At 47.1% G+C, this 72,089-nt stretch overlaps 2 protein-coding genes across 2 annotated transcripts; both read right to left on the minus strand.

Annotated features, from left to right (window-relative positions):
- Positions 1-22,413: 22,413 nt before the first annotated feature.
- LOC125524656 (protein DETOXIFICATION 16-like) lies at positions 22,414-24,470 on the minus strand. Its single transcript, XM_048689688.1, has 7 exons — positions 23,631-24,470; positions 23,458-23,544; positions 23,320-23,376; positions 22,994-23,232; positions 22,791-22,909; positions 22,613-22,699; positions 22,414-22,533 (listed from the first exon to the last, which is right to left on the minus strand). The coding sequence occupies exons 1-7, from the start codon at positions 24,416-24,418 to the stop codon at positions 22,483-22,485; spliced, it is 1,428 nt and encodes a 475-aa protein (XP_048545645.1). The 5' UTR covers positions 24,419-24,470; the 3' UTR covers positions 22,414-22,482.
- A 4,305-nt stretch (positions 24,471-28,775) lies between these two features.
- On the minus strand, positions 28,776-33,096 carry LOC125519365 (protein DETOXIFICATION 16-like). The gene has a single exon (XM_048684200.1). The coding sequence runs from the start codon at positions 29,433-29,435 to the stop codon at positions 28,776-28,778; it is 660 nt and encodes a 219-aa protein (XP_048540157.1). The 5' UTR covers positions 29,436-33,096.
- Positions 33,097-72,089: the final 38,993 nt, after the last annotated feature.

Consider the following 72,089-nt stretch of genomic DNA (forward strand, 5'->3'; position numbering starts at 1 on the left):
GGTCTTTCCAGTAGGGTAGGTCCCAAAATATAGATTTCTTCTTCCACATGGGTGCGTGTCCCTCAGCGTCATTCGGAACAGCTAGTCCATCGGGACCCTTTCCAAAGATTACGTAGTGTAAATCATTGACCATAGCAAGCACGTGATCACCGGTGCGCATGGCGGGCTTCTTCCGGTGATCTGCCTCGCCTTTGAAATGCTTGACTTTCTTTCGACATTGATGGTTGGTCGGAAGAAATCGACGATGGCCCAGGTACACATTCTTCCTGCATTTGTCCAGGTATATACTTTCAGTGTCATCTAAACAGTGCGTGCATGCGTGGTATCCTTTGTTTGTCTGTCCTGAAAGGTTACTGAGAGCGGGCCAATCGTTGATGGTCACGAACAGCAATGCCTTAAGGTTAAATTCCTCCTGTCTGTGCTCATCCCATGTACGTACACCGTTTCCATTCCACAGCTGTAAAAGTTCTTCAACTGATGGCCTTAGGTACACATCAATTTCATTGCCGGGTTGCTTAGGGCCTTGGATGAGAACTGGCATCATAATGAACTTCCGCTTCATGCACATCCAAGGAGGAAGGTTATACATACATAGAGTCACGGGCCAGGTGCTGTGATTGCTGCTCTGCTCCCCGAAAGGATTAATGCCATCCGCGCTTAAAGCAAACCATACATTCCTTGGGTCCATTGCAAACTCATCCCAGTACTTTCTCTCGATTTTTCTCCACTGCGACCCGTCAGCGGGTGCTCTCAACTTCCCATCTTTCTTTCGGTTCTCATTGTGCCATCGCATCAACTTGGCATGCTCTTTGTTTCTGAACAGACATTTCAACCGTGGTATTATAGGAGCATACCACATCACCTTCGCAGGAACCCTCTTCCTGAGGGGCTCGCCGTCAACATCACCAGGGTCATCTCGTCTGATCTTATACCGCAACGCACCGCATACCGGGCATGCGTTCAGATCCTTGTATGCACCGCGGTAGAGGATGCAGTCATTAGGGCATGCATGTATCTTCTCCACCTCCAATCCTAGAGGGCATACGACCTTCTTTGCTGCGTATGTACTGTCGGGCAATTCGTTATCCTTTGGAAGCTTCTTCTTCAATATTTTCAGTAGCTTCTCAAATCCTTTGTCAGCCACAGCATTCTCTGCCTTCCACTGCAGCAATTCCAGTACGGTACCGAGCTTTGTGTTGCCATCTTCGCAATTGGGGTATAACCCTTTTTTGTGATCCTCTAACATGCGATCGAACTTCAGCTTCTCCTTTTGACTAATGCATTGCGTCCTTGCATCGACAATGACCCGGCGGAGATCATCATCATCGGGCACATCGTCTGATTCCTCTTGATCTTCAGCAGCTTCACCCGTGGCAGCATCATTGGGCACATCGTCTGGTTCCTCTTGATCTTCACCAGCTCCCCCCGTTGCAGCATCACCGTATTCAGGGGGCACGTAGTTGTCATCGTACTCTTCTTCTTCGCCGTCTTCCATCATAACCCCTATTTCTCCGTGCCTCGTCCAAACATTATAGTGTGGCATGAAACCCTTGTAAAGCAGGTGGGAGTGAAGGATTTTCCGGTTAGAGTAAGACCTCGTATTCCCACATTCAGTGCATGGACAACACATAAAACCATTCTACTTGTTTGCCTCAGCCGCATAGAGAAACTCATGCACGCCCTTAATGTACTCGCGGGTGTGTCTGTCACCGTACATCCATTGCCGGTTCATCTGCGTGCATTATATATAATTAAGTGTCCAAATTAATAGAAGTTCGTCATCACATTAAAACCAAAGTGCATACATATTTCTCATCTAACAACATATAGCTCTCCAGAGCATCTAATTAATTAAACCATACATTGAAACTATGTAAAACATTTCAATGCGAAAACAAATGCGATCATAATTGCAACCAAGGTAACAATTGATCCAACGGCATAATGATACCAAGCCTCAGTATGAATGGCATATTTTCTAATCTTTCTAATCTTCAAGCGCATTGCATCCATCTTGATCTTGTGATCATCGACGACATCCGCAACATGCAACTCCAATATCATCTTCTCCTCCTCAATTTTTTTTATTTTTTCCTTCAACAAATTGTTTTCTTCTTCAACTAAATTTAACCTCTCGACAATAGGGTCGGTTGGCATTTCCGATTCACATACATCCTAGATAAATAAAATCTATGTCACGTTGGTCAGCATAATTTTCATAAACAATAAATGAACCAATAGTTATAAAGATAATATACATACCAAATCCGAATCATAGACAGGACGAGGGCCGACGGGGGCGGATACCAAAAACATCGCACTATATAAGATGCAATAATAAATGTAAGAAAATGATACAAGTATCTATCTAAACATACAAGTAAGAATATTTTTCCTTTCAGAAAGAAGATAAGAACAAGAGGCTCACCACGGTGGTGTCGGTGATGAGATCGGCGCGGGTGATCGACGGCGGTGAAGACGGGGACGGGGCGTGACGGACCACTAAATCTAGACAAATCTCGAGGAAAATGGAGCTTGGAGGTCGAGCTTCGAGAGAAGAAAGCTTAAGTAGTGTGGCTCGGGCATTCCATCGAACACCTCATGTGCATAGGAGGTGAGCTAGAGCACCACAAAGCCCTCTCCCCCTCGGACAGAAAAAACAGAGCACTGTGCTCTGCTCTTGCGCGAGGGGGTATATATAGGCACCTCATTGGTCCCGGTTGATGACATGAACCGGGACTAAAGGGAAGCCTTTGGTCCCGGTTCAAGCCACCAACCGGGACCAATGGTGGTGGGCCAGGAGCGAGGTCCATTGGTCCCGGTTCGTCCCACCAACCGGGACCAAAAGGTCCAGACGAACCGGGACCAATGGCCCACGTGGCCCGGCCGGCCCCCTGGGCTCATGAACCGGGACCAATGCCCACATTGGTCCCGGTTCTAGACTGAACCGGGACTAATGGGCTGAGCCGGCCTGGACCATAGCCCTGTTTTCTACTAGTGTACTGACGGCAGATTTACAAAATAGTGGATTTTTTTATAAGAATATGACAAAGGGACACAAAATTATAGTAGTTTTATGCTATTTACTCTGGCAAGTGTAGCAACCTCATTTGGATGGAAGAGTGGATGCACAATCTCACAAAAAAAACATGCATTCCATTTAACAAAAAATATAGAAAGTCAATAGCTATATTCAGTGCTACACCTGCAGACCATCAACCTCCTATTCAGTGTGGAATACATAGATCCCATCCATCTAGGTACAGGCAAGCAACTACGTCTATGCCGCTTCCCCGACACACCAACCTATCCCTTCCGCGACCCCCCGTGCGGCGGTGTGCTGCACCGGGGCCTCCCTTGCCGGCGCCCGAGGGCCTCTCCCCTCACACCCTCCCCTCCCTTCGCCGCCGCCAGAGGCGCTATCGGCCAAAGCCCGTGCAACATGGTGGCGACATCGCTCTTGCTGGTCGTGGCCGGGCGTAGTCGTGGTGATGCCCACTCCCACTCCTGTTGTTACGGTAGTGCGTGGCGGCGGCAGCCAGAGTTACGACGGCGGAAGGTGGCTGGTAGCAGTGGCGGCGCGGGGTCGATCTACTCCCGATGGGCTTATCAACGGTCTATGGATTTGCACGCATCACTTGGGTGCCGGGGCGCTGGGATCCTCCTTTTTGCTGGAGATGGGCATTGAGATATGGTTGATCTTGTGATCTCATGTCTCATAAAATAATTGGCCTGGCGGAGGCCCTAGTGGTCTTCACGTGAAGTCACCGTTCTACCTGTAATCGGTCCTCTTTGATCTAGCCATCAGTGAGTTCCCGATTTCTCCTTCGAAGGAAAACAAGGACAAGTGTATATGAAGCTCTTTGGACACTTTGATTGGATAGGGACCGGTCGTGTGCCCCCGCAACAAGCTTCATCTGGATATCGCAAAGCTCTATTTTTGTTGACACCTTGGGACATGTCTGCACCAAAATTTTCAAGGGATCAACATATGTGTAGAATGCCATGGAATGATTGGAGGAACTGCAAGTGACGAAGGTGGGCTCTTTGATGCGATGAACACATTACTTCACATGCAGTTGTTCAGACTTGGCTTGCGGGATATCAATATATTCCCATCCAAACCGGGCACGAGTTCCCTTGAGTCTAGTGGTTCGTGACTTGTAGTAGTAGCCTCCTCTAGTGGGGGTGGCAGCATTGGGGGACTTCTTTGTTGGTGGTGCTCAATTGAGTAGCGAGTCGCCATTTCAGGGTGAAACCCCAAGGTCTGGCCTTTATTAGTTGTGCCTGGCAGTGGCTTTGTTGAAGGCATTGTTTTTGGAACACAACCTTTCTCCAGGGTGAAAGCATACGATCTTTGATTGAGCAACGACAACGCTTGTGCATTGTTTCCTTTCTGGAGGCGTTGCTTTTGAAGAACCTTTTTTTCTAGTCTGGGTGTTGTCTCTGGTGATGGTTAGGTGGGTGTTTGATCACCATGGCAGCGTCTTTTATTTTCTTCTTTTTATTTTCTTTTTCAGCTATGTGCATCCTAAATATTTTTAGACATTTTGTTGGTGCAGACACTAGGTGTAATTGGTATCTACTTGATATTAATATATTCCCTTTTAAAAAAACGACTATGCCGGTTATCTTCACTGAGCAAGCCACTATGGACAGTACTTGAGACAACCCCCGTAATTTTGGTTTTCTCAAGTCAAGTTCCGAGGAAATATAAAACAAACATTGTGTCACACACGCACACATGCACCCCATCACATATACGTTAGATTTGTGAGTCATTAGGAGAAGGTCAGCTTGCAGCTGGCTGATTCCCAGCAGTGGGTCTAGTCTGCACCATTGCTCGATGAAGCCGACTAGATGAGAAGCAGGTGCAGACAGTGAAAGGAAATAGATACTAGAACCAATAGTAGTCGGAGTCCCCTCTTGATCTATACAGTTCAGAGCTTGTCTGCGGTGTGCAGTTCCCGCCATACTTTCTTTTTATCATGACATCCATTTCTTCTAGCGATCAATGTCCAAGGTCAAGACGTGTTAAAAAAGTCTGAGCACAACAGGAAGTATGTCCTTTATTTCTATTATATACGAGGAACCCATGTCTCTCTCAATGTGTTTGCAACAAAGAAAAGTGTAGGAAAACACCTGCACGTAGGAACATTAGACACTTCCCCACCGGGAATATACGTATTGGCATATGTAGCGTGAAGGGAAGTTAGACATACAATGCTCCAAATACATGTATGTATATGAGAAAAAGGCTTTCGCCCCGCTATATTGATATAGCAACTGCCCGATACAACCAAGAGTTCAATGCTGGGGCAAACAGCACAAGCATGCCCAAAAGAAACAAAAGAGAAAGAAGAGAGAAAATAACGTCAACAGCATATATTCCGGTATGTATATTCAAGTTAATTGGACACATACGTAACGACCCCAGATGGACAATTCCGTACTTCCTAGACACATCCCCAGACCATGCATGTTTCAAGGGGGAGCAAACAATCAGTGAGCCAGCTAGCCCTGTGACCAATCAGCTCGTAGGCAAGGAATTTTGCACTTGAGGTCAACGGAATGAATAAACTCGGTGGTTCCATCTGAGCTTGGAGGAGACGAAGCTTTGAAGAATAGGAGTGATGCAATCATGGTCATTGAGTATGTAGCTAGTTTGTTGCATTGCATATGCATCATGGAGATTCGAACACGTGAATGTTGGGCCGCATTCACTGGGTTTATTTTTCGTCCAGCCATTGTGATGATGACCCTATCATTCTCTTTGATATTGCTGTTCAAGTGTACCAATCACAATCTTCTGGTGCAATACTGGGAAGGACACAAAAGCACGGGTTACATCGACCCCGTCTGCTCAAAGTGAACTTTTGTTCTTGTGACTTATTTTCCAAAAATACGTTATGCGGCTGGCCAAAATTACAGGAAAGAAAATCATGTGAACGACGGAAAGATTTCAAGACGTGAACCATCCCGATTTTGGACAACCAATATATATTGATTTCTGAAAACTCTTGACACAACCTAGTAAGTCCAAATGGATCCAGTTTATCGTATACTTTTGTTCATACTTTATATTTTGTAGATGTGGATGTGCATCCAAGTACATAAAGTACATAAAGTTCACTTGGTTGAAAACTGGATGTGCATCCAAGTATCCATCCAAGTACATAAAGTTCACTTGGTTGAAAAGTGGATGTGCAAACTCCAACAAAATTCTGCAATTCATAAAAATAAAATAGCAAGCCAATCACTCGTCTTAAATACTACACACCATCCACCTTGTCGATGAGTTAGCACCTAGTGTAATTTCTCTAACCTACCCATCAAGTTTCCATCCATATATATGCCTCCCGCCGATACCTATCTACTGTGTTAAGCATATATTATCCATTTCTTGCGGGAATGCCTATTTTATCTCAAGTGAGCTTCCCGTATAGTACCCAAGATATAGTCCATATTTGGCTTTTGTTAAAGTTGAGGCAATAAGAACATATGCTCCGAACACACTCAAACTATGACAAATATGTTGATTTGAGAGGCATTAGGAAGATATCAGCTTGTACCTAGTAAACGTCCTGTGGGGCATCTACTCTGCATCATTACTTTCAATGCATGGAATTAGTGACATTGACAAGTACTTTTACAACAAGTCTTTGCAGAAGATCTTGTCAAGGATGAGCGGCAACAGGGAGGTTTGAGTGCATGCCATCCGACGTGAAAGTAACCAAGCTAGCTATGAAGTAGCTAAGATAGGGAGAGTTGAGATTGAAACGATCTGGTTACAATCTCTTGAGAGGGTTGTACACATTTGTGCAATGGATCTGCTTGGTCCAGTTTAATTAATTCAATACCCTTTCCCCACACAGAGAAAAACATCAAGTCTTTGTGGACCATTTATTTTCATGAGTTAATGGCCCAAATACAGCAATACTACATCAGAATTCCGGTAGTATATTCTGGCTTCAAGGGTATATTGGGTAGTTCGCTGCTATAAACCCTGCAGAGCCAGCCTCCCTAAAAAATAGAACGGGGATAGAATAGGAATTTCATATCATCCCTTTTTTATATCAAAATCGATCGTTTCGACGAGACGAAGACAATCCGTGTAGATCGTTTTTCCATACGAGGCAGTCTTGGGAGCGTAATCAGCCGAATAGTGTTCTGAATACAAAATCTCGGTATTTCGAACACAACTTCGGCCTTCGAGATGAGATCGGATGGCGATGGCCCAAACATCAAAGTTTCCCCTTTTGACGATACAGAACTTTCTTAGTTTGAGCACTTCTCCATTTGAATCCATCTTAATTAAGTTCTTGGTCGTGCCAAAATTTGGTGTCAACACATGCCCCCCTGTTTTTTTGGCAAACTTGTGTGCCGAAAAATAACTTGCACGATGCTTTTTCTACGGACGATGTCAACACTTCATCGGCCATTTATATTTCTGAGGGCGATAATTATGTATCGGCCATGTTTATGCTAAGGGCGATAGTTATTTATCGGCCATGTCTTTGCTTAGTACGATAGTCATATATAGGTCGTTGCTTATTTGAACCTCTTGATGCAACTTGGGTGAAAATATCTCAATTTATATAATAATCCGATGATAAGGTTCCATAGATATGTATCTCAAAGCCATCCTCCGAACCATATTATTCACCCTTTGGCTAGGATTTTGCAGATAATCAAGAATGAACTTCCTCCAATCCTTGCTTTTGCCTGCATAAAAGTTTCATTAGTGGCCGAGGTGGTGAGCTCCAATTCGGCCTTACCTATGTTGGCAAGAATAAGTATCGGCTATTGATAGATGTGCAATACATCATGACGGACATGGTAGCCGGATGCTTGCTGTGCCAACTCTTTCGAATTGTCATGTCTAGATATATGAACAATTTTAAAGAAACCCAAGGTAAATCTTGTATCTAAACATACCAAAAGATAAACTATATGTGATTCGTCAAAACATTGATAACCCTTGGATATTTTTTGCACTACTAATAACGAATCACCGGAAGCCTCAATATGTATAACACCTATAGCAAGGCAAAGCTCCAATCCGAATGACAATGCATATTCGGCTTTGATCATTGTGCAAAAATATTTTAAGCGGCATGAGGCTTCACAAAATAGAACCATAAGGAGATATATAAAACAACACCAACACCTTGGCCATTGCTACAAATTTAACCATCAATATATAATCTCCATGGTACTAGAGAGATCAAGATAAAATCAATATTATGCATGATGTCAATATGATGCTCAATAATAAAATCAACCATGATTTGGCCTTACGTAAATTCTGAAAACTAGTAAGCCAAAGCACACCCAATCAAAACATAAGTTCACTTTGCAATCTTGGTGAATTGGTCTATGCATAATATCTTCAATGGCATCAATTTGAAAAATTCCTTTGCAAGCATTTATCTCAATCTCTACTCAAACTAAGGACGATGTTAGAATACCACACCGGCCATTGTTAGATATATTCTTAGGGCGATAGATAAATGTCGGTCATTACTATGAGGTCCATGTATAATTCACCCACCAAAGTATGTATAGCCGAAATAAACAAATGAAATAGAAATAAAATATTTCGGCCCCTTTGTATTAACAACAAAGATGTAACTAACCAAATGTATAGTGATTTGGTAATACCCTGTCATGATATAGAAAATTATGTTGCATCCATGGATCAAAATAAATCCATGGAGGGTAATTAATCATACCACTGGATGAATTCCATGGCAAAGGCATCAATGGCATGATTGAAGAAAATGGATGATGTGCTAACCGAAGATTTTTATGTTGTGATGCACACCTTCGGCCTAACTGTTTCTTTCTTCCATTCTTCTCTTTCTTCACTTTTATTGTACTTGTTGTAGTAGAAGCATGCACATCCCTTTTTTATGATTAACCCTCTTGGTAACCCATGCCATGTTCTTCTGTCTCAGCTCTTGTGCACTAAAATTTTGCAATTCCCTCTTTTACCAATACGATAAACCGAGTGGGCATCACGGCTGTGATTCTGTTTTGACCTTGTGCACTCTCAACTTCTTTTCTTCAGATTTGGCACTTTGACTCTCAATAATTGGTTGCTTTGTATCATTGCCTTTAGTAGCCAATGTCAACACTTTAATTGGCTCTTTTTCATTTGAGATCAAATCTGAAGTTGCACCATTACGACCATCTTTTTTAACACGGTAAACTTGCTTGACCACCTCTTTCTTCTTCCTTGAGCTTTGAACCGATTCCTTATGATTGAAACGGTCTTTAACATGTGATTGTTCAAATGTTGATCTTCTCGGAGCTGCATAATATTGATGAGATGGTCTAAAATAAGATGGAAAATGTGCCCTTGTATCATACCTATCCCATGATGGATATGAGTTTACATGAGCATAGGGAGGCATCCATGGCATTGGCATTGGCAGCCCAAAATAAGGATATGAGTATGTTGCATTATAATTCCCACTTTGCCAATACCGATCCTCACATTTGCACCTTGGGGGTGATCTTGGTTTCTTTGCATGATTTGGCCGGTGAGTATTCTTATCTTCACTCTTCCTTTTATATTTATCCAATAGTTCAGCAAAGGTGATTTTTGATCTCTTACACTTGCGCTTATTTCGGCCTTTGTTTTCTTTTGGTTTGCTTTCCTTGATCATTGGATTTGCTTGTTGCCCCCCAGTCCTTGGCGTCTTCATTGTAGCTTCGATGGAATTCTCGCCCTCAAGTTTATGTTCATTGTGCGCTTCAACAACTTCTTTATTTGAAAGCTTGATCCCGTCACCTGCAGTTTTTACCTTCTCTTTAGATGGATCGGCTTGAAGTAGTCGATGCAAAAACCTTTTGCCATCAAGACCAATCGGAATAGACTGGTCATCCTTTGGTGTTTCAACAATTCTCAATCGTCCTTTATCAATGGCCGATTTAAATATTTGACGAAACATATTGCAATCCTCAAAATTATGTTTGAACGAATGATGCAACCTACAATACATTCTTCCTTGAATTGATGGCTTGACATGGTGATCAAGAATTCTTATGTAATTATTTTTCAGTAACAAATCAAATATTTGATCACACATGCTTGAACTGAAGGTAAACTTTTTATTTTCTAGCCGATCTTGCTGTGAGAACGGCTTTGGAGTTAAGCAAACAAATGGTTCAAATTTTGTATCACCCCATTCGGCTATGAATATTATTTTGCATTCTCTTACTGATGTCATTGGATAAGATGTTATACTAGCATCGGTTTTCTGAAAAGAATCTAACCTTGGCTTTAAGTTTCTGAAACAAAAATAGTTAGAACATGCATGCCTCAATTGAGACCAAGAGTAAGCCAAGTATGAAACAAGCAAAGCTACCCATGTAGATACGAACTTTAAATACAGCAACAGGGAAAGCTTTGGCTGCAACAATAAGTCATTATCGGTCTTTATAAATGGTGCAATGGGTTGACCGATATATTCTATAACGATTTTATTGCTAACAAGTAAATTACCCTTCTTCATTGATCTTTCAACATTACATAAGAGGATTTTTCTAATAGATGTATCAGCAATAAAGTTTTGACCAAATCTGAAAATAGGTAAATTACTTGCTAAACATACCTCTTCAAATATGTTGGGAGAGCATGATGGTGGTGTGACTTGAACAATATATTCATCCGCCTTTGGATGGCTCCCCAACGCCTCTTCATCATCTTTTTCTTGATTCCGTGCATCATTATACTAAAGATTTTTGTCGGTTGTACTTTTTTCTGCCACTTGTTCTTGTTCTTGAAGCTCATCAATTTCTATAGCACGAAACTCATAGGGTAGGAAGTAGGTTCCATTAACTTCAGAAAAATCAAGCACCGTTGTTTTCCTATGCTTGCCATGCCATTTCTTAGTGATGCTTGCCTCGTTGGATTTGATGGGTTCAGAATATATACTTCTTGATTCGGCTTTTTCAGCTGAAGCACTTTCATGTTCTGAATCATCTTTCTTTACATCGGTTATATCAATTGGCAAGGCTTCTTTTCTTTGAGCCAATTCCTTATCAATTCTCTCTTGGCGAAGTACTTGCACTCTATCGCGCAAAGCTTTAACTCCCCTCTCAATTTCATCCCGCTCTAGATCAGTTTTCCCCCCAATGCTTTTAGGATCTTTCGGCAATGAAGTGTTAGTGTTGCTAAAATTTTGCAATTGTGTAGGGGGTGTATTATATGTTGCGGTACTAGGTGGAGGTGTATGCACTGCTGTATAACCATATGCTCTCTCACCAATACTATCAATTGATGAAGTTTCATCTTCCTACAAAACTCTAGCCTTTATTGCAGCATAATCAGGAAACAACCCCTTCTCATATTGTTCAAGACAAAGAGCACTAATTCTCTTGTTTTGGGCCAAGCTCTTTTTTAATGCAGCCACAACCGCTTCTGGAAGGGATTGCCCCACAATACTTTCATATTCTTTCGGCAATGATTCGTGAGTGTTGCCGAAATTGTTGAATTGCGTAGAGTATGCATTATATGCTACAGTATTTGATGACGGCACATGTGTTCTTGTTAAATTTTCACTTATTCGGCTGCGACCATGAAGATGCGGGGCCGAATTATGAACATCTACAGTTGCATACGGTGCTGAAAAATTACTAACATGAGGTGTATCATATGATGGTTGAGAGTAACTGGCCGAATAGCTAGTAGTAGCATGGCCAATTCTCCCATCCATCGGCAAGGTTGGATTCGCATATTGCAAATTAGTTGCCGATGAATAAAAAGGTGAAACACTTTCTTGTATGCTATTGTAAATTTTAACATGCGGTGTTTCAAATTGATTAGCCAAACCCATCATGTTGTTCATCGACATATGGATTTGTGGCGTTGCCGATGCATGGGAGTTTGGATACATATGTTGTACATTGCTAAAATCGTAAGAATTTGAAGCATGAAGATTGTTTTGCATCGGCCCTTGCGCATAATTACATGCATGATTGATAAAACTAGGGCTAACCGATACATTATGCTCATTAGGTGATCTAGCAACAACATATGGATTATTTACATCAACAAAGGGGAATTGGGTATTCATATTACCCTTGTAGATTGCAGCAACTTGATGACGATCTCTTTGTAGCAATAACGGGTTGGAGACCGTTCAAAGCTTCGTCCCCAACGGAGTCGCCAAAAAGTGTGTTCGCACACGAACACGTCACCGTGTACCTCCAACGCCGAGGGTGATGCACCGCAGCTCACGTCGAAGGAGACCCGTCCGGAAGCGCGGTACGCAAGCAATCCGGCGGGCGCTTTTGATGACCCGAAACCCCACGCGCCCGGGAGGGACCCCGTCAAGGCGAGCGGCGGCTATGGGCTGCCCTAGGTCGACCTGATCACCCCTAGGGCCTCGAGGTTCGCCGCCGTGCAACAAGAAGAACAGACGAAGAACGAGGAAGAAGAAAACTAGGGTTAAGGAGAAAAGATAAAAGATAAAAAGTGGTAGATGATTTGATCGATTGTGTGTTGTTCAATCGGCCGTCACCCCTTAGATATATATGAGGCGGCTGGACTTCCCGTGCAAGGAAAAGGCTTGGATTCACGTCCAAAACCCTAGTCAAATTCGCATTGCTTTTGTCCAAACTTTCCAAAACTGTTCGGTTTAAACTGGCTGCACCTTGCGGATCATTTTTGTGGTGGTAAACATCCTCGGATGGAAACGAGTCCAAAAGCAATCTTGATTGTTTCAACGAGACGAACAACTTTCATGTTGAACGTTTTTTGATATGACGCCATCTTATGGGCCAAAACGGTCACGCAAAACACCTGTTCACTCGCCCTACCCATCAGACATAGGTCTGGTGGGGCGCGCCACATCACGCTTCATGAGAGGGCTGCACTCCGATAGCTCTAACTTTTGCATACAAACTCGGATTGGAACGATTTTTATATCAACATCGATCGTTTCGACGAGACGAAAACAATCCGTGTAAATTATTTTTCCATACGAGGCAGTTTTGGGAGCGTAATTAGTAGAATAGTGTTCTGAATACAAAATCTCGGTATTTCAAACACAACTTCGGCTTTCGAGATGAGATCGGATGGCGATGGCCCAAACATCAAAGTTTCATTTTTTGACGATACGGAACTTTCTTAGTTTGAGAACTTCTCCATTTGAAGCCATCTTAATTAAGTTTTTGATCGTGCCAAAATTTGGTGTCAACACAGACGGAACGGGCAGTGGGTCAAAGAGGACGATTTGGCCGCATCTATAAGGATGCAGCGCAGGCCGCTCCGCCGCGTCCTCCGCTACCTCGAGGAATATAAGATAGTATCGAGGGACCACCAGAAGGGGCCAGCGCCAGCAGAACCAGCCGCCGCTGCTGATGATTGTGCCAAGGAAGGTGACGAGAAGGAGAAGGAGAAGCTGCACCTAAGATCCTACTGCTGCCTAGACTACGCTCAGGCCTGCGACGCCGTCAGGTACCGGATACACGACATGAGGAAGAAGATCAGGGACGAGCTGCCGGCAGATAGCAGAGCCACGATCCAGTAGTACCTTTCCCTGACTGCGGGAGAAAGTACTCGGCATTGGACGCCCTGAGACTTATCACCGACGACTACGAGGGCTTCCACTGCGAGCACTGTTGCGGTGAACTGGTCGTAGAAAACGCTGCCACGATCACGACTGACGAAGCTGCTGGCGACGATGGCAATGGCGCACGGTAGCATAGGCAGATTGAGAAGTTTTAGGACATGCAACAGCGGATGGAGGAGCTGCTGCCATTGCAGGCGCAGATCCAAAGGGTGGAGGGCCTGGCCGCTCCAGAGTTCATGAGGCTGCGGTAGTGGCACAAAGCAAATAATATTGTTGATGCAGCAGATGCAGTTCCGTGTCGCCCAGCAGAGACAGAGTTTGACGTTGGAATATTATTGCCTCCTGGTGCACATCAGTTTGGCACGAGCGGTGGTTCAAGGTTGAAAGACTTTCCCCCATGGATGATCACAAAAAGAATGGATTTTACAAAACAGACTTGTGGAGAAGTAGAAGCGGATGAAAACTGGATGATAAAAAGATGAACTCAAACGAAGAAGAGAAGTGTTTAGGAGCAAGAATACGCCAAGGCTTTTTATGAAGCCCTTTGGAAACAAATATCAAACGTGAGGATGAGATGACGGCATGGACGAAGAAGCTGGGATCAAGTGCGAAGATGGCTAAAGGGCATAATCAACATTAGAAAAGAAAATCTGCGTCTATGCCGCCTACTTTTAAAGTCATAGTTGATAAATTGAACATTATTAAATTAATTTGCTATTTCTTTTTTTTGCGGGGGAAAAAGGATTTGTATTAATCAACCTGAATCAAGCTGATCCAGTACACAAAGATTTACAATCCCTTCAAGGCCAGAACCCAGCCAAACTGCAGTTTTTATGTCTGTACGAGCTATACGAGCAAGCTCGTGACTAACCTGATTCCTCTCACGTTTAATAGCCTTCACCTGGACCCTCCTATCACCCCTGGTTAGCATTTTGATCTCCTTGACTAGTGCAGCATCCTTAGATCGATCAACAACAGCTTGGCTGATCATCATTGCAGCCACTGAGCTGTCCGTTTCAATGATAAAAGGCAACGAACTCCATTCCAGCGCAAGAGAAATTCCCTCTTTGCACGCCTCCAACTCAGCTCGTAGTGCATTATCACATGCAAACAAGTGTCTGCATGAAGTGAAGATAATGTTGCCGTCGCTGTTCCTCAGGACCATACCAGCTCCACCATTACCTGCGTGCTCGGAGAAGGCACCGTCGACGTTCAGCTTTAGCCATCCAGCAGGGGGAGGCTCCCACTTCTCTGTTGGTCGCGGATCTGTGCCTCTCGTGCTCGGCGCCGGCGCAGCAACTACACCAGCTAGGCATGCCGGGTCTGTGAGCACCATTTTGCCTTTTACAACATCTCCCATTGGGTGCTGCTGAATACAGAGAAGTGAAGAAATATAGCTATGCAAGAATCTGCAGGAAACTTCTGTGGGGGGGGCGGTTCCTTGTCATGAATGATCTCATTACGAATGTGCCATGATCTCCAGAATATCATTAGGGCCACCATGCGAGAAGTATCCGAGAGGGGCTCCAGAACACCGAATAACCACTCCGGCCCCGTGTTCTGGATCAAACCGATGTCCGGAAGAATCCAGTCCTTCGCCATCGCGCCCCATAGGTCCTTTGCCCGTGGACATCTGCACATAGCATGGAAGACATCCTCGCGTTCCACACCACAAAGTGGACACATATCATTAGGCTCCAAAGTTCTAGAAAATTTATTAGCCCAAGTAGCAAGGGAGTTTGAGACCAGCCGCCATGCAAACACTCGTACCTTTGGGGGAGCAGGGCACCCCCATATGGTCTTCCAGATGGCGCGACGACCATCCGGTGCCCTGCTCGAGGCGCTTGCCGATGGACGCTCGCGCTCGTCCATGGCAAAGCGGTAGGCTGACCGAACGGAGAAGACACCAGATTTCTCCGGAGCCCAGGCTAGGACATCCTCCGTGGCGCGTGGAGAGGTCTTGATGCTTGTGATGATGTCGATGTCGACTGGCAGGAAGTGACGACGAAGAAGGTCCAACCTCCAAGCACCTCTCGCATCCATCAGGTCCGAGACCCTTCGAAGTCTACACGTGCCTTGCGAGGTAATGAGCTGGCCTGAGGGTGACCGAGGCAGCCATCGATCCCGCCAAATGCGAATTTGTGTCCCACTGCCGACCCGCCACACCAGCCCCTTTTTGAGGAGTTCGAGGCCATGTTGGATCGCTTGCCAGGTAACAGATGAGTTCCCAGAGAACACTGTGTCCTCTAGCCGTCCGTCGGGGTAATAGCGAGCTTTTAACACCTGCGCACAAAGACTATTGGGTTTAATTAGAAGACGCCAAGACTGCCTCGCTAGCAGGGCCTGATTAAACACCCTGAAGTCACGGAATCCCAGACCACCGCACTGTTTATGCCTTTGGATCTCTGGCCAAGCCATCCAGTGTGTTTTCCGCTTACCCTCCTTCAAACCCCACCAGAAATTTCTAACCATTCTGTTCAGGTCATCACATACAGACATGGGCAACTTGAAGATCCCCATCATATAAGTGGGAATAGCTTGGAGAACAGCTTTGATCATTGTTTCCTTCCCTGCGAGAGAAAGTGTATCTCCCCAAGCAATAATCCTTTTCATTAAGCGTGCCTGTAGGTTTTGGAATTTACCCTTGGACATCCTACCTTCAGGCGTTGGCAACCCCAAGTACTTTTCTTCAAAAGTGGTGAGCTGAACCTGTAGAGTCATACGCACATTTTCCTTATAGATCTCAGGACAATGCTTCCCAAACAAAATGCTGCATTTAGCCGGATTAATTAGCTGCCCCGTGGCCCCTTCATAAGCCAAAATAATATTGCGGATATTCTCTGCTTCTTGTGGGTCAGCCTTGAAGAAGAGCAAGGTGTCGTCCGCGAACAGCAAGTGAGATATTCCTGGAGCTCTTCTGCATACCTTCAGGGATGAGAATTTTCTCTTTTCCTCTCCATCCTTTAACAAAGCAGATAACCCATCAGCAATAAACAGGAACAAAAATGGTGAAAGGGGATCACCTTGCCGTAGCCCGCGCGACGATGCGAACGAATCCAAGAGGGTGCCATTAAATTTGATAGTGTATCTAACCGAGGTGACACAAGTCATAATCCAGTTCACCCATCGGTCAGCGAAACCCAACTTTTGCATCGTCCGCCTCAAGAACCCCCAGTCAACCCTGTCATAAGCTTTAGACAGATCCAGCTTATAGGCGCAGAAACTTTTCGCTGGGTCTTTCTCCTGCTGAATATGGTGAATGCACTCAAATGCAACGAGAACATTATCTGTAATCAGTCTACCTGGAACGAAAGCGCTCTGTTCTGGTGATATGATGTCCTCCAACATAGGTCTTAGCCTGTTCACTAGGCACTTCGACACCACTTTATAAATAACATTGCATAAACTTATGGGCCTAAAATCAGTAAGCTTTACCGGATTATCAATTTTTGGGATGAGAACAATGGCAGTGTCGTTCACCCCCTCTGGCATAATCCCTGACCGGAAAAACTCCTTTACAGCGGCAGTGACTTGGGCCTTCATGACCAACCAGTTTTTCTGGAACACACGGGCTGGGAAGCCGTCCGGCCCTGGCGCTTTCAAAGGACCAATCTGAAAAAGCGCATCTCCTATCTCCTTATCAGAGAACTCTGCACATAGTTTGTCATTCATACCATTAGTAACACGAGTGCCAAGAAGATTAACTATTGGGTCTGCACAAAGGGATGGATCGGCAGTAAAAAGCTTGGTAAAATACTCGGTGACCATATCAGCCATCTTGGTGCTCTCCTTCTGTACTTCCCCAGACTCATCAGCAAGAGATTTAATACGATTTTTCCGTGCCCGCCAAACCGCCTTACGATGAAAAAAATTAGTGTTCCGGTCGCCTTCTCGTAGCCAGTCAATACGAGACCGTTGCATCCAAATCATTTCCTCCCTATAGAGTAATTCATTCAGGCGGTCTCTGGCTTCCCTGATGGTTCTTTGATCTGCATTCATAGCCATTAGTTCCTCAAGGCGGGTACGTGATTTATTAATCTCTTTTATCACGTTACCAATTTTTTTCTTACTCCACCCTTGCAACGCATGCATGAGCTCCCCTAGGGCCGCTGCAACGTCGCCTAGGTCCCCCATACTACCAGCCGCTGTCCAAGCCTGTAGGATCACCTCCGGCAGTGCGTGGTCACGTTCCCACACCACCTCATAGTGGCGACACCTCCTGCCCGCCTTCTCCCTAGGCGGTTCAGGAACCCACTGAAGGAGGATCGGGGCATGGTCAGAGGTTGGTGCCACCAAGTGTTGGACTTTCGCCTCCATGAATAAATCACGCCACAGATTATTTGCCACTGCCTGGTCCAGCCGCACCTTGACATTTGCTCGTCCGGACCGCCGGTTATCATATGTGTACGGCAGTCCTGAAAAACCAAGATCACCTAGTCCACATAATTCCAATACATCACGAAAATCAATCATCTGACCTATCGGGCGAGGAGTATCAGAGAAGTGCTCGAATCCCCACATGGCCTCGTTGAAGTCGCCAATCACCGCCCATGGCATGTCTACCCGAAGGTGAAGATCCCGAAGGAGCGACCACATATGGTGTCGGTGCTCCGTCCGGGGCTCGCCGTAGACGCAAGTGAGCCTCCAAGGTGGCTCACCTGCTACAGCAGTCACATACGCATCAATGTATCGTTCATTCATATCTTTTACATCAACTTGCACAGATTCGTGCCAATATAGTGCGAGACCTCCACTAAGACCATTGCTATCAACTGCCTCGAAACCACTCAAGCCTAATCGAGGGCGATATCTTTTCATTTTTTCTTTTGACTGTCTAGTTTCGCATAAAAAGACAATACAAGGGGAATGGGTTTGCACCAAACTCACGAGATCCCGAACTGTCCGAGAGTTCCCTCCCCCTCGGCAGTTCCAACTTAAGGTACTCATTGCTCCTGACGGGGCGCCACTGATGGCCCCGTCAGTTGACCGGCAGCCCCAGGGCCGGTTGCCTCCATGGTATCATCCCTCTCCTTCTCCAAAGCGACAGACGCCGCATAACCTCCCATCTCACCTAGCCTCTGCTTCTCTGGTGTCCCCTCGGGTTTATCCTTCACGCTCACCTTGGCGTGCACTACCAAAGCAGTGCCCAGAGTATCCTGATAACCAGCATCCAGAAGGTCACTAGTGTTGTGTTTATCAAGAGTGGATGTGTCCTCTGACATCTCTGCATCTGCAGCGCGGGCGTTCGACAAGAGGTATTGCAAGGCCAGGATCATATTGGACCTCCAGGGGACAAGTGAGTTGTGCCACTGTTGGCCCGCTGCATACGACTCAAGTTGGATAGCAACGAACGCCTCCTGCACCTGTGTTGCAGCTGCACTTGCCACACTGGTAGTACTAATCTGCTGTAGCATCTCTGTTAGCCAAGTCCACGAACTCAGGTTGAACAGCAACGAACGCCCCCTGCGCCGAACAGTAGCTGGACTGCCAAGTCCACGCATCTCCTGGTAAGCTGTATTGGCTTTGTGAACACCTTGCCGGCCTTCTCTACGGCTGCTCCTACTGAAGGTAGAATCTGCATCAGGGGCGAAACTGAGGCCCCTGTACACCGCCACGGTGGCCGGCGCGCATGCACTACCTACCAGGGCAACCCCGGTTCCACCATCAGACGGCTTCGGGCGGGTAGCGTCCACTAGGGGAGCCCCATAATCGCCCCCACCGCCTTCCGGTTTCTCCATGGTTGCAGCCAGCAGGATCACAAAGGGGGACGCAGCCGGTGACATCGCAACGCATGGAGCTAGTTTGTCCGGCGACCTGCCTGTTGGAGTGGTGCGATCCGGTGGCTTCCTGACCTTAAGGAAAACTGCGAACCTTGCCTTCAATCTGGCTGCATATGCGGTGTTGCTCCGATGTGTTTCCTTAGCAAACGGGTTTAGGGTTGTGCAGCCGCCAAACTCTATCATAGATGAGAGCTGCGGACCGAGCCGATCAGGGAGTCCCGACGGCAAGCGCGCGGACGGGGCCGCAAGGTGTCCATAGGGCAGACGTCGTCTGCACATGGGACGGCAGCCGGTAGGGGCCGAAGCCACGCCGGACGGGGGCGGCGGCTGCGCCGCCGCCATGGTGTCGCCAGGGTTACCTAACCCTAGAGCAGGTTTGGCCATTGACTAATTTAATTTGCTATTTCACTGTCACCTACTCCCTTTGTAAAGAAATATAAGAGCATTTAGATCACTATTTTGATGATCTAAACACTCTTACATTTCTTTACGGACAGTGTACTTTCTAAATTCCGTTTTCAGTTACTTGAACATTATCGAACTAGCACCATGATCTACATAAAGACGGTCAAGTTTCTCAGTGGTTGGCCGTTTGCCGATTGTAAACTCATGGGCACTCGCATATACGTTGTTTGCGGAGTGTCCAAAGAAAAAGTCAGCAAACAAATTACACCCGGTCCCCCCAAAAAAAAACAAAATAATCGCCATATAGAGATTGCTCAGCAAAGGACGCGAAAGACACTCGTAAAACACAGAGGGCACCGCAAACCCGGTGCCACGTCTACCTACCCATTGCCTTTAACAACTCCATGAAGGCGGGAGTTGTATGTCGAGTGTTCATTGAAAAGTCCTCAGCCTATTTTTGCACTTTTTAAACTATATATGGTCGACATTTGCCGAGCACCCGGTAATAAACACTCTTTTCGTCCCAAATTACTTGTTACGGAAATGGATAGAATGGATATATCTAGACTCTACCGGAATATTCTTCCATTTTTAGTGCACAAATATTTTCCCTTTTCCCTTTCATTTGTGTTTATTTATTATATTTTAGTTCTTTCCCCTGTCTTTCTCACTAATTCTTGCCGTGTTTCTCTACCGCCAGTTTTTACCCGCCCTTTCTTTTCCGTTTGTTTTCGTCCTCTTTCTTGACCACCACTTTGCATCTTTAAAGTTAGGGCCCTCAATTACGAGGGCATGTACAATGGTGCTATCTTAGGAGTGTCACGCAAAATAAATAATAAGGTGGAGGAAAGAGAACTAATGAGAAAATGTTTGTCTTCTCTTAAATACAATATGTCTCACCACCTTTTTAGAAATAACTATTTTTTAAAGATAGAGCTAAGAGATGACCTATTGTAGACAATTTTTTTGTCATCTCTAAATTACATGCAAGACTTAAGATAAGACTATTTTATCAACCATTGTACATGCCCTAAGGTGAAGTGTTGTAGACCGTTCCTCACACTATTTGATGGGCTTTACTGGTGTCCACGATAACTTTTCCTTTATCCATGCTGCGAGTAGGTGGAGGACCTCGAACAGGTGTAAGGAGATACTCAAGGCTGGAGTCAGTCTTGTATGGCCGTTGGAGATCTACGTCGACAAAAAATTGAATCCCTGGTCCAAAAGGCTTTGGAATAAATGGATCTGAGGCACAAAGCATCAATTTCGAAATGATGAAATCTACAAGATCAAAGGTTTTTTTGCTTGCGAGATGAACAAGCAAATTCCTCATAACACCTTCAATTGCATTGTGTTTGTCTCTCTTCGGGCACAGCATCATGGACATGATCGAATTGAAAGCGAGATTAAACAATTCCATGTCTGTAATGCGAGACAATTCTGCAACTACATCACCAACTTTGGCCAGGTCCATGAGTAAGCTTACTTCCTCAGAGTCACTTCATTCAGCATCCGCAACCGCATTTCATATCTACTTATGTCGGGGCTAGGAAAATTTAAGCACCTCATAAAGTTGTATACAGAGGTTTGGATTCTACTCGTCTCTGTCATCCACTCCATCTCCCATGCAATGGAGTCTTTGGGGTCGCCAGCGATAAATAATGTGTTATAGAACTAAATGCATTGCTCCAGTCATGATGGAAGTTGATTGAGCTGGACAGGCCACGGAATTCAATAGTGTTGATGACGGACTGTGTGTGCGCGCGCGCATACTAGTCATTTGGTTTGTATCCCCATGATGCTTCATTTTGAGTCAATAAAATCCATTCTTCGTAAAAACAAATAGTATTACTTAATTAGTTGAGGCGATCAAATTGGTAATTAAAATTATTGTAATTTCTAGAACTTGGAATTAAGTTCTTGTTTTTATCAAAAAGAAATTATGTTCTTGTATTTGTTAATCAAAAAAGTAGTCCCTCTGTCCCAGATCTTACATTATGAGATGGAGGGAGTCACTTCTTGTATCTTGAATCTGCATGTTGGTCTATTTCAATTGCTTGTTGATCTAAGCTTCAGTAACAAAAATTGTTGAACTATCGGCTTGTGACATTATGTGATTCCTCCATAAAAAACGTTCTGCACATCCAACTACAAGTATATATTCCACGCGAATGAAACACTCGATAGACAATAAACGATGTGTGGATTTTTGATACGGAGCTAGATAGAACTTGAAAATTTCAAGAGTCAACTCTAAAGTTTCAAAAAAATCTGAAACATACACACTATATAGTGTTGTATACATCATCTCTGAAAATTTTCATGATAACATACATTTTGATTTAGAACAAAAAACATCATGATTTTTTTTGTTTACCACATGGCAGGATGTATTTCATCATGAAAGTTTATAGATTAGTTTTGCTAAAGCACATCTAGATGTGCCATAAGTATTGCACATCTAAATTATATGCCATTGATCTTACATTGAGATTCGTGTGAATATTTTCTTTCTCTTTTTTCTTTTTCTCTTTATACTTGATTCACTCACTTAGATGTGCAATAACTAGAGCACATCTAGATGTGCCCTAGACACACCCATATGTAATATACATCCCTAAATGTGCATACAATTTTTTTTCCAAAATGGGAGAATGGCCTAGATACAAATATAACAATACTAATCAGTTTCCGGTCCGCCGAAAGGTTCTTCATGCAACCGGGAGAGAAGTTTCTAGCACCATGTCTTTTGCTTTAATTGACTGAAATCAAATAAAGAGGGGTCAAGTATTGCTGTCCAGAGGAAAATTTTATGGTGCTGTGCAAATTGCAAGCTTTTACCTCATTCTCCCAGTTTATGGAATGTACGATCCACACAAGCAACACAAGCTTAGTGAGGCTGCCGCAAACGATGCCAAGCCAAAGCCCCTATTGGAACCACAACATTTTCGTTATTTCAGGCATGCTCTATTCATGTGGGCAGTGAAATGTTAAATTCATGCTGGCATATAGCACATACCATTCCATTCAAATGCAGGATGAATGCAAGCAACACAGCCAAGGGGATGCCTGCCAAGTAGAACGCGGCGAGATTAACCCGTGCACCAATCTTCTGCTCACCACATCCATATAGCACACCTGTGATGTCCAGAAAAAAAATCATGTCACAATGTTCCCGGTTGTAGTAAATACGTGGAAATGTGGGAATTTCACACATGATACCTGAAAGAGAAGTGTGGATTCCGTCAATGAAGAAAGATACCCCGAGGACAGGTATCATCCTGGCAATGTATGTAACGACTTCCTCCTCGTTGCTGTACATGTAACCCCAAGATTTGCGTAGCAAAATCATTGTGATGGAGATTACTGAGCCTGCAAACATGGCCATGCATATGACCACTCTAGTTGCCAGCCTCGCTACCTGAGGCCTACCAGCACCAAGTTCGTTGGAAACGCGTGTGCTGTATTTTATATGCAGGAAAAGCAGAGACACCAATTAGCATATATGTATACAGCATTCCACATTTTGTTTGTGAGTTTCACGGCACCTTATGGCTGCGCAGAGACCGGATGGCACCGTGAACATAAGAGCGCCCGTATTAAGACTGCAGAATCCAGTAATGAACAACTTAGAAAAGATAAATTGGTGAATTGTGTATTGCAAAAAGTGGTCTTGATTCGATTACCATATCGACAATACCGAGGTTTCGAGCTTAGGATTAGGCAGAAGACCAGACAGCAGCACAAGCAGTTCAAACGACCACCATTCCAAGCTGCACATTTCAAAAAATAAGTAATTTCTCATTTCCCAAATTAAAATGCATACGTTGAGATGATACAACAGGAAGACTCGTCTCACCAAACCATCATGGCGGACGGCACGGCGAGCTCGGCGAACTGGCGCAGCTCCTTGAAGGCCTCCATGGAGAACCCAGTCCACGTCCTCTTGCAGGCGCTGGAGAGCCTCGTGTACAGGCACAGTATGGCCAGGTTCGTGGAGTAGGAGACGGTGCTGGCCAGCGCCGCGCCTTTGCTCCCCATGCCCAACTTGTGCACCAGCGCCCAGCAGATGAGGATGTGGTTCAGTGCCGTGACGGCGGAGCTGACCATGACCGGCACGACGATGCTCTGCGTCTGCAAGAACCGGATGTGGCACACAAGAGGGACGTACGGGACGAGGGCCGGGAGGAGCCACCGCGCGTAGGAGCCGGCCTCTGCAGCGATGGCCGGGTCCTGGCCGAGGAGCAGGAGGATCCGGGTGGTGTTGGACCAGACGAGGGCGATGAGGACGCAGGCGAGCGCCAGCACTACCATCGCCCGTTGCTTGTAGAGGCCGAGGAGGTGGTACTGCCGTGCGCCGAACGCCTGTCCGCACAGCGTGTCCAGGGCGCTCGACATGCCCACCAGCAAGCTGAAGCCGGTGACGTTCGCGAGGGAGGTGGCGAGCGAGGCTCCGGCGAGGGGAAGCTCACCAAGGTGGCCCACGAACATCACGGACACCAGCTGGAGCGCGGACCGGAGGATGCCGCCCGCTGCCAGAGGCCCGGCCAGCCGCAGCAGTCGCTTCGCCTCCTCCAACGCCGCCACATGCTCGCTCCTCTCCACGGGTCCGAGCAGAGGCTGCTCGTCCACGCTTGGCTTCTGCATTCTTGTGAGCTCTAGTTTACTAGCTAGCTTCAGCAGATGAGAACTGGGCACTAAGTAGACATTGTTACATTTGTGGAGATCATTTTCTACAGTTGTTTCCAAGCATTAGATGTTGGTGCAGATAAACCCAAACAACAACAGACAATGTGAAATGTAACTTTCCCTGGAAAAAAAGGACAACGCGGAATGCAACTTGGTAGCCACTTTGGCTTTCGCTGGAATTAACTAATCAAAGTAAGTCATAGATTCACAGAGTATGGTGAGTGTTGTTCTTACTAGAATGCTTCCAAGAGCAAGCTCATGGTGGTCTGATTCTTTTTCCATGTATTCCAGGGGAGATCCTCCAAACGAAGTCTGCTAAACATGTGCTGCATACTAGTATCATTTTCTTACTGGGAGAATTGTATTTCATATTGTGAAGTGGTGAGCCGTCGAATGAAATATTGTCGGTTGCTGCATGAGTTATTCATTTTCGATAGAGGGTGCATTTTATTGCTTAAAATGGAGTATCAAGAGGATACAAACATAATGAACACACACCCGGCCTCTGTGTAACTAGGATGCACACAGCCAACACCGACACACACACATAAAACACGCCAACAAATAGCAAGGTCATATAAGACCAAAGCTATGCACGGCGAGAAAAAAACCGATTAGATCTACGATCAATAAACTAAAACAATGACCATATCTGCACCAACCTTCTCATGACACCACATGAACGAGGAGGTTCTTCAACAGCAACGCTTTCAGGAAGGGAGTGGTGCTCAAGCGCCGCCATTACCGGATCCAACCACCTAAGACCAGAATCTAGGTTTTCATCCTAAAGAACCCGTCTAAGCATATCCGAGCAATGCCTTCAACAAGGTAACGACGTAAAAACATCGCCATTGCCAGATATAACCAACTCGGGTCAAACCTAGGCTTTCACCCCAGAGCTCAAGACCGGGTGCTCAAGTAGCACCACCATTAACGTCGGCCATTTGTTGTCGCCACCACTTTTTCTCGATCCCAATAGCTACATGCAATGTGATGTGTAATCGCCGCGGCTACACAACCTCCCCTTTGCACCAAGCCATCGTCCATAGTTTGTCTTTCATCGCCAAAGCCAACCACCGGGTCTACAGAGTGAAACCCTCACAAGAACCTTCCGATGGCCCCTGCAATTCATAGCGAGGTCACCAACGCGGTACACAGACCCACCAGAACCGACGCTTCTTTCCCATGTGCAACCATGGTGAACGTCGTCAATGCGGCAGCCTGCCGCCAACCACTGCGAGGGCTTTGCCCAACGAACACAGGCAGCGACGAGGACAGGATGCATGGAGGAGAGGGGGCTGGGGGCGTCAGCATGCACGCACCGCTCGAGTCACGAAGAGCAACACAGGGCTGAACCAATTTCTTCAGGTGTCATGCAGTGCAAGAGGACGGCGAAGATTCTGCTAGCCCGATGCACTGAAGTGCAAAGCTAGCCTTCAGATAGCACTCGCGTGAATTCCAGGAGGTGGATGTGTACTAGACCGGAACAACCATCAACAGCAACAACTCCACGTCCAACCCGCCTTGTGCCCTTGCCTAGATCCAGCCACTGCGGTCCATGCACACCCCGCCAGCACGGATCTGGAGCGCAGGAACCACACGCCCGGACCAGTAGCACTGCAGAAGCCGAGGATCGCCGCCGCCATCCTCTGCCGTGCAGGCCAGCGCAACTCCCAGCAGATCTGAAGAACAGCCGCCACACATGCTCGCTGCGCCGCGCCCAAGAACCCATGACCCTGCCGACGATGAAGCGGACAGCCAGAGCCGTCCATGTCAGATCTGATCACCAACGCCGTTGTGCCGACGTCGCTGTCCCTGAGAAGCTCACCGCCATGCCTGCGGGCCACCCATGCCGCGAGCAAGGTCCCCACCGCCATCGTCGGCCCCTTCGCCTGCAGCGTCCTCCGACGGCGGTGAAGAGGTGGAACGAGATATCTGTGACGGTGGCGGCTAGGGTTTGGGGTGCCTCCCAGTTATTCATATCGAGCGTATTACGTGTGTCGCACCAGGAAGTTCACATTGCTAACCTCACTAGCTAACACGAGTCCACGACCCCATCAAATCTCACACAGACTAAGAAGCCAAGAGTAACTCTTCTTCGGTTGTAGGTGCAGTGCCGAGCCGGCAAAAAGATCTTAGGCCCTATGCAAACTCTAAAATATATATTGTGTCTTTTACTCCACTATGGTCCTAACTTAATTGCAAGTCCAAGGGCCCAACACATTTTGTCCGCCCGAGCCAGTTTTCGTCCACGTGGACAAACAAGACAGCCCAACACGTTATGGACGTAATGACTACATGATATTATACCATGAATGATCATATCCACATATATATATATATATATATTATAATTTAATCGCTGTCCAACTTTAATTTGTTTACCACACTACACATTTATGCTTGAAGAGATGCCACTAGTGAACCTATGGCCTGAGGGTCTACTTTGCTTTACTGAAAACCTCATAAAACATACTTTACCTTGCTACACCGTTTCTTTTATTTTATCCATCTATCAATTTCTACTATACCATGCAATTTAATCTTGTAACTAGCAAGGCAAGAAGCTTGACAACGTTCTTGACGTGTTGGGGACAAATTTGTTTTGTGTTTTATGTGCTGGCACTTGTGACTTTGTTTGTTGGAAGAACTATTTCTGATTCGATAAACCTAGATTCTCTACTGAGGGAAATACTTATTGCTAGGTTACTTCACTCTTATACTTTGTGATTACTAAACCGCTCTTATGGGAAAACAAAAAGTGCAGATGTTGTGGAAACCGGAACAAAATGGCCAAGGACATCATGTTTTCCGTAGGGGGCTGCCGTCTCACGCGCTGACAATGAGCCCATCCTGACCGTAGGCATGTCTTGGTTGTCTTACTCTTTTTCCATGACAGAAGCTCATTTAGTAAGGTGGATGGATCTAAAAACTATCCAATCTTTTTTCAAAAACACGTGACCACATATGCTTTTTGTATTGAGATGGGGAGAACAAAAACCAGAGTGACAAACATATTTAGATGGCTAGGATCCAATCACAAGTGATTTCTCAAGTTCACCAAGATAGGGTAAAAAAGATCCCTGGACTCCCACCGTGCATGCATGAGCAAGCTTCCACATCGACAACTCCGCACGAATTTTGTGAGCTACCGACAAGGGAAAGGCCGTTGCATTATCGAATACACAACTATTGTTTGCAAGGATCAAATCTCGTAGTGACAGATAGATAAAGTAAAATACAAAATAAAATAACGGCAAGTAAATTGCCGCAAGGTATTGTTGGATTTTATATGTGATAAAAGTAGGCTCGGAGGCCATAGTTTTCATTAGAGGCTTCTCTCTCGAACAAAAAAACATACGGTGAGTAAACAAATTACTGTGGGCAATTGATAGAAAAGCGCAGAGTTATGTCGATATTCAAGGAAGCAATCATGTATCACTAGTAGAAAAACGACTTTACGTGAGCCTCATTAGTCCCGATTTGATAACGGTCCGGTACTAATGTGACCATTAGTCCCGATTCCAATGGCTAGGGGGCGGGCATCATTAGTCCCGGTTCGTGGCGTGCCTGTAGTCCCTGCTCGTGCCACAAACCAGGACTAAAAGGATGGTGGCAGGCTTGTGTCAGGCTTGGCACCCACGAGCACATTTAGTCCCGGTTCGTGTTACAAACCGGGATAGAAGTGCACCTTTAGTCCCGGTTTGTATAACCAACTGGGACTAAAGAAATCACTATATATAGTGCTTCATCTAGCCCGAGCCGAAGCCCTTTGTTTTTTCCCTTTTCTCTCCTTTGTTTCTTCCCCTCTTGCTCGAGCTCACCTCCATTTTTGCCAAAATTTGTCCAAGATTTGAAGGCACCCCATCCATCCAAGTGTTCACAAAGGTTAGCAACTTTGTCCTTTCATCTCTCATTGGTAGATTAGCTTTTGCAATACTCTATAAGTATAATGATTTTGTGGGTTTTAGTTTGGGAGTAATTATATGTGGTAGTTTATTTGATTTATATGCAATTTGAGCTCAAATTAACTTCTAAGTTTGCATACGTAGGTGTGGTTTACTTAGTACCTTTTTGTCCCAGTCCTAACCACCGTCGATCGCCCACACCGTCCCGTCGCCGGCACCACCTTGGTGAGCCTCTTATTCTTATCCTTTTTTATAAAAAAAATCATGTTCGTGTGATTTAGATAGTTACTTGTATAATTTTTCTTACCCGTATGTTGTTTGTTATACATAGTGGTATTGTTTTGATATGCGTCCCCGTCAGCCCTCGTCCGATTTATGATTCGGATGTGGTATATTTTCATTTATAACTATTTGTTACATTTCGTATTTATGACAATTATGCCCATCAAGTTGACATAGATATTTTTATCAAGGAGATATGTGAACCAGAAATTGCAACCAACCCTCTTGCCCAGCAGATGAGGATGTGATTCAGCGCCGTGACGGCGGAGCTGACCATGACGGGCACCACGACTGCAGGAAGCGGATGTGGCACACGAGAGGGACGTACGGGACAAGGGCCGGGAGGAGCCACCGCGCGTAGGCGCACTGATTAGGATGGTCTCGTCCTGGCCGAGGAGCAGGAGGATCTTGGCGGTTCTGGCCCAGACGAGAGCAATGGGGACGCAGGCGAGCGCCAGTAACACCATCGCCCGTTGCTTGTAGAAGCCGAGGTGGTATTGCCGCGCGCCGAACGCCTGCCCGCACAGCGTGTCCAGGGAGCTCGACATGCCCACCAGCAAGCTGAGGCCGGTCAGGTTCGCGAGCGAGGCGCCGGCGAGGAGAAGCTCGCCGAGGTGGCCCACGAACATCACGGACACCAGCTGCAGCGCGGACCGGAGGATGCCGCCCTCCGCCAGCGGCCCGGCCAGCCGCAGCAGTGGCTTCGCCTCCTCCAACACCGCCACATGATCGCTCCTCTCCACGGGTTCTAGCAGGAGCTGCTCGTCCAAGTTCGGCTTCTGCATTCTTCTCAGCTTCAGTTTACATGCTTCAGCAGATGAGAAGTGGGCGCTGCCTAGACGTTATTACATTTGTCGATATCATTTTCTACAGTCGTTTGCAAGCATTAGATGTTGGTGCGAGTAAACCCAAACAACAACTGACAACGTGAAATATAACTTTTTGGCTTTCGGTTGCATTAACTAATCAAAGCAACCCATAGATTAACAGAGTATGGTGGGCGTTGTTCTTACTAGGATGCTTCCAAGAGCAAGCTAGTATGATGGTTTGATTCTTTTTCCCTGAAGAAAAAGTATGGTAGTTTGATTCGTTTCCCATGTATTCCAGAGGAGATCCTCCAAACATGGTCTGCTAAACATGTCTTACATCCTAGTATCATTTTCTTGCTGGGAGAATTGTATTTCATATTGTCAAGTGGCGAGCCGTCAAAAGAAATATTTTCGGTTGCTGCTTGGGTCAAACCAGATCGAGCATATCACGTCTGTCGCACCAGGCAATTTGCATTGCTAGCCTCACTAACTACCACGAGTCCACGACCCATCAAATCTCACACAAACTAGGAAGCCAAGAGCTAGTCTTATTCGGTTGCAGGGGCAGTGCCGAGCCGACAAAAAGATCTGAGGCCCTATGCAAACTCTAAAATATATATCTTTTACTCCACTATGCTCCCTAATTTAATGGCATGTACAAGGGCCGACGCATTTCGTCCGCCCGCACCAGTTTTCATTCACGCGAACAAGGAGCACGGCCCAACACGCCATATCACGGACGTAATGACTATATGAGGTTATACCATGACTGATCATAATCATAAATATAAATATTACAATTCAATCGTTATTCAACTTTAGTTTGTTTACGCCACTATACCGTTATGGTTGAAGAGATGCAACTAGTGAACCTATGGCCCCGGAGGTCTACTTTGCTTTAGTAAAAACCTCATCAAAAACACTTTACCATGTTGTACCGTTTCTTTTATTTTATCTATCTGTCAATTTCTATCATACCGTGCAATTTAATCTTGTAACAAGCAAGATCAGAAGCTTGACAACCTTTGACGTGTTGGGGACAAGCTTGCTTTGTGTTTTCTATGCAGGCACTAGTGACTTTGTTTGTTGGATGAACTCTTTCTGGTTCGATAAACCTATGTTTTCTACTGAGGAAAACACTTATTGCTAAGTTACTTCACCCTTATACTTCGAGGTTATCCAACCACTCTTACGAGAGAGCAAGCAGAGAGCGCGGATGTTGTGGACACCGGAACAAATGGCTAATGACATCAAGTTTGCCGTAGGGGGCTGCCATCTCGCACGCGGGCAATGAGCCCATCCTGACCATTGGCATTTATGGATGTATGGATGTAAAAACTATCCAAATCTTTTTTCGAGAAAAGATGATCGTGTGTGTTTTGTATTAAGATGGGGAGAATAAAACCCAGAGTGACAAACATATTTACATGGCTAGGATCCAATCACAAACGATTGCTCAAGCAAGATAGGGTAAAAAAGATTCCTGGACTCCCACCGTGCCCGTACGAGCAAGCTTCCACATCGACAACTCTGCCTGAATTTTGTGGACAACCGACAAGGGCAAGGTCGCTGCCTTATCGAATACACAATATTTTGATCCAACCAAATGAACCGAGACGTTAGGATCATGAAGGAGTTTACCAGCGGGCGGCTACGCGTCAGAACCACAATGGAGAGATTGGACTACTATTTAGCAAGGTCCTTGTGGCTAATAGGAGTAGAAGGGTATAGATACACGATGAGGAGAACATGGTACTAGACCTCTCGAGTGAAGGTACAACCTAGGAGAATGTGTTGTAGGCTCTCCAGCTCCTAAGCGCAAAGAGGGCAGCATGGAGGATGCTAAAACTACCTCGTCGTGAGTTTGTCTATGGTCTTGAGACGGTTGCATAGGGTAAGCCAGACAAAGACCTTCAACTCGAGGGGTTCCCAAGACCTCCAAAGCTCATGAGCACATGTGATGACATACGAGGTAGAATGTAATGTAAGTAGATTTGGCTGAGTACTTCCGCAACAGTACAAGAATGAGCAACAAGCTTCAGGAAATTCATCAAATTTGGAGTGAGCTGCGCCATACTATGACCGTGGAGCCAGAATCTGACCAGAAGAGCAATGTCTCACCTTTCCCAGCGTGCATCAAAAGCCAGCATGCAACATTGCTTCCGCTTCCTGCGTGACAGAAATAGAAAGCCCAGCCCATGGATTATCATCCCCCACCTTCTCCAACCACTTCCAGCACACTCTCAAAACTTGATTGAGGAGAAGCAAAATATGCACCTAGCTAAGGCCTCCATATTCATTGGGCGAGCAAACCGTTTCAGATCACACCAGGCAGCTACCACCATAAAATTCATCCAAACTTGTATGATTTTATAGAAGGATAGCAAGATGATTACTCATTTTAATGTTGTGCACTGTTCACCTTGTCATGAGTTATTATCACTTAATTGGATGAGTGAATGTATAAATTCATCCAAACCACTAGTAATTTATGAAAGAAGTGCCACAGCTTTATAACTCATTTTCAGTGCTTACACACCCTTCACCTCTACACTGAGTTATTATAACTTAATATCTTCCTACCCCCATCAGTGGTGGGTGCATATATATATAGCTCCCCTCCACCGAGACTTATAGTGATCAGCTAGCTAGAGTAGTTCCCATTCACCACGGCCATCACAATGATTATTTAGCTAGCCAGAAGAATATTAAAACAAAGTCACATATACACCATTTCTCCCAAGTGTGATTGTTATACCATGGATAGTACTGCTCAAGAAAATTCTCCCTTTTTTTCATTTCGTCGCATTCGAATGGAGGGAAATACGTAACATGTGTCATGACACACATGCAAACTGTCATAAACTTGTTAGATTTTTGGAGGCATTAGGAACAGATCAGCTTGTACCAACTGGATCCCATGTGGCGCATCTAGTCTGTTATGCACATCATGTAGAGTGATGGCGAGAGATTATTGAAGCCAGAGTAAACCAAAGTTTCCCTTGGCAGCACAGCGTGGACATGCATGATTGTTTCAAACACTCAACCACACGATCAATGATTTGCTCGCTGCACCTGCGCACATCGATGTGCCCAGTTGTGTGCAGCCCTAATTGATACTGCATTGCCGCACAGCAGAATGGTCGATCCCAAAATCGAAGGAGGCATACTTCCTAGATTTTTGTTATCTTTGGGATTCCCCACAAAGTTGAGACATGGACATTTTCTTGGTCACGGCAACCCGGTTACTCTGGTTGGAATGTGTGAATCTGCTGGTGTCATTGTCGTGTGAGAATGCAAATGCTGCCGGTGGATGGCATCAAGCTCGTGGGGCCACTATCATCACCATAAGCACGATATTTATGAGTGGAAGATGGGGATAGCTACTTCGGCCGAAGATAGTTCAATTGTCTTTTCAAAATGGTAAAGCTATAGTGGGTCAGGTGCCTCGTGGTCGCCACTGTACGCTATGCCAGATGGAGTAGCCGCCGCCATTAGGCCCGACCATGGTGTGAGCCTCCGCTCAGCGTCCCCTTGAGCGTACACATGGCACAACATGGTGAACTCGCTTTTTAAAGAATAGTGCATGGTTGCACCACCCTTTTCTTGGCACACTCTTCTTCATTCTGATAGCGATGGCATGCCACCGTGGTTTCATTGCTTTTTTTGGATATAATAAAATCGAAAAAAACAATGATTTTACCCTGTTTTCCTGGATAACTAATAGCCATATTCGTTAAATATTTTTTAAATAACATTTCGATACTCAAGTATATACTACTTCCACCCTTTAGATGATATCATGATATCATTATATAACTGGATTACCAAACAAATTTTGCAAGAAATTTGTCTATATGGAAAGACTTTAGAAAAAAACAACGTCTCCAATCAAGAAAGCTATACATGAGCAAGATATGAGATCTTATGTTAGAAGTCAGTGAAGCTTATGTTGTTTTGTTAGATGTCAGCGCACGTACCGCCAAGGTAGTCGAAGGCTTCACCCCGAGACGCGTCAACAGCCGGCCCAAGAGGATCGTGCAGCCCAACAGAAGATTCGCCGGGCCAGAATGGGCCCGCTGAGCCCGCTCGCCTGACGGCTCGCTACTTAAACCCCGAGCGACGATGGGATCGGCATCCAGGCTGGATCATGACGGACGGCGGCTTCTTCCCCTTTCCCCACCTACCTTCCTTTCTTCCTCCTCAAGAACAGCGAGACTTGATTTGTAATCCGAATTCGGGACTTGTATCCTGAGCTAGCTATAGATCGACCTGGTACCTAACATCCTGGCATCAGAGACCAACACCACTCCTCCGCCGCGTCAACCCTTGAAACCCGCCGGCGAATCCAAGTGCGGCAAGCCTTCGTCGCCGCCATGGATCCAGCGCTGAAGGAGTACCACGACAAGCTCCATCAGGACGCCAAGGCCGACTCCGCCCACGTCCTCAAGCAGCTGCAGGCACAGTCCTCGCAGATCGAAGATCTCCTTCACTGGAAGCCAGATCTCGAGGCTCAATTCGCGAAGTTGGAGGCCACGGTCGCGGCGCTACGCGCGACCGCACCTACACCACCACCGCCGAGTGGAGCGGTGATTCCACAACACCTCGCTCCTCTGCTCCATGTGCGAGGGGATCTCCACGGGCCCGATGGCCGCGGCGACGTCGATCTCACCGGAGGGGGATCGTCAGTGACCCAGGTGTCACTGGCGGAACCTCCGGTCTCGGGTATGCCTTCCCTCTCGATCGTTCCGGCCCATGTTCCTCCCCTATCATCATCCATCCTGACCAATTTGGGTCAACAACCATCCATGAACTTTCCGGTGTTCACCGGCAATAACCCGCAGGTATGGAAAACGCTTTGCGAACAGTACTTTCAGATGTTCACAGTCCACGACACCTACCGCGTATCCATGGCCATCTTGAGTTTCTCTGGCCCTGCGGGCATCTGGCTGCAGTGTGTCTAGAAGAAATTGGCCGGCCTGGACTGGGAATCCTTCACTTCCCTTCTCTGCACCCGATTCGGGCGTGACAAACACCAAATGCTCATCCGACAATTCTATGCTGTCAAACAAACTACCAAAGTCGCAGTCTTCATCGAGCGTTTCAAAACCTTGATGAATTATCTTATATCTTTTTCAGAGTCCACTCACCCGTATTTTTTCCTGACACGTTTTGTGGAGGGACTACGGTCGGATATCCGCGCGGTGGTGCTCAACGTCCACTGGACCTAGACACGGCATGCTCGCTGGCCCTGCTTCAGGAGGAAGTGGCCGGCGGTGCACACTCGTTCGGGCGTCTCGTTAACACTCCCCGAGGCCACAACCATGCGAGTCGCCCGTCGCCACCTCCATTCTTCAGTCGACCTGCTACTCCAACATCGGTCTCTGAAGATCGTTGCGGTACTGACGCCGCATGCGCAACGCCTGAAGCCAGCAAGGTCGCCGCCCTTCGCGCCTTCCGTCGCGCGAAGGGACTCTGCTTCAAGTGCGGTGAATGGTGGGGCAAAGACCACACATGCCCGCCCACAGTGCAAATGCACGTCATGGAAGAGTTACTCGCCATGTTTCCCCAAGACGATGCACAACAAGAGTCGCCGCCAACATCACCGATATCTGACGAAGAAAATCTCTGCACACTGTCCCGTCAGGACGAAGATGGCTCGTCAGACCCAGGGGTGTTGCAGTTGCATGCCTGGTTGCAAGGCCATGAGATTCTGTTGTTGGTCGACTCTGGCAGCTCCACATCATTCGTGGACAGCTCCTTGGCGGCCAAACTCTCCGGAGCAAAGCCGCTACCGCGGCCATGTCGTGTGCGCGTGGCCAATGGTACCACAATTACCTGCACCACTTACATTCCAGAGTGTCAGTGGACAACCCAAGGGCACGATTTCAGGACAGACTTCAAGATCCTCAAATTGGGCACCTATGATGCAATCCTCGGCAAGGACTGGCTGCGACAACACAGCCCCATGAATATAGATTGGATCAAGCAGTTCTTAACTGTTACAACTCCAGCCGGCCAACTGACATTGTCTGCAACATCTTCAGACCAAACCCAATGCTCGGTCATCTCTGCACCAGAACTCCTCAAGGCTTGCAAGCAAGGATCAGTGGCCCACATCGTGCACCTCAGCGCTCTTGACAGCAACAGCACCACAACTCGCCAATTCCCGTGGCGATTTTGCGACTACTGGAACAGTTTACCGACGTCTTCGAGGATCCACGGGTCTTGCCGCCTCGCCGCGACTGTGATCACCGCATTCCCCTGATGGCCGGCGCGCAACCTGTCAACTCCAGACCGTACAGATACAAACCCGAACTGAAGACAGAGATCGAACGTCAGGTTCAAGAAATGCTCGATGCAGGGATAATTCAGAAAAGCTCTAGCCCCTTCTCGTCCCCAGCTCTACTAGTCAAGAAAAAGGACGGCACTTGGCGCTTATGCGTCGCCTACCGTCATCTCAACTCCATGGCCGTGGTCGGCAAGTTTCTAGTCCCAATCATCGATGAATTGCTCGATGAACTGGCCGGTGCAAAATGGTTCTCGAAGCTCGACCTGCGTGCGGGATTCCATCAAATAAGAATGGCAGAAGGTGAGGAGTATAAAACAGCATTCCAGACACACTCCGGGCACTGGGAATACCGTGTCATGCCCTTCGGAGTAGCAGGAAGCCTGACCACATTCAACGAAGGCATGCACACTACTCTGCAGCCAGTCATGCGCAAATGTGTCATGTCCTTCTTCGATGATATCCTCATCTTCAGCAAAACCCTGACCGAGCACATCCAACACATCGCGCACATGCTCCAGCTGCTCAGAGACGACCGTTAGAAAGTTAAGCAGTCCAAGTGCTCCTTCGCGCAGCGTCAGATCGCTTACCTGGGCCACGTGATTGACGAGCGTGGCGTTTCCACCGACCCCAGCAAGATTCAAACAATTCAACAGTGGCATGTACCTCATTGCGCCAAAGATGTACACAGCTTCCTCGGCCTGGCTGGATATTACAGGAAATTCGTCCAACACTTTGGGATCATCGTAAGACCTTTGTTCACCTTGCTAAAGAAAAACCATCAGTTTGTTTGGACAAGTGACACACAGAAGGCATTCGACGTTCTGGAACTGAAGCTCACATCAGCACCTGTACTGCAACTTCCAGATTTCAGTAAGAAGTTCGTGATTGACACTAATGCATGCGCTTATGACATTGGAGCTGTTCTTCAGCAAGACGGGCACCCGATCGCCTACATGAGCAAACCTCTCAGCCCCAAGAACCGCGGCCTCTCCACCTATGAAAAAGAATGCATGGCCATCCTCATGGCCGTGGAGCAGTGGCGTCCCTACCTGCACAACGACGAGTTCATCATCCGCACTTATCAGAGGAGCCTCATGCATCTTGACGATCAACATTTGTCCACCCCGTGGCAGCAGAAAGCGTTCACCAAACTGCTCGAGATGCCCTACAAAATCTGCTATCGCCCCAGGTCTTCAAACACAGCCGCCGACGCGCTCTCGCACCGTACTCCTGAGGATATTCTGTTAGCCATGTCAATCTGCACACCCGCTTGGCTGAACGACATCGCGACCAGCTACAACGCCAACCCCCAGGTTCAGAAGATTCTGGAAGACTTGTCTAAATGACCGGACCCCAAAGGGAGGTTCTCCACACATGACGGACTGCTCTACTTCCCCGATCGGCTCTGGTTGGGCGGCCCCCCGCCCTACAGCAACGGATGCTCCACGCATTTCACGACAGCACCATGGGCGGTCATTCTGGCGTGCCAGTCACTTATCGCCGCCTGTGTCGCCTCTTCGCTTGGCCCAAGATGAAGGAACAAACCCACCAGTATGTCCAGTCCTGCTCCGTCTGTCAACAAGCAAAACCAGAGTGCGTTAGCTACCCAGGACTGCTCGAGCCGCTCTCGGTGCATGACCGCGCCTGGAAAGTGGTCACCATGGACTTCATCGACGACCTTCCCTCTTCGGGCAGGTACAACTGTATCCTCGTCGTCGTCGACATGTTCACCCGCTATGGGCACTTCCTCTCCTTGAGCCACCCATTCACGGCGGCCAAAGTTGCGCATGCCTACCTGGAAAACATATACAAACTCCATGGACTTCCCGAAGTAATCGTATCGAACAGGGATCTAGTGTTGACGAGCAAATTCTGGCAAGAGCTGTTCAAGGTCATCGGGACTGAACTCAATATGAGCACGCCATACCACCCGCAAACTGACGGCCAGTCAGAGCGAGTCAACCAGTGCCTGGAGATCTACTTGCGGTGTTTCACGCATGCCTGCCCAAGCAAATGGCACCAGTACCTCGCCCTCGCATAGTTCTGGTACAATTCTTCCTTTCATTCTTCCTTGGGCACCTCACCTTTTGTTGCTCTGTATGGGCACGAACCACGTCATTGGGGCATCGAGGCGGCCTCTACTTGCTCCATTCCCTCCGTCAATGACTGGCTCGCGGAGCGCAAGCACATGCAGCAAGTACTGGCCGAGTACCTCCACCGAGGGCACAACATCATGAAGGCACATGCCGACAAGAAGCGCATTGATCGCTCCTTCGTCGTCGGGGATGCCGTCTTCGTCAAGCTCCAACCCTATCTGCAAACGACGGTGGCGCGTCGCACCAACCACAAGCTCTCCTTCCGCTACTTCATACCTTACAAGATCCTCCGCGTCGTCAACCCTGTCGCCTACGAACTCGAGCTTCCCGCCAGTGCCAAGGTCCACCCTGTCTTCCATGTCTCTCAGCTGCGGCGTGCGCTCTCCAACAACACGAGGTGGAAGACAAGCTACCCGTTCCACTTGAGGAACCACTGTCACCGGTGGAGATCATCGACACACGTTGGCGCAACACTCCCCAGGGCTGGAGCGAGAAAGTACTCGTGCGCTGGTATGATCTGTCCATCATCGACGCCTCCTGGAAAGATGCCAAGTCCATGCGCGAGCGCTTTCTGGCTCTACTGGCTTGGGGACAAGCCAGTTCTCAAGGAGGAGGGGATGTCAGCGCACGTACCGCCAAGGCAGTCGAGGGCTTCACCCCGAGACGCGTCAACATCCGGCCCAAGAGGATTGTGTAGCCCAACAGAAGATTCATCGGGCCAGAATGGGCCCGCTGAGCCCGCTCGCCTGACGGCTCGCTACTTAAACCCCGAGCGACGATGGGATCAGCATCCAGGCTGGATCAGGATGGACGGCAACTTCTTCCCCTTTCCCCACCTACCTTCCTTTCTTCCTCCTCAAGAATAGCGAGACTTGATTTGTAATCCGAATTCGGGACTTGTATCGTGAGCTAGCTATAGATAGACCTGGTACCTAACATTATAAGTGTTACAAGTCAATGAAGCAGAACCATGTCATTATTGTACTGACATCTCCGTATCATCCACCGGGTGGTCACTTCTATAGATGTTCATATTGCATGCACATTATGTTTCCTTTGTTCTTCTTAATCAAGTAGATTCAATGTAGAACATGAGGTGGTATATTGACTTCTGAAGATCCTCACATGACTCGTGGCTAACTGAAGTCAGTTTCTTGCATATTAATTTTATCTTCGAGCTTAATATGTTGCCAAATGTAGCAACCTCATTTGGCTAGAAGACTGGATACACAATCTCACAAAAAATGCACTTCATTTAACAAAAAATATAGCAAGTCAATATCTACGTTCAGTACTACACCTGCACACCATCACCCTCCTATCCAATGTGGAGTGGAATACCTATGCCGGTTCCCCGAACTCCCCCCCCCCCCACCGGATCTAACCCTTTCCCCTACACCCCATGCGGCGGCGGCACGTCGGACCAGGGCTTCCCCTACCCACACCCAAGGACCACTCCCCCTCACCACCTCCCATCCCTCCGTTGCCGCCGGGCAAATCCCGCGTGACGTGGCAGTGGAGGGGGGCTTCTACTAGTTGTGGCCGTGCATACCAGTGGTAGCGTCCGCTCCCACTCCTGCTACTGCGGTGGTGCGTGGCGGCAGCGGCGGGGCGGACTTGATCTACTCCAGCATGGGTCTAGGGGGCCCTGGTCTCGCACCCTGTTGTTTCCTGTGCGTGGCATCGATGGTCTATGGCTCCGCCCGGATCACTTGGGCACCCGGGTGGCGGCTTCCTCCTTCAACCGGAGGTGGGAATCGAGATATGGTTGGTCTTGGGATTTCATGTCCTGTAAAATAATCGGTCAGGCAGTGGCCCAAGTGGTATTCGTGTGAACTCACAATTTTACATGTGATCACTCCTCTTTGATCTGGCCATCGGCGAGTTATGGACTTCGCCTTCGAATTAAAACAAGGACTGGCGTATATGGCGCTCTTTGGACACTTTGATTGCATAGGGGTTGGACGTGTGCACCCGCGGCGTTAGCATAACTAGCTTCTCTAGGGTATCAGAAAGCTCTGTCTTGGTTGACACCTTGGTACATGACTGCACCAAGATTTTCAAGGGATCAACATATGCGGAGAATGCCATGGCGTGAATGGAAGACCTGCAAGTGGCGAAGGCAGGGTCTTGGATGCGATGAAGACTTTGCTTCACAGGCAGTTGTTCAGACTTGGCTTGCGGAATATGTTCCCGAATAGTCCGGGCACGAGTTCCTGTAAGCCTGGTGGTCCATGACTTGTAGTAGTAGCCTCCGCAAGTGGGGACCGCAGAATTGGAGGACTTCTTTGTTGGTCGTACTCCTTTGAGTACCAAGTTTGATTTCCTGGGTGAGAACCCAAGGTCCGTCCTTTGTTGATTGTGCCTGGCAGTGGCCTTGTTGAAGGCATTGTTTTGCGAACACGGTCTTTCTCCGAAGTAAAAATCTACAATCTTTGATCGGGCAACGACAACGCTTGTGCATTGTTTTCTTCCTGGAGGCGTTGCTTTTGGAGAACCCTCTTTGTAGTCTGAGTGTTGTCTTTGGTGGCGGTTAGAGTGCTGCTACTGTGGGTGATTGATCACCGTGGCAGTCTTTTCTTCTTCTTTTTTTCCTCTTTTTATTTTCTTTTTTGGCTCTGTGCATCCTCAATGTTCTTAAGCATCTTGTTGGTGCAGAGACTAGATGTAATTGGTATCTACTTGATATTAGTATATCCCCCTTAAAAAGAAGAACGTCTATGCCGGTTATCTTCAGTGAGCGAGCCACTATGGACAGTACTTGAGACGACCCCCGTAATTTTGGTTTGGTGAAGTCATGTTCCGAGGAAATATGAAACAAACATTGTGTCACAAACGCACACACGTACCATCACAAATCCGTTAGATTTGGGAGTCATTAGGAGAATGTCAGCTTGCAGCTGGCTGATTCCTAGCAGTGGGTCTAGTCTGCACCATTGCTCGATGAAGCCGACTAGACGAGAAGCAGGTGGAGATAGTGATAGGAAATAGATACTTGAACCAATAGTAATCGGAGTCCCCTGTTGATCTATACACAGTTCAGAGCCTGTCCGCAGTGTGCAATTCCCGTCATACTTTCCTTCTTATCATGACATCTAATTCTTCCAGCGACCAAAGTCCAAGCTCAAGACGTGTTAAAACAAAGTCTGAGCACAACAGGAAGTATGTCCTTTTTGTTATACGAGGAACCCACGCCTCTCTCAGTGTGTTTGCAACAAAGAAAAGCGTACGAAAGCACCTGCACCTAAGAACATTAGATACTTCCCCACCGGGAAGATATGTACGGGCATATATAGTCTGAAGGGAAGTTAGACATACACTGCGCTAAAATACATGTATCTACCCACTACTAGGAAAAGACTTATACATAGAAGTTTACCAGTAGCGTGTATTATGGACCCCACGCTACTGATAGTTACCAGTAACGTCTGTTATAAAGCGCGCTACTGGTACAACATAGTAGCAGCGTTGGTTTTTGGAGGCCACGCTACTGGTAAGTTTGCCACAGCACACCACCCGACCAAAAAATATTAGCAGCGTTTGTTGTCTAACCAGCGCTACTGTTAAGAAAGTAGCTGTAGCGCCTGTGCATCTAGACGCGCTACTGCTATTTCTTCTATGGGTAAACTTATATCAATAGCGTTGTTTTTGTACAAGCGCTATAGCTAATTTTATGTACCAGCAGATATTTTGGCTGGCACTCATAGCAGTAGCGTGCTTTTGCACCCCGCGCTACTGCTATGGTCGCCACCCACCTACCACCTTTCCCCTCCTTCCTCCCCTTTCTTCTTCCTCTCCCCCTTTCCTTGCACCTTGCTTGTTCCATTCAATGCTCCCCCTCCGCCACCCCTCCATTAGAGCCCTCCCTCCCCCTCTTCTTTGCCCTCCACCACCCCCCTCTTCTTTGTCCTCCACCAACCCCCTCCATTAGAGCCCTCTTCTTTGCCCTCCACCACCCCCCTCTTCTTTGTGCCCTCCACCACCACCCCCTCCATTAATGCCCTCCCTCCCCCTCTTCTTTGCCCTCCACCCCCTTCCATTAATGCATTCCCTCTCCTCTCGCACTATCTCCCTAGCTAGCTCTCTCTCTCTCCCTAGCTAGCTAGCTAGCTAGCTAGCTAGAGCTATATATCTAGAGCTACTAGGTAATTAAGAAGAAAGGTGCTTGATATCCCTCTCAACACATAGGTGAGCAAAAAAAGGTGTTTGTGTGGATAGGATCGCAACTATGTATATATGGGCGATATGAGAATATATATACCGATTTGTGTGTGGCATAATTTGAGTTTCCTACATTGTGTATTTGATGAAATAATGTGGGTGACATGAGTTGCCTATGTTTTGCCGAAATGTCGATTCAATTCCGTTTCGGCGAATTTCGGGCAAGCAAACTCAATATGTCCTATGTTTAGGGAAGGTCATGCCGAATTTTTGTATGAATTTGATCCATGCATGCATATATACGTGTTTAAAATATTTGCTTTGCGCGCAGGTGATCATGAAGGTCAATGGAAGGAAGGTGGAAAGATACTGGCAATCCGCTGTGGATGACATGTATGAAAAAAGACTGAAGGATGTTTTATGTCCGTGTCGAAAATGCAAAGGAAGAGTCAGGCTCGACCCCTTTGAGGGTGGTAAATTCAAGGCGCACCTGCTCATGCATCGTTTCATGCATGGCCATACTCGGTGGATAAGTGAAGATGATGATGATGATGATGATGAGGAGGAGGAGGAGGACATCGATGGGGCAGGAAATAACGACATGGGGCCACCAGACGAAGAGATGACCGATTATGTGCCCGAAGAGGAAGACGGCCTCGGAAATGTCGATGGCGAAGAGGCAGTTCAAGGCGGAGAAGACGCGGACACGCCACCGTCTTCATCGCTACTAAGTTCAGCCATGCGGGACCCGCATGTTCGAGACCTGCTTCGCAAGAAGACGACTAGCGACAGAGCTGCTTCTAGAGAGGAGGCCAAACTGGTGCAACTGGAGGTAGACTCGATGACTCCTTTGTATGATGGTTGCAATAATCCCGAGGTGACCCGCTTGAGTTTCACACTAGAACTTTTAAAGATGAAGGCAAAAAACAAATGGACAGATACAAGCCTGGATGAGCTTCTGAAGTACCTAAAGAAGGTTCTTCCCGCAGGAAGCCTGTGTCCTACTAGTGTCGAGGAGGCAAAGAAAATCGTGTGCCCTCTTGATCTGCCACATATTAGATATCACACATGCATCAATGATTGCATCATATATCGGAACGAGCACGCTGAAAAAACCATCTGTCCAAAGTGCAATGCTTCACGATATAAAAAGGCTGGAAAGAAAGCTCCATAGAAAGTTGTATGGTACTTTCCGATCACTCCGCGTCTACAGCGGTATTTCGTAGATCCTAAGGAAGCAAAGCTTATGCGCTGGCACGCGGAGAGGGTGAAGCCAGATGACGAAGATGAGCCGAAGCTGAGACACCTCGTAGATGCTAGCCAGTGGAGAGCATTAAATGCTAAATTTGATTTTTTTTTCGCAAATGATCCAAGGAACATCGTGCTTGGCGCTAGTAGTGATGGCATGAATCCATTTGGCAACCAGAACACCAATCATAGCACATGGCCCGTGTTTGTATGGATGTACAACCTCCTCCCTGGTTGTGCATGAAGGAAAAATACATACACGTGGCTATGCTTATTCAAGGGCCGAGACAACTAGGAAATGATATAAATTTGTATCTCGGGTTACTGAAAGAGGAGTTACAGACCTTATGGACAACGCCGGCCAAGACATGGGATGCAAGCAAAGGAGAGTATTTCTACATGAGAGCCGTGCTGATCACGACGATGCAGGACTATCTCGGTGACGGCTATCTCTCCGGCCAGGTGTGCCACGGATATTGCGGATGCACGAGCTGCATGGATGATACAACTTCTCTGCAGCTATCGAAAGATGGCGGGTCTTCGAAAATCGTGTACATGGGGCATCGAAGATGGCTCGAGAAGGATGACCCATGGAGAAAGCGTGGAGATCTATTCAATGGTAAGGCTGAGCATCGAGGTCCTCCACGTAAGCGTAGTGGTGCAGAAATATATGAGTTATTGAAGAACTGGAAAGAGTGCCCATACTCGAGGTCCTCCACGTAAGCCGAGACAACCAGGGAATGACGAAGAAAAAGGCGCCGGAGCCCCTGCTGAAGGTATGGAAGACGAGATCTGTTTTATGGGACTTGGAATACTGGCCCATACTCGACACGCCGCATAGCCTTGATCAAATGCATATCACAATAAATATCCTTGAGAGTTTGCTTGGAACATTGATGAACATGCTAGAGAGGACCAAGGATGGGCCGAAGGCAAGAAAAGACTTGGAATTTTTGAAAATCAGGAAAGATCTCCAAATGCCCGGTAAAAGGTCGTCAGAGGAGACCGAGACGGAGACGGAAGATAGGGGCAAAAAAGTAAACAAGAAGGAAGAACAATATTGCCCCGCGCTTGCTTCACCTTAGATCCGAAGGAGGTCGATCAATTGTTCAAGTGCCTTGCCGGAATCAAAGTTAGTTCCGGATATTGTGGGAAGATAAGCAGATATCTGGACACTAAGAAAAAAAGGTTCAGTGGGATGAAGTCTCACGACTGTCATGTGATGATGATGCAGTTACTCCCGGTTGCACTTAGAGGGATTATGGACACACATGTGCGTGAGACACTTACTGACCTATGCCACTTTTTTGATGCTATCTCTCAAAAGTCGATAAGTGTGAAGCAACTCCATAGGCTACAGGAAGAGATCGTTGTCATACTGAATGCGCTAGAGATGTACTTCCCGCCCGCGTTCTTTGATGTCATGGTGCATCTATGTGTCCACATCATGGACGACATCATCGACCTAGGGCCGACATTCCTGCATAGCATGATGCCGTTCGAGAGGATGAATGGGGTCATCAAAGGATTCGTTCGTAACATGTCCCGTCCAGATGGAAGCATAGCCCAGGGATATCTGACCAAAGATTGCATCTCTTTCTGTGAGAGTTATCTGACCAAAGACCATGTTGTTGGTTTGCCCGTCAACAAGCACTGTGGAAGGCTCGAAGGTGAAGGTCACACCAACGGTCATAGGGATTTGAATGTGTTACGCTCGGGCCGACAAAACGACATTGACAGGGCAAACTTAGTAGTTCTACAACACCTAGATGTGCTAGAAGATTTCGTGACACTGCACAAAGAGACCATCGCAAAGAAATACCGTGACCGTGGGGTGCGCAGGACGGACGCTGAAGTTATTAGAGAGCACAACTCCACTTTCGTGTGTTGGTTCAAAGAGAGACTTCTGGCTAATCCCTCGGAAGAGGGTTGTCCAAACGGAACACTCATATACGCCTGAGCACATGGCCCCTCGACGAACCTCGTGACTTATCAAGCATATGATATCAACGGATACACGTTCTACACGAAGGAGAAAGATATAAACAGTGATGACCAAAACTCAGGGGTGACGATGGAAGCCATGACCGGGAATGTAATTGAAAGATACTACGGAAGGGTCGAAGAGATATGGGAGCTTAACTACTCTGGATTGCATAGCACGACGATGTTCCGTGTCAGATGGGCTAAAATTGTACACAGAGAAAACCGACATTTCACTACCATGTGTATACCCGACTGCGATGATAGCGGTACCGTCAACGCCATCGCCAAAAATGAGCCATGGGTACACGCTAAACACGTGACACAATGTTTCTTCATAACTGATCCGCCTGGCCAGCGACCGCAATATGGACGTGTGCATGGCGCCGGGGATGGGGCCACTTGGAAGTACTATTATAATGAGGACCCCGAGGCTAAAAGACAGAGAAAGAAGTTTAGTCAAGTGACTATCGACGAGAAGGTGGCGCGGACGATGCATAAAGCAAAAGCTAAGACCAAAGCTGAGATAATCGCTGCCTGTAGATCTGATATGGTGGCTGCCTTTACAAGCTTGATTCCAACAGTGGTCACATGGGTGCAACAAAATCCAAATGCGCCACCAAGTGATTTTCCCATGCCAAGCTTCAGCGGGAACAACTCAATGAACACCGCACCCGTACCCGTACCTAGTATGGCAACCGGCGCACCTCCTCCAGCAGCACCTGCTCCTCCGCCCAGCTCTCACAGCAGCCCTAGCTCCGTCTCTGGCTTGAATGTCAGGCTGTCGACATTGGCTGAGCTCGACTCCCTCACGGTAAATACGCGTGGTCGCACCTTCATCAACTCAACTTTAATTAATCTTCAGTTGCCGTTCTTTTTGGATCTCTGACGCCGCGTGTATATGTCTTTGTAGGCCGACTCCACTCCGTGCACCCTCCTTTGCAACATGAAGGGCGGGTTGGTGGATGTGGGGAAGGGTACTATAGTGAAGCCTAAGGATCGATTGTTTCACCGCCCGCAGATGCCCGATAACGCCTTAAGGGTCTCCATGGCGAGTGTGAAAGCGGGTTGCGAGGGTCTACCTCGTCTGATACAAACCGATGGAGAGGATGACGAGACCCCCACGCAGCTTGGGCAATGCAAAAATTGGCCGATCCTGTGGCTGAAAAATCTTCTTCGTGTCGAGGTGGCCGGGAGCACACCAACGGGACCTCAGGCAGGTATGACCACAACACCACCTACACAAGTACAACCATCGTCTGTGCTACTTGCTGAGATCGAGAGACATGAGGAAGGAGGGCCAACAGTTCCGCCGGCAGATGATGCCATCTACCCCATGGAAGAGGATAGGGATCATGACATGGAGGAGGCCGACGATGACCCTAACCAGTATTTCAATACTGCCTTTGACAACGATGTAACAATGAGTCAACCATATGAATATGAGATGCATGTACCAGAGTCGGAACGTCCTCGGGAGTGCAAGAAGTCTTTGTTCATGCAATCCTCGCAGGACACGCCTCCAGATGCCAGCTCCACCCAAGCTCAACTGATTAGCCAGAGTCGTCCAAAGCTGAGCCCGACAACACTAGGGGTGGTTCTCAAGGAGGGTCTGACAGACCCACCAGCACCTGAGCCCAAGAAGAAGAAGAGGAAGAGACCGGTGGAGAGAAAATCCAATAAAGCTGGCAATGTTGGTTCTAGCAGCCAGCCGCCTTCGACCAAGGTTGACCGTGTACCGATGAAACATGCGCCATTAATCCATGTCGCGGGAGAGTCAATGGTTCCGGCGAATGCACTAGCTGCCATAGAAGGGGATCTCAGGAGACTCTATGACCATGTGCTTTCGACAGAGAAAAGCCTCCTCGCCTTGGATGATCCAGGATACCCACTTTATACGGTTTATGTGCCGAGCAGTTGCAAGATGTATGTCCACACATGCCCCGCAGACCTCTTCTTCCTGAGGTTTGATTACATCTTTCAGATGTTTCAAATGAGGACACTTGATTTTACCTTCGTCCGCCTGTATGCGCTGCACATGAACTACATCGTCAAGAGAGAGCAAGTCACCGGTCTTGCGGTCGCGGACCCATACTACATGCATGAGGGCTTCTTGTCAATCAACGACGCTAACCGTCAATATGCGAGTCAGTACATCGAAGAATTCTTGGTCAGCAATAAGGACAAAGAAACGATTCTCCTACCTTATCATCCCAGGTAAGACATCCGCGGATAGCAATATAACACATACATCCTTTCATGCATTTCAATAGTTACTTTGCACGCATGGAGGCTAAACTTGATCATGTATTTTGCGCAGCGGGGGGTGTTGTCGGTGTCAAAACCGGCGGATCTCGGGTAGGGGGTCCCGAACTGTGCGTCTAGGCCGGATGGTAACAGGAGGCAAGGGACACGAAGTTTTACCCAGGTTCGGGCCCTCTCGATGGAGGTAAAACCCTACGTCCTGCTTGATTAATATTGATGATATGGGTGTTACAATAGTAGATCTACCACGAGATCGGAGAGGCTAAACCCTAGAAGCTAGCCTATGGTATGATTGTATGTTGTCCTACGGACTAAAACCCTTTGGTTTATATAGACACCGGAGAGGGTTAGGGTTACACAAGGTCGGTTACAAAGGAGGAGATATCCATATACGTATTGCCTAGCTTGCCTTCCACGCCAAGTAGAGTCCCATCCGGACACGAGACGAAGTCTTCAATCTTGTATCTTCATAGTCTAACAGTCCGGCCAATGGAGATAGTCCGGCTATCCGGAGACCCCCTAATCCAGGACTCCCTCAGTAGCCCCCGAACCAAGCTTCAATGACGTTCAGTCCGGCGCGTAGTGTTATCTTCGGCATTGCAAGGCGGGTTCCTCTCCAAATTCTGTGTACCTGTTGAAATAATGTACGGTTTCTTGTGACGGTTTGTACTCCTTGGCTTCTACGCCCAACAATGGCCGCTTTCCATATGTGAAGAGCCAGGGTGTTTTCACATTTACCCCCTAGCTATGTAAATCAGCCGCCTATTAAAAAGATGAGGATTCAGATCCAAATCACATCATCCTCCCTTGCCGAGTCTTCATCAGAGCGCACCCGAAAGAGATCCATTCCACCATGGCCGGTCGACGCAGCTCCTCCTCTCGCACCCCCAGTTCCAAGCCTGGAGATTGGGAGAGATGTTCCATCCCGCACAGCAAATTGGTGATGCTTCAGTCCAAGGGATTTCTCCCCCCAGCGTACCTGGTCCCGGTTCGAGCCGGGCTTGCCACCTATAATGGCGGAGAGCAAGCGGAGAGCCGTCCCAATCCCTCCAAGGGAGAGCGGGTATGCCTTGTCCCTTATCTGGTAAGAGGGCTCGGATTTCCAATTCATCCGTTTCTCCGGGGGCTTCTGGAGTTCTAAGGCCTCCAGCCACACAACCTTACGCCTGCCTCCCTGCTGCATATCGCGGGATTCGTAGCCCTTTGCGAGTTATTTTTGGGCTGTGAGGCTCATTTCGCTCTGTGGAAGAAGTTGTTCTGCCTTGTGCCCCGTTCTAAGAAGGGATCAATATATCAAGTGGGCGGAGCCGAAGTGTGGCGTATTGCCGGGACCGGATACCTGTCCGGGACTCCGAAGAAGATGTCCGAAGATTGGCCTTCAGAATGGTTTTATATAGAAGATGTCCCCCTTCCGAACCCTATTCGGATCGGCCTTCCTGAGTTCGACAACGCCCCTTTCAAGAAGCGCCGGAGCTGGCGCCCTCGGAGCTCCCTGGAGGAAGACGACAGGGACATTCTTTATCTGATGAGCCGGATAAGTTCTTTAGCTCGGTCTGGATTGACCATGATCGAGGTCATGGCTATATGCATTATGCCGGGGGTGCAGCCGCTCCAGTATAGAGGCCACCCCATGTGGGATTTCAACGGGGAGGATGACGCCACCCGCCACGACCACAAAGGGCCGGGATCGGCTGCTGATCTAATAAAGATCTTGTCCACTTTGTACAAGGGAGAAGAGGAGGAATTCCATCGTGTCAACCCGCAGGGCAGATTCTCTATGTACAATCCTCGAGCTGGGTAAGCGGAGACTTTTTCTAGCCCATCTGTTTCGTATTCCCGTAGTTTAAGTATTCATTGCAGCGATTTCATCGCAGGAGCTGCGCCAGGCAGTAAAGGAGATAAACAGCCCTCCTCCACAACCCGAGGACCCTGGACGGTCCCTTGACCCGGCCTCCCAGGAGGATCCGGACATATCCGTGGAGCTGATCGACGGGGTATTTTACCAAGGGAGTAATGACAATACTTTGGTAGCCATTACGGCCGATTACCCTGGGCTAGTTCCAGCCTCACAGGTGACTGAGACCGAAGTCCCAGTACTTAAAAAGGGATCCATCCTGGTGCTCCTTTTTTTATTGATGTATAACACACTACAAGAAATATGTCAACTTGTGACCAGCACTATTGGTCACTGAATGGTCAATGTTTTTAATTTGTGACCTTTTTGTGACCAAAAACATAAGGTCAAAAGCTGGCGGTCATAAACTGACTATAGCGACCTTTCTTCTGGAATGGTCGTAGACGTTTATGACCAAAATATGTCTACTGTGGCGTTTTGGTCACTAGCAACCTCCCCAGGCCACATAGGCATCCAGCGTGGCAATCTGATGTGGCACAAGATTCAGCCCGGTCCAATTCGATTTTATACATGGGCCTAGCCCAACAATTCGGCCTTTTTACTGTATATTTTCTCTAGCTACATGGGTTATTTTTTCTAATAGTTTTGATTTCTACATTGGCTTGACCCAACAATTGGGCCTTTCGTTTTTGGGCCATGGCCTTTTTGGCTCAACAATTACATTTCTTTTTTAAGTTACATTTCTTTTTTTAAGACAGATCCAATAGTCAGATGGGTTTGAGTGGGTCCCAATGGTCAGAGTCATGTTCTTCAAATTTTGATTTTCCAGTAAATAAATATTTAAATCAGAACTGACTGAAAACAGAAGTAATACTTCAACAACCAAATTTGGCACCTTACAATCAAACATACACCACGTTTATAATCGAACATACTTCACATCAGGTTTACAGCCACCAAGAACACAACTAAATATCAAAATATAACTATCTATCAGAGTATAACTAGCTCCAATGAGCTAGAACTCAATGGTTCTTCACTTCTTGGAGACCTGCTTGACGTCGTGGTGCTTCTCCTGAGTGTTTCTTCCAGCCACATGCATGCCTCAAGATCTGCAAATGCTGCCACGGAATGCCAGCAAAAAGTGTATCAGCCAGCTATAAGAAAAATGCAATGCTTCAAATTAGTTTCAATCAAGAGCCAACTCGGATCATTATGCAACAATGTTATTTTTAATCTGGACAAGCATTCCATATTTCGTATAGTAAACTAAATCATGTATGCTTGCTGGCATATAGGAATTGGACTGCCGCAGATCCTTGGTTGGCATGTTTCACCAGCAAGATGACGCAATGAGAAACTCAAAAAAAATTGCATGCTATGTACATCAAGTGAAAAGGAACAAGTTATATAGTAGCCTCAAGCAGAGCAAGTGTACAGCAACTTGATAAAAGAATGCTCAGTCATGGCATTCGATTTCACAAGAAAAGAATGTGTAAGGTGCAATGTTGAGTACACTTTGTAATTCTATAATAATTTGTAGTGCACTGTGGCTAGAAGCCAGAGTACACTTGAAGCTACAAACTATGCAACAAGCCTGAAACTCAAACAACAAGAAGCAGAGTTGAGTTCCTAGCCATCAGACAAGAGTGAAACTCCCAGCATTTGCCTCTCAAATTTTTATATAGAGTGAAAATTCCCAGCAGGGTAGATAGACATATGCTACTGTTTAGAATTGCATTATAAATTGTGAGAAGTCTTCGAATACAGAGTCTTATGCAAGTTATTACAATCAGTATGATGTTGTCAAGGTCGTCCAAGTACTTGCCCTTTCAGATGCATATATAGGTATATGTAGGAGAATAACATAGTACTAGTCGCACCTACTAGATGTATTTCAGAACGAGAGGTCAAAATAGGTAAAAATACTGATGCAAGCTATGCTCTACAATAGAAGCATTCAGAGAGGTGAACGGAACACCATCTTTTCCTTTGAGGAGCAAACAAGGAATGACTGCATTCACAAAGTATAGATGGAAAAACGCAACACATGCCATGGAAATGTTGATCCAGTGACTTAAATTTCAGAGTAGATGGCAGGAAACTTGGCCTGCTTTCTATATGCAGTATGTGCCAAACTAGCATGTCCCTAATACACAGACAATTGGAAACTGGGTCCTGAATGAGTGAATTTTACATATTCAGTTGCCGCATGCAACCAATCAAGACCCTGCAACTACAAGGTGTCATTTGTTCATCCTACCAAGAACAGATGAAGCATCTTTCCCTTTGATTAGCAGACAAGGCACGACTGCAACTCAAGCCAATGGAATGCAAATCCACTCCACTGGCATCACATCACATACTACAAATTTCAGAGGAAACAACCCATGTGCGGTAGTACGTGCTACAGCAGCCTACAGCCTAGTGAGAGGAGCAGCTACAGCCACATCTGATGTATACTCTGCTCTCAAGAATCCATCCGGGGAAAATAAAATTAAAGAACAAGAAGATGGATGGAGTGCGGCGGGTGGAGAATCACCTTGAAGATGGGCGGCTTGAGGGGCTCGGAGCAGATCCTTCAGCAGAGAGCCGTCGAGGTCTTGAAGACTGTGGTGGGTCGTCATGGCCTGTACTACCTGCAGCTTCATCCCGTCGCTGTGGTGGATCCTGCAGCAGATCATGCAGCTTCATCCCATCGCTGGTTGCCGTTCCTCCTGTACTACCTACAGAGATAGAGACGGGGGTGAGAGGGAGGGGGAGATTGAAGGAGAAGAGGGGGAGGAGGATGAGAGGAGTGGATCTGATGGTGGCCTGAGCTGCTGCCCGAGTGGATCTGGTGCTTGAGGTGGAGGGAGGAAGAGGTGAATCTCGCCGCGCGCGCCGGATCTCCCTGGGGCGACCCACAACCATCTGGCACGCCCACACCGCCGTCGTCAGCACCGGAGCGACCACGCGCGCCCGCCGGGCCGCCCACGCCGCCGCGGCCACGCCGGCGCTGAGCAGCGCCATGGATCCGAGGGGAGAGGGCGCGGATTTGCTTTTCTTGGAGGAGGAAGGGGTGCCGGGTGGGCTGGTTGGTTTGGTTGGGTGGGTGAAGGGGAGGGGAGAGGAGTAGGGCGTGGGGGTTGCCATGGACGGCGGCGAGCTCCGCTGGAGGGAGGTGGCCGCAGCGATCTGGAAGGGAGGAGGCAGCGAGGAGAAATGACCAGCTCTCGCTCTCTCTCCATCGGGCGAGACAGCGAGGAGAGAAAGGAGGCGGGGGTGGATGGAAAATGACCAGCTAGGGTTTTGGGGTTGGTGTGGAAGGGTTGAGGACGGCCGTTGGATCCTCGAGCATCCGACGGCGTATGATGTACGATCTGCATGAGACGTCTAGGAACCAATCAAAATGCAGTATGATGTTATGACCATCTAAATAGGTCATAGTTGCCTAAAAATAATGTGTTAAAATCATGTCAGCTATTTTATGACCTGAGAAATTCAAAAAGAAAATAGAAAACCTTCTCATTATGTCACCAAAATGTGAACAAGTTTTCAGAAAAAATAACAAACATGAAAAAAGATAAATATATTTTAAAAGGTGTCGTGAGAAATGAGATTTTTGGCAAAAAAAATCATTTTCCATTTTTCGAGTGCCTCAAATGAACTTTTTTTGTGAAGGACCTACCAAATAGTTGTTGCCAAATTGTACCAAATCAATTTTATTAAATATTAGTACATATTTAATTCACAATTGACAAAATGGTTGGGTGTGAAAAGTTTTTATCCACCTCTCGTGAAAAAGACAAATTTCTGCCGATTCAGTAGGAAGCGAGTTAAATTTAAAGTGCAGTTGCCTTATAGTTTGCTCTTTATTTTTTTCAAAAATCATTTCTAGGTACCTAAGTATCTATTTAATCAGATAAAAATCAAAAGTTTTCCAAGATTCAACCTCTAGCTAGGAACAGTCATGCCTGCCGTTTTGACCGTATTTTGAAACGGGCATAAAAAATTCAAAAATTTCAAAAAATTGGAAAACCTTCGCATTGTGTCATTATATGTGACCAAGTTACGAGGAAAATAATAAAATTGTAATACGGCAATTATTTTAAAAAAGTGTTCTCGGAAATGAGCTATCATGTATGAAGATTCATGGCTTTCAACCCAAGTGCTCAATCTTATGGCCACATCCATGACATAGTTTGTTTAAATGATCTCATATTGTGCACAAGGGTGCATATTGGAATGACAAACAATGTTGCCTAAGGGAGTTTTCATTTTCTTTGTACGAAAAATCAATTTTCCATTTTTCGAGTGCCCAAAAGGAGGTTTTTTTGTGAAGGACCTCCCAAATAATTGTTGCAAAATTGGACGAAATCAATTTTCTAAAATACTAGGACATATTTAATGCACAATTGACAAAATGGTTGGGTCTAAAAAGTTTTGATCCACCTCTCGTGAAAAAGACAAATTTCCGCCGATTCAGCTGGAAGCGGGTCAAATTTGAACTGCAGCTGCCTCATAGTTTGCTATTTATTTTTTCCAAAAATCATTTCTAGGTACATAAGTACCTATTTAATCAGAGAAATACCAAAAAAATTCAAGATTCAACCACTAGCTAGGAACGGTCATTCCCGTCGTTTTGACCGCATTTTGAAACGGGCATAAAAAATTCAAAAAAAATCAAAAAATTGGGAAACCTTCGCATTGTGTCATTATATGTGGCCAAGTTCCCAGGAAAAATAACAAACTTGTAATACGGCAATTATTTTAAAAAAGTGTTCTCAAAATCGAGCTATCACGTGTGGATATCAATGGCTTTCAAGCCAAATGATCAATCTTATGGCCACATTCATGGCATAATTTGTTCAAATGATCCCATATTGTGCACAAGGGTGTATATTGGAATGGCAAACAATGTTTCCTAAGGAAGTTTTCATTTTCTGTGGACGAAAAAACCATTTTCCATTTTTCGAGTGCCCAAAAGGAGGTTTTTTTGTGAAGGACCTCCCAAATAATTGTTGCAAAATTGGACCAAATCATTTTTATAAAATACTAGGACATATTTAATGCACAATTGACAAAATTCTTGGGCGTTAAAAGTTTTGATCCACCTCTGGTGAAAAAGACAAATTCCCGCTGATTCGGTAGTAAGTGGGTCAAATTTGAACTGCAGCTGCCTCATAGTTTACTATTTATTTTTTCCAAAAATCATTTATAGTTACATAAGTACCTATTTAATCATAAGTACATGGTTTGATGGCGATACGTCGAGGTTTGGGCGGTGGCCAAGGCCCCCAACTATAGAGCGCGTAAACTCACATGCCCGACGCGTGGTCACCGCGTGACCGTGGCGTTGCCATGTGTTCTGGGCAGCCTAGGAATGTCTAGTGGGTTGGGCACTCCCCAGGTAGGTTCTAGGAAGAAAATTACAACATAAGATTCTCACGAGGAGACCGATCGATGCTCAAACATGAATTAGCAGCCAAGTGTTTGATTAGCGGTACGGGAAATACACATGGCCAATGGGCGTGAGTTTTTGCTGAGGATGATCATCTACTAAGAAGAATATCTTCACAAATTTTCAGATCAAAAGGAGGATCCTAGGTGGTACTTGCTTTGCAAAGTACCACACTAGACAGAAATATGAATGTTGAAGCTGGGCTCAAAATAATGAATGGATTGAGATGAAATTTGGTGGAGGATGATTATTTGGGCATTGGAAAGCACCATAGAAAATTGATACCATTTGGACATGCCAAAGTGGTACTTCCTTCACAATGCTCTTCTATGGACAGAAACTTGGGAAAACTAGTGAGAGAAATTGGATGAATGAAATGAGCTCAAATTTGGTGTAGGTAAGTTACATAGGTATGGTTATGCCTTGGTAGATTTTCAGATCATTTAGGTAAGCCTAGATAGTACTTACTTCACAAAGCTTCTCTCGAGGTAGAAACTTTGGAAATTTCCTGAGAAAGATTTACTAGGAAAATGGAGCTGAATATTATCATGTGGCAATGATTTGGGTATGGAAGAGTGCCCAAAGAGTTTGAGTTTAATAGGAGGGGTCTAGATAACACTTGCTTTGCAACGTGCCAATCTGGCCATAAAATATAAATTGAACCTGGGCTCACATAGATAATTTGCCTGAGCTGCAATTTGGAGGAGGGTGATAATTTGGGCATATGAAGGAACTGTATAAATTTCATGTCATTTGGATATATAAAAAAGGTACTTCCTTCACAATGCTTCTAGGTGGACAAAAACTTTGGAAATTTGCCGAGCAAGATTTGCCAGTTAAATGGAGCTGAATTTGGTCATGCGGCAATGATTTGGATAGGAAAGAGTGCCCAAGAATTCCGAGGGCAATAAAGAATATATAAATAGCACTTCCTTCATAAAGTGATGTTGTGAAAAGAATAGGAAAATGAATATTGTTGAATTATTTTTGAACTAGGCAAGGAAGTATTTTTACATATTTGACGAAGATATGACCCAAAGAATTTATGAGATTTTTTTGGGAATTTTCGGAATGACAAAAATATAGGTTGCTTCACAACCTAGGGCAAAAATTGACACATGGACATGACACATAGGCAAAACTGATGAGGTGGCGCCAAGTCATACCAATCCACCACAATTGACAAGGTTATGACCATCTATATTGGTCATGATCAGCTAGAAATAAAGCAGCGGACTAGTGCTATCTGCTTTATGACCATTCCGTGTAAGGAAATTACGACCTTTCTGACCAAAATGGTCGCAATGGTTTAGGGTTTGGAGCCCCCCGAACAGCTTTTGACCAATTGGTCTAAAATGGTCATAGATTTATGACCAATTCTTCCAGGGTCACTGACAGAAGGTCATAAGTTGACATATTTCTTGTAGTGACAGCCGTGTTTTGCAGGGGAGGTCCTCGGGGCAGAAGGCTGAGCCCGTGGCAACTAGCCAACAAGGGGCCGGTAGGCCAGGCAGGCTGAAAAGATCCGCAGTCCGGATTGAGGCACCAGCGCAGCGGTATGGCGCGCCATCTTTATTACAAGACATTATTTACATAGGCATATTAACGCCCATGCCTTCTTTTCAGGAAAAAGAGCGCTCGCCGGACTATACCCGGAGAGGCTACCAATCGCGCCTCCACAAGCCAGGCTCCAAGGCCGGACTCAGAGGTGGGAACGAGTACAAGGCGTGCGCTGGGTGCTCCTCCGACAGAGGATACGGATAGACTGTCCTCCACCCATTCCGAGGTGGAAAGTGCCATGAACCACAGGCGTCGCTGGATTGTTCTTCATGATGCTTGTTTCTCCCCAGAGGCATTGGATGCCTTCAACTCGGGAGACGCGCACCTCTGTGCCGCTCAAAATGGTCTAGCCAAAGCCACGGAGCAGTATGTGAAAGACATACGGGTGAGAAAATTTGATGATTATATATATCAGTAGCCCCTGAGACTTGAAACAGTTAGGATAACTGATTTAAGGATCATTTGTTATGTAGGTTCTTACAGAAAAGAATACTCAACTGTCCCAGGAACTGGAAGAGTGCAAAGCCCAACTTCAGGCCGCACTGGCCGCAGTAGGGGAGCCCAAAGAGACCCCCTCCGGTAACATATCCGTCAAATGATAAGTATCATATTAGAGTGCAGCTTTATATGCAGATCTGACGATAAAATTGCAGATGACGTTGGAGTGAATCCGGATAAGCAACAACTCATACGCCAGCTAAAGGCCGGTGAGAGCATGCTTACAAGGGTGAGGTAGGAGAAGAATGATCTCCAAGATGCCAACACCAAGCTGGGCGTGGAACTAAAAGATGTTCGTGCCCAACTGTCGGACTCTGTTAAGGAGAATCGGCGGCTTCGACGCGGCATATTTAGTAAGTGCTTGAACGAAATTTGAAAAAGAGTTCCGCGAGGAAGCTGGCTGACAGAGTTATGTCTGTAGGTATGTTAACAGGTCGTCCTGCCAAGGAGATGCCTAGTTCAACGGGTCATTTTCTTCCCGAGCTTGCACAGTTGCACGAACGAGTTCGGCAGGTGATGCAAGGCGTTGCCCAGGCCTTGTGGCCATCCATCTCCATACCCGAAGGCCTTGGAGAGCTTGCAGAAAAGCTGAAGGGAGCACGGAGGCGCTTCCAATTATGGAAGATATCGGCCTGCCGCCAGGGTGCCAGGGAAGCTTGGGTGATGGTGAAGACACGGCACACGAAGGCTGACCCGAACCACATGACCGAAGTCGGGCCTGTGGGGCCTGATGGCAAGGAGATCCCTGTGAATTTAGTGTACGGCCAAGTAGAATTGGCCGCAAAGTATTCCCAATAGAACTGTAGACTAGACAGCCTAATGGATGGCATTGAAGAGGAATTCAACCAGTCAAATTGATTATGTAATTGTAAAGTGACATATATGATGCCTTCTAGCCGGATTGTAGATCGTTTGTCGTGGCGGACCTTTTCACTTCAACCTCGGGAACCGACAGTCCGGAGTGTATCCGAATACCCTATCGGTTATATAAGAATCGGGGCATGCGTGGAGACCAGGCGTAGGGGTCATTAGTGCTTTATCAGACAAGTGCCCAACTAGTTATGTTATATTACATGGATAGTAAAAAACATCTTCCAGAGAGAATAGTTCCGTTAAGGGTTCCTTTCCCTGGGTAGGCATGCCCTAAAGTGCATGTCCGGACTGCGACAAGAAGTGCAGTGAAAACGTCTGGGGGCAGATATGGATAATAACTAAGAGTCATTGTCGGTGTCAAAACCGGCGGATCTCGGGTAGGGGGTCCCGAACTGTGCGTCTAGGCCGGATGGTAACAGGAGGCAAGGGACACGAAGTTTTACCCAGGTTCGGGCCCTCTCGATGGAGGTAAAACCCTACGTCCTGCTTGATTAATATTGATGATATGGGTAGTACAAGAGTAGATCTACCATGAGATCGGAGAGGCTAAACCTTAGAAGCTAGCCTATGGTATGATTGTATGTATATATTCTATCGACTAGCCTGGCCTCGGTATATATAATGCAACAGAGGCCTAGGATAACAAGAGTCCTAGCCGAATACGCCGGTGGGGAGGAGTCCTTGTCTTGATCGCCAAGTCTTGTGGAATCTTCCTTGTATGCGGCTGCTGTCCGAACTGGCCCATGAGTATACGGCCACGGGGGTCCTCAGCCCAATCTATTAGATCGGGAGATGACATGTTGAGTACCCCCTAGTCCAGGACACCGTCAGTAGCCCCCTGAACGGGTCTTCAAGTTAGGGACGCTCCTCGATTCTTCCGACTGTTCTTCATCTTCGGTCATCGGTCTTGAAAACTGGTTCAACAAATCTTCTTTATCTTCAATCTTGAGGATCTCCGAAATGCATTCGACGGGTTTACACGTCGGGTATCCGAGGAGCCCCTTTAAGTTTCCGTCCTTTACCAATGCCTTGTTATTTTTATGCCGCACCTCGGGTCTGAAGTTGTTCCCGGGAGGCAGTGTCCTCTTGCGTCCGAGCTCCAACGCTGGACTGCATTAGAGGTATCTTTTGTAGCCGAGCACCAACGCCGGACTGCTTTCCGAGCTCCAACGCCGGAATGTATCTGAGCTCCAACGTCGGACTATATCCAAACTCCAACGCCGGACTGTATCCAGGCTCCAACACCGGAATATATCCGAGGTGTCATATCACCTTGGTTCAAAAAAGTTGAAGGATTTTAGCTGAGCTTAATGCTGGAAATGCCCTCTATGGAGCCAGCCACTAGCGCCCGAGCTTTATGCCGGACTGCTTCCGAGGTGGTGCACCACCCCGACTGTGGGCCAATTTTTTGTCAATATTTTTGATTGGTGCAATTTATTCTCTGCCGAGATATATAGCCAGTAGCCCTCAAGGTGTGTATCGATTTAAAACCCGAGATGCACCTGAAGGATGACGTAAGACCGCTGATCCCAATAGTCGCTGAGACTCAGGTTGATTTGCAAAATCAGCCTGAGGATCAAGTCCTAGCTCGGCAGAATACTTTGGGACACTAAAAGCGGCGCGCTCAGTCCTCGAGACTCAGGTTGGGTGCGGCCGACCAACCTGAGGATCAAAATCTCCTCAGAAACTATATTGCACATAAAATTTTCTGCATTGGACAGGCAATGCAGTAGCCCCCGAGACACTGGTCGGGTGGCAACACTAGATCAGGGGATCAATGTGCCCTTTTAATATTTGTAAATAATAAGCCCGAAGCCCAGTAGCCCCCGAGCCTTAATGCGGGCACGGGTGGCCGAATTAAGAATCAATATCCATAGTAAAATCACAAATTATGTGTAATGACTCTATGTATCCAAGTACTTTATGTCATTAATGCTCGGATCCGCTTGTACAAAACTTTGTTGACCGACCATCGGCTTCCACCTCCTCGTCCAGTAGCCGAGGAGTGTTTATCCTACTTTATAAAGCCTTTATGAGGGCAAAGATTTATGACAAACAAGGCAATCTGGCCACACGGTTTTATATACGAAGGTACGCAGAGAGATATGTTATATTACTGTTTAACAGAAGAAATGTCTTCCAAAGAAAATAGTCCCACTATCGGTTCCTTTCTTTCTAAAGGTGTCCGGCGTTGCACCGCGAGACTTGTGCTGAAAACACACAAATAGTTTAAAAGTGCCATAAGCTTGGAAAACCAAAAAACGTCAGTAAAAACCTGATGTCCGAACAAGATCAAGTGTTCGGTGCCAATCAAAAATTGGCCTTAGTAAAAGAAGTGCTTCTGTCGTGCTTTAACATGATACATCCTATCTCAAGACTTCAAGCGGGTCAGCCTACGGCTTCAACCTCCTATCCCGAGGGCGGAGTACTTCTCATTAGGCCAGTTTAGCAAACTAAACTCTAGCGACTTTGAGAGAGAAATTAGGCTCCCCGGCTAGTGACCACACGCTCGTGTCAAAAAAAGGAGTGATAGATAATAATAATAATAATAATAATAATAATAATAATAATAATAATAATAAAACTTTGCAACGACTAAGAAGAAGAACACTTATCATAAAACGGCTCATATAAATTTAAGAGCCCCCAAGTGACTTAGGTAAAAGAATGATTGCATGTATCGAAGTACTTATATCATATCTATGTTCAACCGAACTTTAAACGCGTCTTAACCGACCATCGGCTTCTCCCTCTTCGGTCAAGGACCGAAAAGTGTTATGTACTCCATCTGTCGAGAATATCGACGGTGTTTACAATAACCAAGCAATCAGGCCATAAGGCTGTAACAGACAAAGCGCGCTTAGAGAACTTATGCTATATTACTGAGAAGTGTAAGAAGCATCTTCGAAGAAAATAGTACCCCCACTGATACCTTTCTTCGGTGCTCATTGTTATTATGAGACTTGTGCAATAGATTTTTTGTACTCATGAGTTCCGTTGTGTGCCGGCCATCATTGAAAACTATAAGAGCGGTAGCTTTCGGCTTCACCCAGTCTGAGGTCCGGCTCGGATGACCCGATCGTGACAATCGCAGAGGTGCTCCCTTTACTCCCTAGCCAAACAATCGGGAACGTAGGGGTAAACACAGAAGCGAGGCAACCCAGCTTGCAAATCGCTTAAGTCAATATGGTGCATATTGTGGCGTAATACACGAACAAGTAACGAAGCCGTACAAGTATAATCATATGCAAGAGGAAAAACTTCATGAAGGAAGCCCCCAAATGAATTGGGTATTTGAATTTATGCGTCACAAACAAAGTTTGGACAAGGAAATTTTTTACAAGCAACTTTTTTCCAAAAAAGTATAATGCTTGGTCGAACCGAACACAAGTTAGAAATTAAAGCTTTGAGCATGAAAGCGACTTAGCTGGTTAATGTGTTCGGTATTGATGACGCGGTCCGAGCTTGATGCGGGGCAAGGTTCCATCCCCCAAGCCGGTCCCGAGGTGGCGGAGCGGAGAGCTCGACACGCCGAAGTGGTGACATAGCACGGTCAATGCAGACCGGCAGAGTGACGCCGAAGTCCCCGGATCATTTTCCTGTGCACAAAAAATAGTGCAAACCGGAGATAGTAGTAATAATGATAATTAAAAAAATCGTTGCATAATAAATAATTTATGCAAAGTGAGTAATGAAAGAAATATGGCCTGACGCCAAAGTCAATGTCGATGCAGGGCGTCGGCGTGATGCGGTAAAGGCGTGGCAAAGCCTGAATTCGCAGGTCGGTCCGAGCTCCGGATGCGGCGTTCGCCAGACTATGTACGGAAACTGACCGAACCACCATGCGACTGTCGTTAATGCAGCCACCATTTGATAGACCTGTGTACATATGATGGACAAATCAGAGTAATAATTCCTTGAGAAAAATGAACCCAAACAAGCAAAAAATACTGGGATTAATAGCACCTGGTTTATTTGTTGTAGCAATCCGAAGGAAGGTGATTCCCAAAATTGGGACTCGATCCGCACACCCATTGCCTGATGGGCGATAAAACGATGGTATGGCAATGCTGGCAAAGGTTGGCTCGCCGAGGCAAAGCCATCGGCCCAGCTAACGTGATGGAGCTGGTCGGCTAGTGACGCCGAAGTGTCCGGAGTGGGTTGACGAAGAGATGGCGAAGCCCCCGGTCCAGCCGAGATGTCGAAGCCTCGATGTCAGCCGATGAGTCAAAGTAGGTCGGTGTGATGGACACCAGCTTGAAGAAGCAATAGTGCGGTCCTGCTGATGCAGGTCGTGACGTGGTCGATGCCGGCTTGATGAAACGAACCGTGCAACCATGCCGGTATGCCCGCTCCGTGTAATCCGTGGGGCGGCGATGTTGGTGATGGTTTATCCTTCGCGATGTCGGACTCTTGTCCGGCTTGCCGAGATGATGATCCGAAGAAGTTGAGCTCGGCTCAACAAAGTGACGACGTGTCTAACGCAGGTCGGCAGCCATGCAGCAATATTGCCGGACTGGTTTGACACCAGTATGATGTTAAAGATCATGTTCAAAAGATCTCAAAGTTAGTGGGATGTGTTCGGAAACAAAACACAATACCTCATATAAAACTTCCTTCAAAAGGGATGTCCGAAATCCCGTTCATAAAAAAGACGAACTCGGGTCGGATTCGTTTTCGCGCAGAAAACAGATCCGAAAAGTGATGCACTAACCGGAAGTTTCCCAGAGTTTGGACGGTCGGATCGAGCTGAAATTTTGAGAGGTGGTAGATATAGGAATTCCGCAGCCGATCAACGGTTGGATCTTCCAAAGGACGTCCGAGCTACAAGCTGGACACCACGCCCTAAACTCATCCAGATTCCCGTCCAGATTTGACAGGGCTCCGGTATATCGTGGATTGTCAGAGATTCCTCCATCGGAACTCGACGAAATTTTCCAGGGTTGTTGTAGACTCAATTCCGCACAATTCCACCAAAGAGATCGTCAAAGCGATACTCGAGGAAGTGGTGGCGGCAGATACGAGTTCGCTGCCCAGAAAAACAGCACGGTCGCTTGAGGGCAATGTTGACGTTGAGCCCCCGAGCTCCATGGATGATTCCACCATGATCTTGATAGAGATCGGAGTTGATGTTTGATGAAGGCCCTCGTCCGAACATGGTGATCCAAACACGGGGCGCGGTTCTTGGTCGAACCAAGGTGACCAGTCGAGCTGGTGACGAAGATGCCGAAGTCGCAGTTGATCTGCATGCGAGCCATCGATCCTTTTGTCGATCACACAGCGGAACTCTCAATGAAAGCACCAATGTCGGTGTCAAAACCGACGGATCTCGGGTAGGGGGTCCCGAACTGTGCGTCTAGGCCGGATGGTAACATGAGGCAAGGGACACGAAGTTTTATTCAGGTTCGGGCCCTCTCGATGGAGGTAAAACCCTACGTCCTGCTTGATTAATATTGATAATATGGGTAGTACAAGAGTAGATCTACCATGAGATCAGAGAGGCTAAACCCTAGAAGCTAGCCTATGGTATGATTGTATGTATATATTCTATCGACTAGCCTGGCCTCGGTATATATATAATGCACCAGAGGCCTAGGATAACAAGAGTCCTAGCCGAATACGCCGGTGGGGAGGAGTCCTTGTCTTGATCGCCAAGTCTTGTGGAATCTTCCTTGTATGCGGCTGCTGTCCGAACTGGCCCATGAGTATACGGCCACGGGGGTCCTCGGCCCAATCTATCAGATCGGGAGATGACGTGTTGAGTACCCCCTAGTCCAGGACACCGTCAGTCATCTTTTGTTCACCGACCGAATATTCTCTTAAGAACGCTAGGTTTTGGCTTCACCCAGTCTGAGGTACACATCCGGCTGACCCGGCGGTAACAATCACAGAGGTGCTCCCCGTATGCCCTAGCCGAATTAACGGGAACGTAGGGCATAAATACAAGAGCCAGGCAACCCAGCTTGGCCAAAACTTAAGTCATATCGATGCATATAATGGTGAAAAAAGGTACATACGGAAGTATAACACATGTGTTGGGCATGGGGCCCAGGTAAATAATTTAATCTTCTGTGAGAGAAGCCCCTGAAGGAAATATGCCCTAGAGGCAATAATAAAGTTATTATTTATTTCCTTATATCATGATAAATGTTTATTATTCATGCTAGAATTGTATTAACCGGAAACATAATACATGTGTGAATACATAGACAAACAAAGTGTCACTAGTATGCCTCTACTTGACTAGCTCATTAATCAAAGATGGTTATGTTTCCTAACCATGGACAAAGAGTTGTTATTTGATTAACGGGATCATATCATTAGGTGAATGATCTGATTGACATGACCCATTCCATTAGCTTAGCACCCGATCGTTTAGTATGTTCCTATTGCTTTCTTCATGACTTATACATGTTCCTATGACTATGAGATTATGCAACTCCCGTTTGCCGAAGGAACACGTTGTGTGCTACCAAACGTCACAACATAACTGGGTGATTATAAAGGTGTTCTACAGGTGTCTCCAAAGGTACATGTTGGGTTGGCGTATTTCGAGATTAGGATTTGTCACTCCGATTGTCGGAGAGGTATCTCTGGGCCCTCTCGGTAATGCACATCACATAAGCCTTGCAAGCATTGCAACTAATGAGTTAGTTGTGAGATGATGTATTACGGAACGAGTAAAGAGACTTGCCGGTAACGAGATTGAACTAGGTGTTGAGATACCGACGATCGAATCTCGGGCAAGTAACATACCGATGACAAAGGGAACAACGTATGTTGTTATGCGGTCTGACCGATAAAAGATCTTCGTAGAATATGTAGGAGCCAATATGAGCATCCAGGTTCCGCTATTGGTTATTGACCGGAGACGTGTCTCGGTCATGTCTACATTGTTCTCGAACCCGTAGGGTCCGCACGCTTAAGGTTTCGATGACAGTTATATTATTAGTTTATGCATTTTGATGTGCCGAAGTTTGTTCGGAGTCCCGGATGTGATCACGGACATGAGAGGAGTCTCAAAATGGTCGAGACATAAAGATTGATATATTGGAAGCCTATATTTGGATATTGGAAGTGTTCCGGGTGAAATCGGGATTTTACCGGAGTACCGGGAGGTTACCGGAACCCCCTGGGAGGTATATGGGCCTTAGTGGGCTTTAGTGGAAGAGAGGAGAGGTGGCCAGGGCTGGGCCGCGCGCCCCTCCCCCCCTAGTCCGAATAGGACAAGGAGAGGGGACCGGCGCCCCCCTTCCTTCTCTCTCTCCTCTTTCCCCCCTCCCGAATCCTATTCCAACTAGGAAAGGGGGGAATCCTACTCCCGGAGAGAGTAGGACTCCTCCTGGCGCGCCCTCTCCTGGCCGGCCGCACCCCCCCCCTTTGATCCTTTATATACGGAGGCAGGGAGCACCCCTAGAGACAAGTTGATCCACGTGATCATATTCTTAGCCGTGTGCGGTGCCCCCTTCCACCATAGTCCTCGATAATATTGTAGCGGTGCTTAGGCGAAGCCCTGCGACGGTAGTACATCAAGATCGTCACCACGCCGTCGTGCTGACGGAACTCTTCCTCGACACTTTGCTGGATCGGAGTCCGGGGATCGTCATCGAGCTGAACGTGTGCTAGAACTCGGAGGTGCCGTAGTTTCGGTGCTTGATCGGTCGGCCCGTGAAGACGTACGACTACATCAACCACGTTGTGATAACGCTTCCGTTGTCGATCTACAAGGGTACGTAGATCACACTCTTCCCTCTCGTTGCTATGCATCACCATGATCTTGCGTGTGCGTAGGAATTTTTTTTGAAATTACTACGTTCCCCAACAGCCCCCAGGTATGAAGAGTGCGGCTAGAGCATCTGTGATGTATGAGTGAGGCACAAGGTGACCCTTGAAGGCCTATGGAAATAAAAAGAAAGAAATGGAAACAAGACGGATGATGCATATGCAAAAAATGGACGAAGGGAGGGGACTAACATAAAGTCCGGAGCTAGGCGTAGAATCTTTGGAGTCTGGCTGCGTTCCATGGGTTCGGCTCGAGTCGACTGGTCGATGCATCCCGCAGTCGGTACGCTCCACCGGTCAGAACTTGGTCGATAATGAAGAGACCTTCCCATTTGGGCTCGAGCTTATTCTTTTTCTTATCCGGCAGCCGTAGAACTAGTTCGCCAACGTTATAAGCTTTGGCCCTTACTTCTCTGTTTTGCTATCTGCGAGCCTATTGCTGGTAAAATGCGGAACGGGCTTTGGCTACGTCGCGCTCTTCCTCCAATGTATCCAGACCGTCCTGCCGATCGAGCTCGGCTTCTCTTTCTTCGTACATGCGCACTCGAGGTGAGTCATGAATTAGGTCACAGGGCAGGACTGCCTCTGCGACGTACACCATAAAAATGGTGTATATCCGGTACTATGATTCGGCGTGGTACGCAGTCCCCAGAGTACGGAGTCGAGCTCCTCTACCCAGTGCGTATCGGACTCCGTTAAGGAGCGCACTAATCGGGGTTTAATGCCGCTCATTATAAGACCATTTGCTCGTTCGACTTGACCGTTGGTTTGTGGGTGATAGACTGAAGCGTAATGGAGCTTGATGCCCATTTTGCTGCACCAGAGTTTTACCTCGTCGGCCGTGAAGTTTGTGCCGTTATTAGTGATGATGCTGTGGGGGACGCTGTAACGGTGTATGACCCCGGATATGAAATCTATCACCGGTCCGGATTCGGCTGTTTTTACCGGTTTAGCCTCTATCCATTTGGTGAATTTATCCATCATGACCAATAAGTATTTTTCCTTGTGGGTTCCCCCTTTAAGGGGTCCGACCATGTCAAGCCCCCAGACCGCGAAGGGCCATGTAATGGGGATTGTTTGTAGGGCAGTGGGTGGCATGTGGCTTTGATTTGCAAAGAGCTGGCATCGGTGCAAAGTTGGACCAAGTCATGTGCATCTGCCCGGGCCGTTGGCCAATAAAATCTTGTGCGGAAGGCCTTGCTTACAAGAGCCCGGGCTGCGGCGTGATGACCGTCGAGTCCGGCGTGAATTTCTGCCAAAAGATTCTGCCCTTCCTCTTCGGAGATGCACCTTTGAAGGACTCCGGTAGCTCTTTTTTTGTACAATTCTCCCTCGTGGACCCTGTAGGCTTTGGATCGCCGCACTATGCAGCGTGCCTCATTTTGGTCCTCCGGAAGTTCCTGTCTAATTAGGTAGGCCAGGAATGGTTCTGTCCACGGGGCAATGATGGCCATTATTTCGTGGGCTGATTGTGTTATTTCGGTGGCGGAGCTTCCGATTGTGTCAGAGAGCTCGGTATCGGGTATTTTGGCCGGGTCCGGACTGTTGTTACCGGTGTCCCCTTCCCATGCTACGGATGGCTTGAAAAGCCTTTCCAAAAAAATGTTGGGAGGCACCGCGTCGCGTTTTGCGCCAATGCGGGCGAGGATATCCGCTTCCTGATTCTTTTCCCGAGCCACATGGTGAAATTCGAGCCCCTCGAACCGAGCTAACATTTTTAGGACGGCATTGCGACAAGCGGCCATTTTTGGGTCCTTGGCATCAAAGTCTCCATTTATTTAGGATATTGCAAGGTTTGAATCCCCGCGCACCTCTAGGCGTTGAATGCCCATGGATACTTCCATCCGGAGACCATGTAGAAGGGCCTCATATTCGGCTGCGTTGTTGGAGTCTGTATACATTATCTGCAGTACGTATTGAACGGTGTCTCCTGTTGGGGATGTCAAAACAACGCCAGCCCCCAGACCAGCCAACATTTTGGAGCCGTCGAAGTGCATGATCCAGTTTGAATATGTGTCGTACTCTTTAGGGAGTTCAGCTTCCGTCCATTCAGCGACGAAGTCAGACAAAACTTGCGATTTAATAGCTCACCGTGGCTTGTAAGTTATGTCGAACGGGAGGAGCTCAATGGCCCATTTGGCAATCCGGCCCGTCGTGTCGCGGTTGTTTATAATATCGTTAAGTGGTACTTCTGAGGGTACCGTTATCGAACACTCTTGAAAGTAGTGTCGCACCTTCCGGGATGCCATAAATACCGCGTACGCTATCTTTCGATAATGCGGGTACCATGATTTGCATGGAGTAAGGACAGTGGACACGTAGTAAACCGGCTTTTGAATGGGAAATTTGTGTCCGTCCACTTCTCGCTCGACGACAAGCACTGCGCTTACTACTTGATGAGTTGCCGCAATGTATAATAGCATTGGTTCGCCAATGTTTGGCGCGGCCAGGACTAGGTTTGTTGCCAATATGGCTTTTATTTCGTTAAGTCCGGCCATGGCGGCGTCCGTCCACTCGAAGTGTTCGGTGCGCCGGAGGAGGCAATAAAGGGGTAATGCCTTTTCTCCCAAGCGGGAGATAAAGCGGCTTAGAGCCGCCACGCATCCAGTTAATTTTTGTATTTGTTTGAGGTCTGTTGGGGTGGCCAACTGTGACAACGCTTGGATTTTGGCCGGATTAGCTTCAATACCTCTACTGGAGACAATGAATCCCAGGAGCTTTCCTGCTGGTACGCCGAAGACGCATTTTTCCGGATTGAGCTTGATGTCATATGTTCGGAGGTTGTCGAATGTGAGCCTCAAGTCATCTACTAGAGTTTCGACATGCTTGGTTTTAACGACCACGTCATCCACGTATGCCTCCACTGTTTTGCCGATCTGGTTTGCCAGGCATGTCTGAATCATGTGCTGATATGTTGCACCGGCGTTTTTTAGCCCGAAGGGCATTGTGTTGAAGCAGAATGGGCTGTATGGTGTGATGAATGCCGTTGCGGCTTGGTTTGGCTCTGCCATTTTGATTTGATGGTAGCCGGAGTATGCGTCGAGGAAACACAATGAATCGTGTCCTGCGGTAGCATCGATGATTTGATCGATGCGGGGGAGGGGGAAGGGATCCTTTGGGCAGGCCTTATTAAGGTCCTTAAAATCGACGCACAAGCGCCAGGATTTGTCCTTCTTTGGTACCATCACCAGGTTTGCTAACCAGTCCGGATGTTTTATGTCTCTGATGAATCCGGCCTCCAATAGCTTGGCTAGTTCCTCTCCCATGGCTTGTCTTTTAGGCTCGGAGAAACATCGAAGAGCCTGTTTGACTGGCTTGAATCCTTTTAGGATATTTAGGCTGTGTTCAGCCAGCCTGCGTGGTATTCCTAGCATGTCTGAAGGGTGCCAGGCAAAAATGTCCCAGTTCTCGCATAGGAACTCTCACAGTGCGGTGTCGACATCAGGGTTTAATTGTGCCCCGATGGAAGCTGTTTTTGTAGGGTCCGTTGGATGGACTTAGAATTTGACTATTTCGTCCGCCGGCTTAAAGGAGGTGGACCTGGATCTTTTATCGAGTATCACGTCGTCCCTGTTCACCGTGGAGCGCAGCGCAATTAGTTCTTCGGCCGCTAGGGCTTCGGAAGTGCCTCAAGGGCCAGTGCGGCTGTCTTATTTTCGGCACGGAGTGCTATGTCCGGATCACTAGCAAGAGTGATGATTCCGTTGGGCCCGGGCATTTTGAGCTTCATGTACCCGTAATGAGGTATGGCTTGGAAGATTGTAAACGCCTCCCGCCCTAATAGAGCGTGGTATCCGCTGCTGAACGGGGCCACTTGGAATGTAATTTCTTCAGACCTGTAATTATCCGGCGTGCCGAATACCACGTCTAGTGTGATTTTTCCAGCGCAGCGTGCTTCCCGACTGGGATGATTCCTCTAAAGGTTGTGCTGCTTTGCTTAATGCGGCTCCAGTCTATTTCCATCTTTTGAAGAGTTTCCTCATAGATGAGGTTTAATCCGCTGCCGCCGTCCATGAGTACCTTGGTGAGTCGAAAGCCGTCCATGATTGGACTGAGGACCAGTGCGGCTAGTACTCGGGCTATTCGGAATTTAGGTTTGTCACTGGCATTGAAGGTAATAGTCGTGTCGCTCCAAGGATTTGTTTCTGCTATGTGGCAGATTTCGGACATGCTGCGGAGTGTTCGCTTCCGTCTATTATTTGATGCGAAGGTCTCAAAGACCGTTAAGACCGTATTGTTGTCCTCGGGGTGGTGCTCTATGGTTTTTTGGAGGAGTAGATCCTCGCCACTTTTGGCCACCTGCCGGAGTATCCAGCATGCTCTAAGGCTGTGCGTTGGTATCGCATCTGTTGTACTATGAATTTTGCAGGGTCCGTTGAGCCATCCCTCCAGAACGGTTCCTTGCCCCGTAGAGGGCTTTTGCTTTTTGGTAGTTAACCCTGGTGTATTGTGATAATGCACCCTTTTATTTCGGACTGGGTTTGTATTCAGGGCCGGATTATCCCAAAATTTTATTTCGCTTTTCCAGGCACTTTCCATCGCACAGTACTTTCGTACTATGGACACCAAGTCGGCAAAGCGTGTAATTTCGCGACGACTTATGGCGTTGAGGATTCCCTTGTCCGTGCAATTATTGCAGAAGAATAAAATTGCGTCTTCCACGCGGCAGTCCTTTATGTTGTTCTTGACCAGGAGGAATCTGGCCCAGTAATGGTGTACTGTTTCTTCGGGCTCTTGCCTAATTTGGGATAAATCGCGTATGTTTGGGTGGGTGGGTGGAATTGAATCCGAATCCTCACCCAATCTGAGGCTCGGTGGCCAAGGAGTTTCCGAACTCGAAAGCTTGGATTCTTGGACGTTTTTCGGTAAATCTAGCCCGCTGCCTGATTCTGGGTTCAGGCTTTGAGTGACATCCTCCCCTCCGCGGGTATCCGGCTTGGAGGGATCGGGAATCCGGACATAGCTAGTCCTTAAGATGGATGAAGGGTTGCCGCATTGTTCTTCCACCACTGCAACATGATGGGTGACCTAGGGAGAGTTAATTTCTCTCAGATCGGGTTGAGACCCAATCTGATCGTAGTCTATAGCGACTCCCGGGGCGGCGATGCGATCCAAGAGCTCTTTCAGGGAAGAGAGCTCCATTGGATCTAACTGCTCGGCGAGTTCCAAGTTGACGTGAAGATTGCTTTCGATGACACGAGAAGTCATCGTCGGCGCAGCGGCCGAATAGGCGGTCATAAGAAAACCACCTAACCGGAGAGTTTGGCCGATAGCCAGAGCTCCCTCAGCGATAGTGCCGTCTTTAAAGACGGGACGAGACATCCTTCCTGGTGGCGACGGCACAGCGGAGCTCTCAATGAAAGCACCAATGTCGGTGTCAAAACCGGCGGATCTTGGGTAGGGGGTCCCGAACTGTGCATCTAGGCCGGATGGTAACAGGAGGCAAGGGACACGAAATTTTACCCAGGTTCGGGCCCTCTCGATGGAGGTAAAACCCTACATCCTGCTTGATTAATATTGATGATATGGGTGTTACAAGAGTAGATCTACCACGAGATCGGAGAGGCTAAACCCTAGAAGCTAGCCTATGGTATGATTGTATGTTGTCCTACGGACTAAAATCCTTCGGTTTATATAGACACCGGAGAGGGTTAGGGTTACACAAGGTCGGTTACAAAGGAGGAGATATCCATATACATATTGCCTAGCTTGCCTTCCACGCCAAGTAGAGTCCCATCCGGACACGAGACGAAGTCTTCAATCTTGCATCTTCATAGTCTAATAGTCCGGCCAATGGAGATAGTCCGGCTATCCGGAGACCCCCTAATCCAGGACTCCCTCAGGTGTCTTGCCGTTCTCATTGTTCTTTACCGCGTTACTCCCGCGCTCTATATTTGGACCCGTCGAAGAACATACAGAAGAAAGATTACACACACATAAAGTATGTTCTGGACAAACCTATACTGGGCTTTAGCATGCGGGGTGGCTACGTCTAATGCAAAAAAACAAATAAGGCCGGGCTTTGTTTCAGCCACAAGACTGACTTCTGTTGCATCCAGCAACCGGCAAGAAGTGAGAATGATGGATTCTACGTCATCCATCTAATGATGGAGTACAGAAGGGATGTGCAATCACTTTGCATGAAATCTTCATCCGATACCCATATCCAGAGATGGGCCGAATACTTTGGAGTCGTGCCGGATAATCGACTTCGAAATGATTTCTACCGGATCCAACAGGAAATTGCGTCCATCATCATCAAAGATGTCCTCAAAGAGAATGGGATGTTCTACGGCGGCCCAATATCGCGAGCTGACGTCCGAACCCGCATTGCCCTACAGCGTTAGGACATGACGCATTTCACTAAGCTTGGTGACACCCTTCCGGATATGGACAGATGGGAAGAGTGCACTGCGTAAAAACAATGTGTCTGTTTAGTTACTTGTTACTTTATGTACGACGAAACTTCGAATCTCTCAGTACGATGAAACTATTAGATGTATGGTGCCGTGCTCTAGTTAATTACTTTCGATACGATGAAATTTGTTAACTATGTTTACTATATATGTTGCTT

Source organism: Triticum urartu, chromosome 7 (assembly GCF_003073215.2).
Source record: "Triticum urartu cultivar G1812 chromosome 7, Tu2.1, whole genome shotgun sequence".
In the NCBI taxonomy this organism is placed as follows: domain Eukaryota; kingdom Viridiplantae; phylum Streptophyta; class Magnoliopsida; order Poales; family Poaceae; genus Triticum; species Triticum urartu.

Excerpts from the sequence above, each read along its gene's own strand:
- LOC125524656 (XM_048689688.1), bottom strand. The coding sequence starts at position 24,418 with ATGCAGAAGCCAAGCGTGGACGAGCAGCCTCTGCTCGGACCCGTGGAG. Across the intron at positions 23,233-23,319 it reads GGTCTCTGCGCAGCCATAAG|CACACGCGTTTCCAACGAAC; the intron begins GTGCCGTGAAAC and ends TATAAAATACAG. Across the intron at positions 22,534-22,612 it reads CCATAAACTGGGAGAATGAG|TCAATTAAAGCAAAAGACAT; the intron begins GTAAAAGCTTGC and ends ATTTGATTTCAG.
- LOC125519365 (XM_048684200.1), bottom strand. The coding sequence starts at position 29,435 with ATGCAGAAGCCGAACTTGGACGAGCAGCTCCTGCTAGAACCCGTGGAG.